Source organism: Dipodomys spectabilis, unplaced genomic scaffold (genome assembly GCF_019054845.1).
Source record: "Dipodomys spectabilis isolate Male_0828 unplaced genomic scaffold, ASM1905484v1 ptg000095l, whole genome shotgun sequence".
NCBI classification, from domain to species: Eukaryota; Metazoa; Chordata; class Mammalia; order Rodentia; family Heteromyidae; genus Dipodomys; species Dipodomys spectabilis.
Genome location: NW_024870772.1, coordinates 44,286,990 through 44,358,821, shown reverse-complemented (window position 1 = coordinate 44,358,821; position 71,832 = coordinate 44,286,990). Strand labels below are relative to the sequence as shown.

At 41.8% G+C, this 71,832-nt stretch overlaps 2 protein-coding genes and 1 non-coding gene across 3 annotated transcripts in view; all 3 read left to right on the top strand.

The window, feature by feature from the left end:
• The window catches only part of CUNH13orf42 (chromosome unknown C13orf42 homolog), a 21,614-nt gene extending 16,674 nt beyond the window's left edge, over nt 1–4,940 (top strand). Inside the window, exons 2-4 of the mRNA XM_042685661.1 lie at nt 1,943–2,090; nt 3,026–3,266; nt 4,763–4,940. Of these exons, the coding sequence (XP_042541595.1) occupies nt 1,943–2,090; nt 3,026–3,266; nt 4,763–4,940 (567 nt within the window). The remainder of the gene's footprint in view (nt 1–1,942; nt 2,091–3,025; nt 3,267–4,762) is intronic.
• Nucleotides 4,941–18,803: 13,863 nt separating this feature from the next.
• Nucleotides 18,804–68,203, top strand: LOC122112891 (guanylate cyclase soluble subunit beta-2-like). The gene is made up of 14 exons (XM_042685845.1): nt 18,804–18,871; nt 29,429–29,523; nt 40,814–40,974; nt 44,243–44,342; nt 45,378–45,574; nt 45,734–45,845; nt 47,342–47,445; nt 50,286–50,502; nt 53,137–53,457; nt 55,213–55,361; nt 56,486–56,632; nt 60,479–60,633; nt 62,124–62,275; nt 68,058–68,203. The coding sequence occupies exons 2-14, from the start codon at nt 29,457–29,459 to the stop codon at nt 68,201–68,203; spliced, it is 2,028 nt and encodes a 675-aa protein (XP_042541779.1). The 5' UTR covers nt 18,804–18,871; nt 29,429–29,456.
• Trnaa-agc lies at nt 56,201–56,276 on the top strand. Its single transcript has one exon. It is a non-coding gene; the product is annotated as a tRNA-Ala (tRNA).
• Nucleotides 68,204–71,832: the final 3,629 nt, after the last annotated feature.

The window sequence follows — 71,832 nt, the reverse complement described above, 5'->3', positions numbered from 1 at the left end:
TATTGTGGCCCTCTACTATATCTTATTAAGGAAAACCTTTGTAATTAAAACAAGGAAAAGAACCAATAATTTAAAAGTGTTTCCTAGCATTATAAAGCACATCCATATCACAAAATAGGTGACGCACATAGAAATGTCATCCTTTTTCCCCCAGCATGCCGGTCTGTAATGTAATCCTAGTTGTTGATAAAACCATTCCCATGTTCCACTTCCAAAATGCCCACATAGAATGAAAAAATTCTACATTAGGTGAAAATGGCCCATAATAACAGAACTTGAGGAGGGTTCTATCACTTCCTAAATTTTTCAGTTCACGTGTTGGTTCTGTCTCTCTCATCTGGAGTTCTCCTTTTTTTTTTTTTTTTTTTTTTTTTTTTTTGGGTCTGGTCGTGGGACCTGAACTCTGGGCTTGGGTGCTGTCCCTCAGCTCTTCAGCTCAAGGCTAGCGCTCTACCACTTGAGCCACAGTGCCACTTCCGGTTTTTTTCTTTTTGCTTATGTGGTGCTGAGGAATCGAACTCAGGGCCTCCAGCATGCAAGGCAAGCGCTCCACCACTGAGCCACCTTCCCAGCCCTGGAGTTCTCCTATATGGCGCTCACTTGGTGCCTGGACTTGTTAGTGGCTCTCAGCTCCCAGTCCTTTGTGAGACATGATGAAGATGATAACTTGAGATGGAGAAGGGCAAGTCAGTACAGAAGCTGGGACTTGCTTGGGCACTGAATAGATTTTTCTGACTTCATGTTTTATTGTTTGTTATACTTCTCAAGTAACCATACTAAAATCTCTATAATTTTATCAGCAGGAAACAGGACCAGAGAAAGACTAATTATTTTGCCTAATGTCAAATCTGTGACCAAGAAAGAAGTAGATCTTATTGGACTTTCATTTTTTCTCTCTCTTTGAGATAATTGGAAATCCATTGACCTATGGCAATTAAAAATCTGGACTACTTGCCTTCTATCCATAGGGCACTTACGTTTACCTTTAATAATTTTAATTGACACACAATAGTTGTAGATACTTACGAGATACAGTGTGACAATTCAATATATGTATTAACTGTCTAATGATCAAATCTAAGTGCTTAGTATTTTCCTCTCCTTAAGCATTTATAATTCTTTGATATTGTTGCTGTTTTGTTTTTGTGCTAGCACTGGGCCTTGCACTCAGGGCCTCAAGTTCTTACTTGGCTTTTTTTGCTCAAGGCTGGTGCTCTATCACTTAAGCCACACCTTCATTTCTGGCTTTTTTGGTGGTTAGTTGTAGGTAAGAGTCTCATGGACTTTGCTGGCTTGGCTGGCTTTGAACCTTGATCCTCAGATCTCAGATTTCTTAGTAGGAAGGATTGCAGCTATGGGCCATTAACACCGAACATTTATCATTCTTTATTTTGGGAACCTTCAAACTTCTCTCTTCTGGTTATTATAAAATAGATAATAAATTGTTCAAACTGTTGACTCCCTATCACACTGCAAACCGTTAGAACGTGTTCCTCCGAATGAACTGTATTTTGGCATTTATTGTCTCACCTCCTCCAATGTCCCCTCACAACTTCCTTCCTCACATGACAATTCTACTCTCCACCTCTATGACACGAACCATTTCATTTCTTCGTGTATATTATTTGCTTTCTGTGCCTGAGTTATTTCACTTAGATGATAACTTGAGATGCCCCATCCATGTTGTAGAAAATGGCTATTTTTTTAATTGCTGGAGAAGTTTCTATTGTGTGTACACACGCCACATTTTCTTTATCCATTCACCATTGATAGGCATTGTTGATTCCATATAGTGACTATCCCATTTACCTTTGCAACCCCACAAATTCCTAACTCTGCGTTTCGTTTTTAACAGCATATAATCTTTTCAGCATCTCTGCCTTCTGTGTATGAGGCATTCAGTGGCCCTGACCACTGTGTCTCCTCCCCTTCACCTTAACAGAAAGCATCCTCAAAGAAATATTCCCAGTTCAGTTCCGATGTGGCCGAGGCCATTGCTTTCTTTGACTCCATCATCGCAGAGCTGGAGACAGATAGGTGCCCAAGGGCTGCTGAGGCCGATGTGCCCAATGAAGACGTGGACTTTGATGGTAAGTACTGGATAGGTACTGGAGCTGAAGGTGGCAGGGCTGCGGGTGGGTTTCTCAGACAGGCCTCAGGAATCCCACCCCTCCCCATCAAAGGGAGCCTTAGCCCTGCCCTAGCACAATAAGCCCTGGCACCTCCCTTTGATCCCTTGAGGGACTTCCTGATTTAGTTGTTCCTGCTGCCTCTGCTGTAGTCCAGGCCTCCAATGCTTGGACAATGTTTGGATAAAAACTTCCATACAGGCTACTTAACCCAGCTAAGATAGGGTAGAATTTTTCCAAGATTGGATTTGGGAAAACAATGGAGAAGTGATGAAAGAAAGAATGGATCCGTTGGGGACAGTTTCAGCTTTATGAGATGAGAAAGTTCTAGAGATTATTTGTACAATAATGTGAATACACTTAATAGAATGACTGAATGGCAGACTTACAAATGGCTAAGATGGAGCACTTGGTGTTATACATACTGACCTAACACTAGTGGGGCATGAAGACAGGAGGGGCTCAGAGTCTGCTTAGGCCCCTACTAGTATGCCTGTGCACTCTCCCTGAGCTTTTGCACTCAGGGCTCTAACTTGAGCCACAGCTCCACTTCTGGCTTTTTGATAGTTAATCGGAGATAAGAGTCTCACAGACTTTCCTACCTGGGCTGGCTTTAAACCATGATCCTCAGATCCACCTTCCTGAATAGCTAGGACTATAGGCATGAGCCGTTAGTGCCTGGCTGTCCTCCTTTTGAATGGAAAGCATATTCCATGTTATGGCTACACCATAACTGGAAGATCAGACCCTCTTGGCTTGGCTCTCAGACCCCCAGGAGCTCACTAGGATGAGCAAGGTTGTCTCTACCTGTCCTCAGCCTGCCCACTATCTCCTTTGCCTCTGTTCCTCCTGATAGTGAGTCCTCTGTGCCAGGAGCCCTTGCTTCTCTCTTCTAGTGGCCACCAGCTCCCGGGAGCACAGCCTACATTCCAACTGGATCCTGAGGGCTCCACGCAGACATTCTGAGGACATGGTTAAACACGCTTCACATAGCCCCGAAGGCCAGCTGCGAAGAAGCACTGAGCGCAGGACCATTGGCACTCAGAGGAGGCTTGAAAGACACCCCATATACCTTCCAAAGGCTGTGGAAGGGGCATTCAACACCCTGAAATTTAAGCCCAAAGCTCATAAAAAAGAGTAAGTATTTGAACTAAATAGTGTAACCAGAATGATTGTTTTTGTCCCAGTTTCTGTAGTGCTTCTTTCCTTCTCTCCCTCCCTCCCTCCCTCCCTTCCTCCCTCCCTCCCTCCCTTCCCCCTTCCTTCCTTCCTTCCTTCCTTCCTTCCTTCCTTCCTTCCTTCCTTCCTTCCTTCCTTCCTTCCTCCCTTCCTTCCTTCCTTCCTTCTCTTTCTTTCCCCCATTCCTCCCAATCACATGCCTCCCCTTCTAAAGTGGTTCTGTGGTGTGTGTGTGTGTGTGTGTGTGTGTGTGTGTGTGCCATTCCTGGGGCTTGATCCTCAGATCTCAAACTCCTGAGTTGCTAGGATTATGGGCATGAACCTCTGGCACCTGTCTGGAGTTTTTTTTTCTTTTTTTTTGGGGGGGGGTCCGGTCATGGGGCCTGAATTCTGGGCTTGGGCGCAGTCCCTCAGCTCTTCATCTCAAGGCTAGCGCTCTACCACTTGAGCCACAGCGCCACTTCCAGCTTTTTTTCTTTTTGCTTATGTGGTGCTGGGGAATCGAACCCAGGGCCTCAGACATGCAAGGCAAGCGCTCTACCACTGAGCCACCTTCCCAGCCCCCTGGAGTTTTCTTTAAGGTGTTTTGCCACCCCCATCCTACGTGCCAACATTATTCTTGTGTAGTTGATGTGGGGAGGACTGATTAGAATTATTTTTTCCCTGGTACTCTAGCCTGGTGACCTGCTATCCCTGCCTGGGAACTTGCTTTAGCTCTTCATCTGCCTCCTTCTCTCTCTAACCCACTTCCATAGTCCTCCTGCTTTGGGCTTCACTTTCATCCTCCATCACCCAGTGCCATGGACACATGGTGTGCCACTAGTCTTTAATGAGAGTGCAGGGCTGAACAGAGAAGAGTACCAGGAAGGAAGAAGTAGGGAGAAGCAGGGGCTCCTTCCTTAGAACACATTGGCCAGACTCTGAGGTAGAAGACTTCTTGCTGGCCCCTCTGGAGCCATCTTGGCACTTTCTCTGGTGGCCTCCCTCCCTTGGGTTCTCCCCCCTAGGACTAGGTACCTGTCTAGTTGTGTAGTACTGGAAATTCTCTCTTGCCTTGGCCAATCCAGTCCATCTTGTAAGGCCTGGTAAGAGGCACCCAACTGTTTCCTTTGCTTCTGCACAAATAATTCAACTCTACTAGAAACAAGGTTCCCTAGATAGCCTTCTCCTCCCACAATGACTGGACTTATACTACATGTAGTGAAAGCAATCATCAACAGCAAAACCCCATACCATGCCCCAGCCCCAATCCTTGCTTTTCTCCTTCCAGGCCAGGCCAAGGCTCACCTGAGGTCCATCCACAGCCCCCTTGATGCCACTGCTTGATACTTCCTGAGGCCCTGGACTGGGGGCAGTCTGATGCCCTCCTCAAGAATAGTGGTATTCCAGAAATCTCTTCCCTCTGTGCAGTGGCCAAGCTGAACCTGAACCTGTGCTTCATTCCTCCCTTGCAGACTGGGGAGCTCCAGACAGATCCTCTCCCACTTCTCCGGAGAAGACATGGACTGGGATGCAGAGCTCTTTGCATTAGAGCCCCTGGCAGCTCCAGGGGAGGACTACTACTATGAGACAGAGAACCCTAAGGGGCAGTGGCTGCTTCGGGAAAGACTCTGGGAGCGCATAGTGCCCTGACTCCATAAGGCTTCCTTGACTTGTCTCAGGCTGGTTTTCTGAGAAACTGTCTACTTTCAGTGTGCATGAGATGGTCAATCGAATGCAAAGAAAATGGTAACACAACCGAATTCCTCAACACTGCATGCTGGTGCCCAGCTAGTGCCCAGCTCATGCCTAGCTAGTGCCAAACAGACCTGTGGCTTCCCAGATAACATGCCTCCGGGAATGTGGAGCCTAGGTTTTCCCACATGGTGGATGGGTGGGCAGGGGTCTAGAGCCTGGCTGGTGTGTCCTGGCTCAGTCCTGATTCTTCGTAGACATCTGCACAAGGGGCACTTGCACTATGCTCAGTGCCAGGAAATAACTCACCCCTGGAGCTCTGGGCCAAAGTTTTCAAGAAGATCGTCCCTGTTCCCTGGGCTTAGAAACTTGCTGGTTTGCTTCTACAGATGACTTTTTGTGCAGCTAAGGCAGCACAAAAAATATCTCTCTAGATTTTCTCAGAGTTTTCTAGGAAATTTCTACAGCCGAATTAGGCTGAAAATGAAGTCAGTGTCTTGGTGGCAGGTAAGGGCTCTGCACTAAGAACATGCAGTTTCCCATAGCCTGAAGGCTCAGCTCCAGTTTCTAAAGGCAACTGGCTAAAGAATGAAGATGTGAAGTAGGAAAAAAGGGCTACTTAAAGCCTGCCTGCCTGTCTGTCTTTCTTTCTTTCTTTCTTTCTTTCTTTCTTTCTTTCTTTCTTTCTTTCTTTCTTTCCTTCTTTCCTTTCTTTCTTTCTTTCTTTTTTTCTTTCTTTCCTTCTTTCTTTCTGTCTCTCTCTCTGTCTTTCTTCTTTCCTTCCTTCCTTCTTTCTTCCTTGCTTCTTTCCTTCCTTGTTTCTTTCCCTCCCTCCCTCCTTCCTTCTCTTCTTCCTTCCTTCCTTCCTTCTAACCACACCAAAAACATCTTTGTAAGTCTGCATGTGAACAGTTTATGGCAGGCTGGACATTTTAAAGGTAAGCAGAAGTATACAGTTCTTTTTGTCTCAAAAATAGTCCCATATTCCAGGAACTGTCTGAATCAGAATTAAACATCATTTTCCTTTTAATAATCATAAACAAGTAGATGAATGTACTCACCCAAAGCCAGAATTGAGTTTCAAATAAAGCATTTTTTAGATGATATTTTTAATAGGAGCTGAGGATGGAGCTCCCATCTGTGGCAAAATATCTTTCGGTTTTTGCACAAAAGAAGAAAATAATGTCAAGGGAAGGTATGATCTAAGAAAGTAACATGTTAAGTATTAAAATTTTGCTATGTAATGAGAAAGAGCAAATGAGATACTCTACAAAATACGTTCATGGCCACCAATTGTTTCCAGAAGTCCTTTTTCATCGTGTTTTTATTCATGTTGTGTTTTGGTACTGGGGCTTGGACTCAGGGCTTCACTTACTAGGCAAGTAAGTGCTGTGTCATCCAGCCATGCTACCTCCCACCTCCACGCAGGCACTCCATTTAAAATACATTCTTTGTATTTCTAGCACACTGTTTGTATTTCTAGCACACTGTCTCTCTTGGTTCCCCCCCTCCCCCCTTGCATATAGTCGTGTCCACGTAGGCTTGAGAACCTCTGGCTTGAAGAGCACACTGCATTTTGTCCTATCTTCCTTTTTTTCCCCCCTGGCATCTTGTATAGTTGGGGAGTGCCCATCCAGGCTGACTGATGGGATGGTGCCACAGGGCAAGGGAGGGAGAGATGTGGGAGAAAAAACCCTCATTCTCTAATTAAGACAAGGATGCTTCATACAAAAGTCACTCTGAAAACAGAATGAAGGCATACTTTTGGCCAGGCTTGAGTGGTGATACTCTTATTGCTACTTTTTTTTTTTAATTGTGAAAATACCGTACAGAGGGGTTACAATTACATGGGCAAGGTAATGAGTATATTTCTTATCAAGCATTGCTGCGATTTTTTTTAAAGAGTCTTTATTTATGTGAACCTTACCATCAGAATGTAGGTATGTTTAACTCCTAAAAAGGAAAAGCATAAATCCTGCAACATGCTTAGAAGTTTTCTATCAACACCTTTTCAGAATGGAAAGCATACTGGAGATGTTTTAATACTTCTTTTAAAAAAATTTTTGGAGTGCCAACATCAATGTTTGCACTATTTCTTTCATGTTGTTGCTGATACTAACCCAACTACAGCCTGAAGCTTGACTGAAAAATAAATGTTTGGAAGATTTGTTTTTATAAACTTCATTAAATCACTGCAACTTATCCTTCATGGATCTTTCTTTTCCCCCAAGGGGGCCTTGTTTGAAGTCTCATGTTTAAACATTCTCTGCTAGGGATAAAATCAGGATAAAGGTCTCTTAACTCTGCCCCCATCAGACCACAGTGTATCATCAAATCAACCTGACACTATGTAGCAAAGGCCTTGTGTAGAATTGCTTTTATAAACATGAAAAAAAAAAAAAAAGGACAGAGATGCTTGGATCCAGACTTCTTTTCTTTTTTTGGCATCTACCTCTTATGGGACTGTGTTTTTCTATTTTGCTTCATGTTTTGTATACTTAAGATTTTTATGAAACATATGCTTGAAAACAGAAACTAGCTTGTCTTTGGGGATGATTTTTATGTCTTTGAAGTTGGTAATAAACCCTAAGATCTAGGCTGTGCCTGGTGAATCAGATCTAAACCTAATCAAATCAAATGTAAAATAATAAAAGTCAAATTGGAAAGCTAAGCTGATTTGACTGATTTTTGTGCCCCTAGAGTTGATCAGCTATTTAGTGGAATCAGTTGCTCACTGAGACACTGTATTAACAGCTCTAGCTTTCCCAAGAAGATCTCTGTTTGTTTGTTTGGTAATTTCATCATTCTTTTGAGATAAGATCTTGCCATGTAAACTAAGCTGACTTAGAACTTGAGATCTTCCTTAGTCTATAGGCATGCACTGGACTGTCTCAGTTTGGATACATGAAACTCTACTACTTATCCCTAGACAAATGTTTAAAAAGAGAAGAAAAGAAAAAAGGAGATGGGGGGGGGGGGGAACTATGGCTTGACTTCTAGTTTCCAACACAAAATGACAAAATGTCTTCTTTTCCTGAAGGAAGTGTGTGTGTGGCGGGGGGGGGGGGGGGGGGGGAGGGTGCGGAGGGGGGTGAATTTGGTTTGCATCATGCTTAGTTGCTATGCATCATGCTTAGTTGCTATGCATCTAAGAACATGGCTGCCAAGGCAAAATGCACTCTCAGACACGGAGTCCAGAGTGGTTCTGAAAAGAAACTGTATTCCTCCATGCCACTGTTTACTTTTTCAGAGTGAGTTAGTTTCTTGCTGCTGCTGTAATAAGTTACCATAAGTTTAGAGGCTTAACAAAACCCAGAGAAGTTTGTTCTCATCAAGTTTGGAAGCCAGAAAAACCCCAATCAGCCGAGTCAGTGTGAGCAGCGTCGAGTGCCCTCTGGAGGCCTTGGAGGGAGAATCCACTTCTTTGCTTTTTCCAGTTTTCAGAGGCTCTCTCAATTCCTTGGCTGATGACACCTTCCTTTGCTTCTTTCCAACCTTTTACTTCCCCAGATCTCCAACTGCTCACAGTGGTCCCCTGCCTCTTTTATAAGGTGCTTTGTGATTAGATGAGACCTTGCTAGGATCATCTAACATACTTTCCCCATGTCAAGATCTTTAATTGAATTAAACCAGAAGATTTCCATTTGCCAAGCAAGGCAATGTGCTCAGCTTTGGGGGATTAAGATGTAAAACATCTTTGAGAGGTTTGTTATTCAACCAGCAGCTCCTAGTACCATAGAACAGTCTAGTCCTTCGTATGAACCTAGCCCAATTTCCATTTAAGCTTGGTTATAACAGCCCAACATTTGTGGTTAACTTGGACTTAGCTAAAATGACTCGATTCCTATTTTTCCAAATGCTACTCTATATTTTTGTAAGGTGAAATTCTATCTTGTCTGATGGATTCCAATTTTGGAGTCTTGATTCTTGGAGTATACAAAATTCCCAGTTAGAACAATATAGCATTTCAATCCTGTAATGATGAGGATACATTTTTGCTATATCAAGAATGATGTTTTCCTTCAATCAATTATCAAGTTTCTATTAAGCCATTGGATACAAAATACAAAATAGTATAAGACATGCTTTCTGCCCAGCAGCAGCTGGTCTTCCAAAGAGAGGAACCCAGAACACAAAGTACTGAGTTCCTGCTGCTTAGGTGGGTGTCTTTCAACTTGCCAGATCTGTGAGGGATAGTCTTCACAACCATAGTGGAGCTTAAAAAGATGAATTCAACTTCAAGAGAAGGTTGTGGAAAGTGGCTGGCCTTGCACTATGGAGGAGGAAAAATGCAGGACAGTTATCAAAATGGTTGTCGGAGTGGTCATGCCGTCAAGAGATGTCTTCGACAGAAGGGCAGAGCTTCTACACATGGAAAATCAATCAGTGTGTGGGGAAGCATAAAAGAGGCACTGATTTTATGAGGATAAAGAATTAAGATCAGAATGAGAGGAGACATGGTAAAATGGCAGATTAGAAACATCCTCTGTTTGGCTCCATGAATAAAAAGATGAGTGTAATAAAAAAGAGACAATGTTTGATGAAAGAGATAGCATCAAGAATGGAGGAGAAGAGGTGACAATATAAAAGGAAAGAGTAGAGAAAGGCAACAGAAAAAAGTAGAAAAAGTTTATGACTCCAAATTTAGCTTCCGAGAAAGACAAGATTAGACAAATGACTCTGGAACAGACAGGCAACTAGATGTCAAATCCCAATACAAAAGCAAAAATAAAAACCACCAAACAAGACCAAAAACCATGAAAAGAGAAGGCAATACAAACTTCTCTAAATGCTAATAATCTTATGGACATCATTTTAGGTACACATGACAGGGAAATGGATGAAATCTCAGATGAATAATTCAAAACTGTGGTTATAAGAATGATCAAGAAGGCTAAAGAAGATATGAGTAAAAAGGAATGAATTCTAAGAGTATACAAATAAAGAGCTTAATGGAATAAAGACAATGTAGGACACAATGGAGGAATTCGGTAAAGTTACAGAAATTCTGAAAAAAATTAAATGGAAATTCTGGGAATGAAGATCTCAGGAACTCAACTAAAATAGCTTTATTGAAAGCCTTCTGTAGACTGGAACAAGTTGGAGCCAAAATATTGAGAGTATGAAAACACGATATATAAATTAGTACATTCAGATGAAGACAAAAAGAAGCACAAGTAGAACATGAAAGATGATTTGGGACACCATAAAAAATCTAGCACATGACTCATAGGTATGATTACTATTGCAGCTAGTGTGTGTGTGTGTGTGTGTGTGTGTGTGTGTGTGTGTGTGTGTGTGCCAGTCCAGGGTCTTGAACTCAGGGCCTGGACACTGTTCCTGAGCTTTGTGCTCAAGGCTAGGGCTTTACCACTTGAGCCACAGTGCCATTGCCAGCTTTTTATTAGTTACTTGGAGATAAGAATCTCATGGTCTTTCCTGCCTGAGCTGGCTTTGAACCACAACCTGAAGATCTCAGCCTCCTAAGTAGCTAGAATTACAGGTATGAGACACTGAAGCCCAGCTATTGCAGTTAGTATTACCAGGACTATCAAAAAGCATCAAACTACAAATTATAGCTAGTTGATTACAGTGTGACAATACTATGTACCTCTTTCCAGATCACCTGATTTCTTTGTGGCTTTCCTTGAATTAAACAGAGGCATAGATTAGGTTATATCTGAGAATAGCTGCATGTCATCCAAAATGAGTGCTAATTTGGAATGTCTCTGTGTTGTCTGACTTCTCACCTTCAGTCTTGTATGTTTTTGCATTTAATATGGAAAGGCAAATGCATATTCCGACTGCCTTTCACAGAATGACCAAGCCTGGAATCATATGTTTCTCTGACACTAGGTGAACTTCCACTTGAGACCTTTTTCCTGAGCAATACAGACCTGGACTGAGTGCTCATTCCTCTGCCTGGTCATGATGTATAGGGGAATGCACACACACACACACACACACACACACACACACACACACACACACACACACACACACACACACACAACACACACACACACACCTTGGCTTCCTTTCTGGGGGAGGAATTAACCACTCAACAGCCAGTTGTTATTCAGTACTTTGACCACACAGTGGCACTCCATCCCCAACAATCCTTTTCGGGTAGCACTGAAAATTTTAAATCCAAACGGAGAGGAAGGGGCCCTGTTCTTTCCTTGTTAGCGTACACAGATGTCATTGTCAAACCGCATAGTTTCGTTATTGGATTGCTACAGAGTGGAAAAAGTCTTAAGTTTTTGCTAGGTTCCTGGGTCCTAAGGGAAAGCTCTGAGTCAAAATGTAAAAAATCCAAATTTCCACAGTCAGGGCTCATTTTCTTTCCAGATCATTGCACCCAAGTTTATATATATATATCTATATATAGATATATATATAGATATATATGTATATATATGTATATATGTATGTATATGTCTGGAATATTATCTTCCAGCTTGGTAGGTATAAGGAAATGGACCTACATAACCCAGAGTTTTTATTTTCCTGAATAAAAGAGATTTTTTTTGTGTGGGGGTGGGAGGGGGGTGGGGGGGGGTGGGGGAAGATCGTCCAATTCCAAGAGAGTTCTAAGCTTCTTCTAGTGCCCTGAGATTCATGGTAAAATGTGATGTGCTTTGTGCAAGACACGGTGAGGCGCAGTAGACATGAGCGATTATTTTCACAGCAGGTGTGATGAGAGTAGAACAGGAACATCTTATGCACATATTGCAAACAAAATCACCCAGTTTTCTGGATTTGTTTTCCTGCTGGAGTTTTACTGATTGGTCATGCCCTAGTTTCTGCATGTAAAAGAAGTTCAAAACATGAAAATAAAGGAATATAGTGCTTTTTTTTTTTAAGATGAGGTTTTGAGATGTTGTCCAGGCTGGGTTCAAGTGATCCTCATCCTCCATTTCCTGTGTCTAGCCTAAAAGTCTAGCTCTACCTTTAGCCAAGTGATCGCTACCGTAGACCATCTTTACATAGATGTTGGTCCTTCCAGAGAAGAGAATCAAGGTTAACCCAGGCCTACATGAGTACAATGGAACTCTTTTCCATCCGTTTTCTCCATTGTCCCTGGAAGACAATGTCTTCCTCCCTGCATAGCACTTGTGCTTCACAGCACTCTGTGCCTTGACCTGATATGGAATTTATCCCCCTGTTTCTGTCTGATGCAGGTTCTTCAGTGACTGATTAGTAAGGGAAGAGGTAATACTGTTTTGGTAGAAGATTTCAAGTCTATAGCCTGAAAGAATGAGAATTGCAGGTACCTGGCCTGCCTGTGTGTTATGATCATAAGAGCTTCTCTTGGAGCTCAGAAGTTCAGCTATAGTCCACATGTGTCCTAAGATAACTGCCTGTACTTCTGTAGACCAGGTACAGCTACTAAGCCAGGAAGCCAGAGGCAGACTGGAGAAAAAACTCTACCAGAGCACAGCAGGTGAGTTATAGAGATGCAAACCCCAGGTAAGGACAATATTTTCTTCCCAGATACTGCTCTTGTCTTCTCCCTCTTCTATCTTTCTTTACACAATAGAGACTTCAATATAGTTATGTTGCCTTCCCCTCTTATGATAAAAAAAGGGTAATATTTTTTCTTGCACCCATGCATAAACTGTCATGTGGGATCTTATTCCACTTTACAGAAGACATAGCTAATAAGGGTGCATAGCGACAACTGTCTAACTTGGAGAATGATGTCTGAACTTAGTGCACCCAACATGAACTGAAAGTTAAGAAGACAGACACAGCAGCGTGTCCTGTGTTCATGTGTGTGAAGTTCAAGCAAGACTCTATGTGGGAGGAATCAGAAAAGTGGCAGCTAAAGGTGACTGAGCTAATTGAAAAGTTCAAGGAATTTCCTAAAATGACAAAGATGTTTTACATCTTGTGTGTGTGTGTGTGTGTGTGTGCGCGCGCGTGCGTGTGTGCGCACGTGCATGTGCACGTTCACTAGTACTGGGGCTTGAACTCAGGACCTGGCTGCTCTCTCTTAACTTTCTCGCTCAAGGTTAGCACTCTCCCACTTGAGCCACAGTTCCACTTCTGGATTTTTTGAAAAAATTCTGTCAGTTGTGGGGCTTGAACTCCTGCCTGGGTATTGTCCCTCAGCTATTCAGCTCAAGACTAGCCCTGTACCACTTGAGCCATAGCTTCCAGTTTTCTGGTGGTTTATTAGAGATAAGAATCTCACGGACTTTCCTGCCCAGGCTGGCTTTGAACCACACTTTTGGCTTTTTGCTGTTTAATTGGAGATGAAAAGTTTACAGACTTTGCTGCCTGAGCTGATTTTGATCCTTGATCCTCAGATCTCAGCCTCCTGAGTAACTAGAATTTCATAGGTGTGAGGCACCAGTGCATTCTTGTTCTATATCTTTATTAGAGTATGAATTAAGTAGGTGTGTACATGTGCCAGAGCTGTTGGAATTGCGGTAGAATATATTGGATAGCGGTAGGAAATGTCCCACAAAACAATCCTAACACCCGGTCAGGAAGGCCCATGAGGTCATAGAAGACATTATCATATGGTGACAGCCCCTCCCTGGCAGTGTACGCTATGGCAAAAGATGGGAATGCATAAGCCAGGTTTCCAGACAGTTTCAAAATCCAAGGATGTCTCTCTTCATGCATACCCAGTCTATGTCTTCTCAAATGTTTACAGAGTATTTACAAAAAGTAGTCCTTCGGCTGGCAGTTGTAATTAGCGAAACTGGCAGCAAAAATTAACACATACCATAAAAGAGGGATAATGACTCCACTGTCATATACAATATTATTATCAAATGGTATTCACCCAAGAATCCAGTTGGTTCCTGCACTCCAGCCCTTGTTGTTATAAGAAATAACTCTCTTCCTCATTACTCTAAGTATGAAGCTGCCATGCTCCTGGAATAGTATACCATATGGTACTTAACACAGAATCAAAATGAGCTGGTGTGTGTGTGTGTGTGTGTGTGTTACTGAAATTTATTAGAAAATCAGAAAGCTTAATTTCTACCAAGTTCCTGAGACCTGCCATCTGCTGCATGAAAAAGAGAGAGGGTTTTTTTTTTTTTTAACCATTTACTTAATGTGAAATGTGAGTGTGCGGGCGTGCGGGCTTGAAAGAGCAGGGTGGGGTAGAGGGCTGTAAGACAGAGCCAGAGCAAGCCCACTTGGCAGGCCAGAAAGAAGAATTGTCAGCTGAATGGTGGCAAAAGCTTAGGAAGCATAATTATGGAAATGATCTATTCCCGAGACTTTCTTTTTCTCCTCCTGACCACATGTCTCTTCTACATAGGATCAGCGCATAGAGCTCAGCTTTCACAAATATGCTGTGCCCCTGATTCAGAACGCAGTGGGGCTCGTCTGTGTGAGTGTTAGGTCTCTGCACTGAGGAGGTGGTGTGAACCAAAGCCCGAGGGAGAGTAGTCCACAAGGGAATCAGAAAGCTTAGTGACTGAGGTGTCCAGTATTCTTTCTCAGGGGAGCTTCAGACAGAAGGCTAAGCTGGATGGGAGAAGATCTGAGCAGGGGAGGGCGGTGAGGCTGGATATGCTGGGAGAGAGATGGATGATGACATTCTCCTGGGTGCCTGGTGTCTGCCTCAGCCTCTAGCACATCAGAGATTCTGTCTTAACCATGAGTCACAAGCAAATAGCCACCCTGTTCCTATAGAATTCACACCAGAGGGACTACCACACCCTCTCTTGACTACATAGTATTATTTTTATCTGTCTATCTCTATCATCTATCTCTATCAGCAATCTTCTATCATCTAGATCTCACTCAATCATCTATATGTATCATTTGACTCTATCACCTATCTATTTTCATGTATGTATGTAGGTGTGTTTGCATGTATGCATGCATGAGCATGTATCTATATCTTCTATCGATCCATTTCTATCATCTATCTGTATTTATCATCTATCTATCTATCTATCTAAAAATCTATCTATCTATCATCAGTACTGGGGTTTGAACTCAGGACCTCAACTTGTTTGGCAGATGTTCTACCACATGAACCATGTCCTAGTCTTTATTAGCCTCTTGTATTTCTGCCTATGTATACCTGGACTGAGGTCTTCCTACTTAAGCCTCCCAGTAGCTAGAATGACAGGTGCATAAACATGTTCAGCTTACTGGTCCAGATGGGTTCTCAAGAACTTTTTGTATATATGTGTGCTGGTCCTGGGGCTTGAACTCAGGACCTGGGCACTGTCCCTACGCACTTTTGTTCAAGGCTAGCACTCTACCACTTGATCCCCATCTCCACTTCTGGCTTTTTTGTTGGTTAATTGGAGATAAGAGGCTCACAGACTTTGCTGCCCCAGATGTCCTTGAACCTTGATCCTCAGATCTCAGCCTTCTGAGTAGCTAGTATTACAGGTATGAGCCAACATGATTGGCTACCTAAAGTTTTTGCTGAACTCTGATCCTCCTCATGTCTAATTCCTGCATAGCTAGGGTTATAGGTATGAGCCACTAGACATGGCACTTTGTTTATATGTACTCTTTTTTTATTTTACACTGGAGCTGACAGTCTATTGGAAGCTACCATGGCAATAATCATGGGATCAGGTTAGTGGCTGGGTTTCTCCTGACCATAAATAGTCTATCTAGATTAACATGGAACAGTGACATGGAGGCCTTTCTTGGGTGGTACCCAGAGTGCTTTGCTCACAGACCCCTCCACAGACAATGAGGCAGCCTTGTGAAGGACCTAGTGGTACTTCGATAGCCAACTTCAGGATTCTTGGAATGTTCTGGTTGCAGAGCAGTCACTTCCATGCTCAGGTGCTGACCACGGTGATGTCATGCAGATCAGTGACCATTGCTGGTCTGTCAAATGAAAAGATGAGTGACTGAAAACTCTCATCAGCTGCCATGGATCTTGGCTTCCCATATCAAACTCTCAGAAAGAATCCAACCCCAGCCCACACTCTGTGGAGGAATAGAGGGGCGTGTGTGTGTGTGTGTGTGTGTGTGTGTGTGTGTGTGTGTGTGTGTTACACAGCGAGTTTCTGAATTTGCAGCTGGATTCCATAGGAATGGGAGATGAGCATGAGGGTCTAGCAGGACCAGGATGAGCTCATTCTCCAAGCCCTATGAAGGTGGCAAACCTGCAGGGCTTTGCCGCCTCATGTTCTGTTTCTCTATGGCAGAGAGCCAGGCCCTGGCTTGGTGCTGGTATGACAGCACTACTGTGTGTTGGCAGCTCAGGGAGATGCTGTAGCTTTCCCAAGAGTTTAGCCCCCCACAATGGATGCCCCTTGGGGTGCCAGGCAGCAGGTCCCACTCATTCACAGGCAGGAGGAGTTGTACTTTTCACTCCCTGGGTGACTGTTTACCAGTTTGCCCTTGGCTAGAAGGCGAGTGAGAATGACGAGTTCCTAATTTCTCCAGGGAGCTCCCAGACTGCTTCAAGATCAGCCTTGGTCAAGATCAGTATTGGGTGTTGCCACAGGTCTAAGCAAATCCTTAGGTCAGGGATACTGGGGTTCCACCGTGGTCACAGGGCCTGAAGACAAGCCACGGGGCAGCACCATGGTAAGCAGCCTTCTTACCTGTATTATTTTTTTTTTTGTAGCCAGTCGTGGGGCCTGAACTCTGACCCTATCCCTCAGCTCTTCAGCTCAAGGCTAGCGCTCTACCACTTGAGCCACAGCACTACTTCTGGCTTGTTTTTTTTGCTTATGTGGTGCTGTGGAATTGAACCCAGGGCCCTCATGCATGCAAGGCAAGCACTCTACCACTGAGCCACCTTCCCAGCCCCTTTTACCCATATTCTGACTCCTGGACCCCACCTGTTGAGCAATACATCATTGTTCAGGTTGTATGTTCTGTAAGAAGCATGGCTGTGGCCTTCCAAGCATTTATGCTTGCTGTGTGCTTAACATATTATATCATTTAGCTAGCCTTATGAAGAATGGCACATCCCAGCACCACTTTCCAGATGAAGTAACAGAAAGTGGGGGAGACTGAAGGGGTCAAGATCGGGGTCAGACAACAGGTAAGACTGAGGGTCAGCAATCAGCTGGTTGGTTCTGACTTGAGAATCATTCCTCCATGACCCTGCAATAGCCCTCCAGCTGAGAAAGCACAATCATTTCCCGCTTAGCTCATGAGAAGACTAGGTTCAGAGAGGTTTGACAGCTTACCCAGACACATAGCTTCAAGACACAGAAACAGAAATCTATTTGTCTCCAGAGCCCAAACCCTTTCCTCTTAGGAGCTGCACCTCTCTCTGGGTTCAAAAGAGTGATTATTATGGTAGGGAGTCCCTCGTTCCCCATCCAGAAGCCAGCCAGCATAGTAAGCAGGACTAGAGCTGGAATGAGAAGAGTCATGGTTACAGGACAAGGACTGGACTAACTTGTAACATTTTCAGATTTTTTTTTTTTTTTGATCCGGTCCTGGGGCCTTAACTCTGGGCCTGGGCGCTGTCCCTCAGCTCTTCAGCTCAAGGCTAGCACTCTACCACTTGAGCCACAGCGCCACTTCCGGCTTTTTCCTTTTTGCTTATGTGGTGCTGAGGAATCGAACCCAGGGCCTCAGGCATGCAAGGCAAGTGCTCTACCACTGAGCCACCTTCCCAGCCCCTTTCAGATTTTTTTTGTATTCCCTCCCTCTCTCCTTTCCTTCCTCCTTTCTTCCATCTTTCCTTCCTTTCCCTCCCTCCTTCCCTCCCCCCTCTCCCTGTCCATCTCTCCTTCTTCCTCTCTCTCTCCCGTCCCCCTCTCTCTTCCTCTCTTTTTTTCTCTCTCTTCCACCAGGACTGGAGCTTGAATTCAGGGCCTGGTCTCTGTCTCAGACTTTTTCACTCAAGGCTTGTGTTCTACTACCTAAACCACAGCAGTTTTTTTGTTGTTGTTGTTGGTGGTGGTGGTGGTCATAGGGTTTGGACTCTGGGCTTGAACATTATCCCTCAGCTCTTCAGCTCAAGGCTAGCACTCTACCACTTGAGCCACAGCGCCACTTCTGGTTTTCTGGTATTTTAGTGGAGATAAGAGTCTCATGGATTTTCCTGCATGCGTTGGCTTTGAACTGGAATCCTTAAATCTCAGCCTCCTGAGTAGCTAGGATTACAGGTGTGAGCCATTGGCGCCTGGCCCACAGCAGTTTTTGATGGTTAGAGATAAGAAATATAAGCCATAGTGGCACTGTAGCTCAAGTGGTAGAGCGCTCGCCTTGAGCTGAAGAGCTGAGGGACAACGCCCAGGTCCAGAGTTCAAGCCCCACGACTGACAAAAAAAAAAAAGATTGTCAGTCCTCCACACAACCATCCTACAAAGAAAGTGCTTGGGCTGGGAAGGTGGCTTAGTGGTAGAGCGCTTGCCTTGCAAGCCTGAGGCCCTGGGTTCAATTCCTCAGCACCATATAAGCAAAAAGAAAAAAAGCCGGAAGTGGGGCTGTGGCTCAAGTGGTAGAGCGCTAGCCTTGAGCTGAAGAGCTGAGGGACAGCGTCCAGGCCCAGAGTTCAGGCCCCACAACCGGACCCAAAAAAAAAAAGAAATATAAGCCAGGCTTGCACCTGTAATCTTCACTACTGAGTAAGGTTGTTGTTCTAGGCTAGCCCAGACAGAAAAGTCTATGAGACTCTTATCTCCAATTAACCACTAAAAAACCAGAAGTAGAGCTGTGCTTCAAGGGGTTCCCTGTGTGGGGAGTAAACAGAGCTCTTAATCAAAGTCAAGAGAATCCAGGAAATGTTGTAACTTGGTTCCTCCAAGTTTTGAGTTTTGGTATGCATTTCCTAAGGGGACATAATGAAAAGGTCAGTGAGGATTTCACGCTTCACATCTTCCCTCTCATTCTGTGTTCTAGTACGGATTTATTAACACCTGTCTACAGTCGCTGGTCATAGAGAAGTTTGGTGAAGAGACGTGGGAAAAATTGAAGTAAGTGTGTTAAAGAGACAATGGAGCCCTGGGAGCCACCAGTGAGGTTTTTCAGGTCCTTAGCTGGTCGTGGGGTTTGCTGACTTATTGATTAAGCCAATTAGGTGACTAGCCTTACTATAATGTTACGATGACCATTCTCAAAAAGATTCAGTTGCTAAAAATATTAGTTCTTACCTAGAGCCAGAAAAGAAATGGATAAAGCACATCTGATGTTAAGGAAAGTATCAATCTCTTGAATTTTCATCTCTTGAATTTTCATTTGCTGTTTTTGTTTTTGGTGATGCTGGGATTTGAACTCAAGATCTGGCACTTCCTAGGCAAGCACTTGCTTACTTGAGCCATACCCCTAGCCCTTCTTACTCTGGATGTTTTTCTCATAAGGTCTTACACTTTTGCTTAGGATTAGCCTCAGACTGACTTCCTACCTTTATCTCCCTTGTAGCTTGGATTATAGGCATTTTCCTTAACACCTGGCTTTTTCTTTGTGACAAGGTCTTGTTAACTTTTTGCCCTGGCGGATCCTCCTATCTCTACCTTCTAAGTGGCTAGGATTGCAGGTATGAGCTATTCTGCGTGGCTCTCATTTGCTCTGTTTTTAATCACAGAAGAGAAAATAATGATTATTATTTTCATCACATAACAATGGAGTTTCTGGTCAGAAGAAAAGACAACTCTTCTAAATTTGACCAGAATAACTCCTTAGACATTCTCTAGTTAATTCTTAGATTTCCATGCTCCTAGCTAGCAATCCCTGTCATTTATATCTGCAAATACTTTCCTATCTGTTCCCAGTAATCACATATTGTCTAGCTGCTTTCTTGGAGGCTCTCAGCCTTCATGTTACAGGTCAGTGCTGAAAGAATCTCAGCCATCAGCTGATCCTATCTATAAGGAGAAGAGACTACAAAAATATGAAAGGATGGGTTGGCTGCCTTCGTTAACCAATGACATACAAACTGAAGCAAGTAGGTGTTGATTTGCCTGTTAAATCTCCAAAAATTTAGGTGATAATAATCACTTCTAGTAAAGTTGCAGAAAAATGGGTAATGGTTCATGGCATTGTCACTCAGTGCAGACCTTTTGGAAAACAGTTTTGATAACTTGTACTAAGAGCTGTAAAGGATCAGATTTTTTGAAGTCACAAGCCTATTCCTGAGAATCTCTTCTCTTGGAAGCCTACACTTTTACAAACACATATGTAGACACACATATGCAAGAAGATGAGATGTGGTTTGCATCTATTAAAAAATATGAGAAAAATGAAGCTGTCCATGGTTCAAAAACAAAACAACAAACAGATGGAATGACAAAAGAAATGTCATCCATTGTATGATGATTGCAAAGATCAGTAGATGATCTGTCAAATTTCATAACCATTTTAAGAAACAACAAACGAATAAACATTTACATAGATTTACTTGGTCAATCACACAAATGAAGCATTAAGAGACAGGCTTTTCCTAATACCTATTGCTCAAGTTTCTTTTTTCTCTTCTCTCAATTTTCTTTTTTCTCAATTTTTTCTATGTGTTTAAATTTCTTTTTATATAAAATAACTTGAGCCAGGCACTGGTGGCTCATTCCTGTGATCCTACCTATTCAGAAGGTTGGGATCTGTAGGATCATGTTTTGAAGCAATCCTTGGAAGAAAAAGGACTCCATTTTCAATTAACAAGCAAAAAGTTGGATTGGAGGTGTGGTTCAAGTAATAGAGCACCAACATGAGCAAACAAGCTGATCAAGTAAGCAAGAGGCTCTGAGTTCATGTCCTTGTGCTGGTATGTTGTATACTTTAGATATATTTGATATAAATAATGATTTTAAACAAGGCACAGGGGGCACATGCCTATAATCTTTAGCTAACCAGGAGGCTGAGCTTTTTCAGATCCCATGAGTCTCCATCTGTAATTAATCAGCAAAAACTAGGGCTAGAGAAGTGGCTTAAGTGGTAGAGTACCAGCTAAGCAAGTGTGAGGCTCTGAGTTCAAACCCTCATACAAGAAAAAATTAAAGTTTCTCACTCTTCTTGCCACCTCAAAATTTCAAATAAAATAGCTAGAACTAAGCCTACAATGACTTCCCTACAACCATGTGGTTAAATTGAAGTAGACTGGGTACAGCTTCACATCCTGGGCCCATAGAGCCCAGTATTGGTGCAGCCTATTCCCCCACACATGGTGACCTGGCACCCAGGACCATGTTTTCAACAACTAAGGGGTATTTTGTTTGAAGCTCCACAAGTTTAAGTAGAAAAAAGAGTAAACTCAGGAAGAACAGAGGAAGGAAAGGACTGAACACTTCCCTTGGAAAAGGCACCATACACAATTATCTTATTAAAACCCAAACAAAAATACTGTAAAGCAAATAGTTTGTTTCACAGAAAGAAACTGAGTTCCAGAAAGGCCCTTGTTTGACATAGCACAGTAAGCAGATTGCCAGGCCTCAAAGACACCTCTTTCTACTTGGCCACACTGTGCAGGAAAGAATCCCAGTTTGTGACTTCCACCAAGTCTCTAGATGGAAGGAGAGAGTATCCATTTATACATGCATCTACTGAGCTCCTGTAGTGTTCCTGGTACTGTGGGAAACACTGGCATATTAAAGAACAAAACCCTTTGCCGGGTGTTTTTATAATCTGCCTTAACGTTACATTTACCCCTGGAAGGCAGGAACTGAGGTATGAAAGGCCATGTACCATGGGCATTGGGATCACTGACTCTGCCACAAATTGGACAGGGAGAAGTCAGCCAAAGCCTTGTGCTCTCCTGCCTGCTGAGGATTCCTGCTTCTACCCAGGTTGGGGTGGGAATAACAGACTGCGATATGGATATCGCGAAGTGGGGTGAGGAACTGCCTTACAAAACACAAGATTTCCATTCTCAGAAGTCGACATAGTTGCAAGTCCATAGCAAGCTGTCATTAGATTCACTAAAGATACAACAGCCTAGAAGCATTGCTTACTCTATATGACCTGGAACAAAAATATTTAACCACTCGATGCCCTAGATATTTCATTACAGAAGAGTAATCTCTCTGGGAGGACTTGTTGCAGGTGTTAAATAAGATAATACATAACAGTCAGAAAAAAATGCCTAGCCTGTGGTGAGTGGTAGATAACTGTCAACGGTTGTAATAGAAGTCGCTCTCTGTTCACTTATGTCTGGGATGTGGATCTTCAGAAAAGATGGGGAGATGCAGAAGGACAACAACATGTGTGTCTTGCTGGACCAGCTTTAAGCCAAGGTCGTGTAGAACTTGGGCAGGTTGCTTCACCTCTGAATCTCTCATTGCTCATAGATGAAAGGGGAACGATGCACCTATCTTCTAGGATTGAGGACAGGATCAAGGGGACCAATCTATCCCATAGGAACTAGTAGGAACTCGGTGGGCCTCATTGTCCCTCACTTCCATTACACAGATGCAAGACCAGAGGCAGGTTGCATTTGACATTAGAAATCATTTGGTTACTAGTCACATAACTGTGTTGTCCCTCTGAGGGAGCAGATGCTCTTCCCAGCTCCCTTCTTTACCCAGAGGAGACCATGCTTCTTGAGTGAGCATGACTTGATAGGTAGTTCTGTCTTGCTCCTTTTTTCAGACTGGTCTTCCTGACACTCAGTGCCAGTTAACATCTAGCTCTTTCTTGAGGGACTAATGACCAGCCCATGAGTGGGCAGGACTGATTTTTGGTTCAAAAATTAATCTTATGTTATCTGATTTCCTGGTTAGGAATTTTGCCTCCAGATCAGTGTCCTTTCCTAGGGGAAAGACCAGGAATCAGCCTCCAGCTCAGTGTCCTTTCATAGGGGTAAGACCAGGAGTCAGGAAATATCCAGAAATAACCAGAGATAGCTGAAGTATTTAGAAATAGAGTCATAAGAACATTGGATTCACCTCTGTCCATAGCCAGCAGCTGGGATATGCTAGTTATTTAAGGGAGGCCTTTCACTTTTTCCTGCATCACAGAGAAGGTATAACACAATCAGATACTGGAATCCCAATGGTGGAAGTACTCAGAACATCATTATAAATATAAACCTAAGAGAAAAATAGGTTTCCATATGTAAACATGGGGAAGAGACCTTTCTCTTGTTGGATCCTGGTGTAATTTCATTGGCAGAATAAATGTCATTTTCCCATCCTTCCAGGAAAGTTGTCTTGAACAAACCTAGACTCCAACTTAGAATAAGAGGGTAAAGTTTACAGGAGAACCATAGAAATGGGAAATATTTCTGGGCAATGTTCTGAGTCTGTGTCTCTAGGTTTTCTCTTTTCATTTTCAGAGTTTCTGCTTAGTTGAGTTCATATACTGAGCATGAGGTGCTTAGGTGATTGCATCGGAAATGTATTTTTTAAGCCAACGTCAAGCCTATCTAACAAGCCCAATCAACTATGAAAATTGCATTGTATTAGAGGAAAAAAACTCTGTAGTACAGAAAAGGCAGCTTATAAAACACAAATTAAGGCAAGATTATTTTCTGTGAAAAAGGATTTGCTTCAGGCTACATTTAATAACAAATTCCCTAATGCTTTTAAAATTGATTTTTTTTTTTTGCTGAAAAAGAGAAAAATCTATCAATTCCCACACAAATTTTAAGAAGAAATGATGAGATAAAAACAACTATGTCTCCAGCCCTTATGACATAGATTTTATTTTATATGAAATAATCAGAAACAGATGTTTCTTCTCCTCTGCCTACATTGTTGATTTCCCTCTCATTTAGTCTAGATTTATGGATTTCTAATTATGACCCACTCTTTTTATAACTCCTTTGGCTAAAACCTCTCCCAAAATTCAACAATAAGAGGTGACTAATAGATTAAGAATAGCAAGGTTTTGGGAACCAGATAAGCCTTTATATCTTGCCTGGATCACTCACTAGTTATTTGACTTGGGCAAGTTTGTCCATTCAACAAGTGCTTATGTAGCTCCTAAATAAGCATGTGCTGAGCAGTGTTCTGGGCACTGGGGACAGTCATGATGTGTACAGCAAGGAGATATGATGTCTCTGGGAAATATTCCAAAAGTCGGGGGGGGGGGGGCAGAGGGGACAGAAAATAAATAAATAAACCAGTGAGTAAAAGTCCTTCAAATTTTGCAGCGCACTATGAAATCATAGAGCATTTGATAGTGGTAGCGAAGAGGCATGTTAGTTTTTCTAAGGTGATTAGAAGTCTCTGCAAAAGTAAGGTCTCCACTGAAAGGAAGGACAGAGCCTACCTTGGGTCATGGGAGTATTTGTGTTCCAGGCACAGAGAATAGCAAGGGCTTGAGTTTTAAGGTGGAGTTGAGCTTGGTGAATCAGAGGCCCAGAAAACAATTCAATGTAATTAGAATATGATGGCTTGAATTGTCTGACAGAGATTAGAAATTCCATTCTAATTGCTTGGGTTACTGAAGCCTCTGGCCTTGGTTGCATTGTACAAATAGAGGTAACACTTCATCCACTCAAAAGGATGGATGCAGCTAACAGATGTGGTAATTAATAGCCCCTGGTACATTGATGGGGACTTTAGCCCTGTGTTTTGCTTGCAAGGATCTCTGACCTACTATGTGAGTGGCAGTGGAAGAATGTTAGGGTCAGGGCTCAATGGACCTTCACGGAGCTCAGCTGCAGAACACATAGAGAAGGCTCAGAGGAAATAGGAGGCAGCAGCTGGCCACATCTGTGTCTTTCCTCATACTTGTTCTGTTTTCCTGGCTCCTTCTGAAAGTCTCTTAACTTCTGCTTCTTCCAAACTTTTCTTCATGCCCTTTAACTCAAGAGCTTGCCATCATCTGACTGGCTTTGTTTTCAGGGTCTCTATTCCAGGTGCCCGATAGGCCTGTAGATTAGTGTGTTGAATGCATTTTAGATTTGGTGATATTTCCAATGTATGATGGGTTCATTGGGATGTCACCCAGTCTTTAAGTCGAAGAGCTCCTCTATTTCAAAACATGATTCAAGTCAATAAAAAGCAAAACGGTTCCCATTCTTCCTCCTTTATGGTATACCTTCTTCATCTTACCAACTTATCAGACCTCTTATCCCTTCATACAGGCTTAAAAGCCCCTTTTCCTCACGTGCTTTAGTGTTGTCCTAAATAAAGGCTAGTTACAAAATGGTGGAGGGCAGGGCATTACTGCCATTACTAGTTCAAACCAATAATCCCAGCTACTCAGAGGTGGAGGCAGGAGGATCATGATTAGAAGCTGGCCCCAGGCAAAAAGCACACAATCCTATCTAAAAAAGAACTGAAGCAATAATGGGCTAGGGACGTAGCTTAAGTGGTAGAGCATCAGCAACTCAGGTTGCTGAAGTCTAACCCCTGTACCAACCCCTGTACCAAAAGCTAGCCAAAAGCAGAGAGCTATTATTCCTTGAGGCTATCTGAAAGTGTTGCCTTTCTTTCCCTCTGCTCTATTTCTGGATAGGAACCTGTTGATTGACTTTTTTCTGCCTTAACCCACAGGCCATTAATTGGTCCCTTAGAAATCCATGTAGCCAGACTATTTCACTTGGGAGACACAGTCTCCAAAAGATCATATTAAAGCACCCAGTGATGTAGGAAACATTTTTTAAAAATACAGCTTATTTTATAATATTATTTGCTTTAAGTAGAACTGTTTCTTTTCTAGAAAAAAATCATTACAGGCAAGAATTGAAAGCTTCTGTTTTGTTTAGTGGGATTACATGGGAGATAAATCTAGGATAAATAGAGGCAGATATATTTTTTCCCAACACAGATATTATGAAACCTGAATCTATTTAAAGACCTCCCTTTAAAAAGAATGTAAAAATTATGAATAGAATTTTTTTTTGGGGGGGGGTCCGGTCATGGGGCCTGAACTCTGGGCCTGGGCACTGTCCCTCAGCTCTTCAGCTCAAGGCTAGCGCTCTACCACTTGAGCCACAGCACCACTTCCAGCTTTTTTCTTTTTGCTTATGTGGTGCTGAGGAATTGAACCCAGGGCCTCATGCATGCAAGGCAAGCGCTCTACCACTGAGCCACCTTCCCAGCCCTATGAATAGAAATTTAGCTGCAAAAGTAAGTCCTAATTTTTTTTTTAGAATGGAGGAAATAAATTAAAGCTGATGGCTAACATAAACACTAGAGCCTCAAAGACAAAGATTTTATTCTTAGCATTCATTAACTGACTTGCTTTGTTTCCTTCCCTCTTTGACTGCAGTTGGTTTCCTGTTCATGACACAATGATTTCACATCATCTTCTATAAGGAGAAAAGGATAAATATTCATATAATATAACCAGTTAGAGATGGATTTTATTATATGCTCTTTTCATTGGATGCTTAGACAAATTTTTTTTGTACCAATCCAAAACATTCTTGTGGAGGTGTGCCTTTTTCCGGGAAAGAACTTCAGCCTAATGTTCCTCTACCTGTCCACCTTTAGGGCCAAATGGTGCCCACAAGGAATGTGTATAAACTGTCTTTGGAGACTTTCTGGAAGGTTATATTAAGGTTTGAATGCTGTAAACTCTACCAGAGGGTAGGTGGTACTGGGGCTAGGTAGCCTAAAGCCCCATCTGTAGACATTTAGTGTGAACCCCCAATTTGAGATAGCCCAAGCTAGATAGGGTTGGGAGGGGCCTCTTTCTCCCTATCCTGAAGAAAGCTTCAAATGCAAATTCTTGGTTTACACTAAAAACTTTTCAAGTGCATTATATTCTTAGAGAGCTTTTGTGTCTTTCAAAATTCTGAGAGACCGCAAGGAGCTTTTGTTTATCTATTTCTGTATAGAGTTATGGAAATTAAGACTGAAAAAATAAAAATAGTTGTCAATTCATGTAAAGTAATCATAACAAACTTATTATGGGTTAGCACATATAACATCTTTTAATACTACATCACTATAATACCCCAAAAATATCAAGAAGAGGGGCATTGTTTTAGAACAAATTTCTTTAATGTCTGACTTAATAGAAAAATAACTCCATCTTCTCTTTTGCATTCTGTTTTGACATGTGGTTTTTGGTTGAAATATATCAAGAAAATGTAGAAGGAAGAACTTTAATACTCTCCAAACTGTGGCTGTTTTCTTTAAGGCTCTCCAAAACTTGGCAAGCGTAGTTTCTCTGAGGTCAATAATAGTGTTGAACCTGAAACCATTCCAGTGACCTTCTTCATACTGTGTTATGAAGTTATAGTGAAGTAACTATTATAATGAAATGCCTTCATCTGCATTACACTTGAGTGAAATCTTTTGCCATCATTCTGTATCATTACCCTCATCAGTCATCGGGAAACCAATAGCTCCCTAAATGGTAAAGTTCTTCATATTGCTGATGTGTTTCATGCTCTAATATGAGAATCACATTTGTCAACATCCATCTCCAACAGTCTCACCAGAGAGGCCTTCCAGAATGGGATGCTTCTCAGCTCACAGCAGCAGGTGCAAGTTTTTCCAAATCTCTCATTTTTATTTGAAAGCTTGAGTTTGATCATTGGTAACACATTCTGCTACTTGTTTTCATTACAATGAAAGGCTAACTTTGTTCTTTTAGTTCTTTTGAAGGAAATCTCTGCCAAATATTCTAGTCTGAGTAATCAGAGCTCATCTGTCAGTGGCTTGTTCAAGTAAAAATGATATTCCGGGAAAAAAAAGAAAAAGTGGCTAATTCAGCTCTTAAGTCAGTGGTGTAAGTGCTCGTTCTGGAAGTGGCCACCCATGCTTCAGTGTGTAGCACACGTGCTTTCTGCGCCCATGTACTTCCTATTTCATCACACAGATTGCTCAAAAGATGGGTGCTTAAGGGCCACATGTAATAGACTTGATCATGTTCACTGCCTCCAAAAGAACAATCTGCAGTGAAACTGGCATTTCTTGACTGCAGTATGTGTTGGCCAAGAATGTAAAGAATGTAACGAAGAACATAATAACTTGGTGCCATTGCCTTGATCAATGGTAGGCACCACCAACCAGTGCTTTTACACCATTAGTTCAAATGACAACTTGCAAAATGTTATTTGGTTGTCTTTTTTTCTATTATCTAAGTCATTTTTACCTGATGGCAAAATGCATATGTTCCTGAAAACATATTAAGAATCCCTAAGGGTTCCATGGATCATACTTTGAGAACCTCTGCTTTTGGTGCCAGATACTTTAATTTTCTTTTTCTTTCAGTGAATCAGAGATGAGGAGGGACACATCATTGGTGGCTGAGAGAGTAGGTCACAATCTCCATGATACTTATAACAATGGAGTAATGGAGGCAGAGTGAAATTTGTTCCAAATCACCCAGATAGATGGTAGCAGGCCCAGGGTGATGCTCAGGTCTCTTCTTGATTCATACACAGTGATTGTGCGAGCCACTGTCCTGAGAAGTCTCTCATCAAAATCTCTTAAGTTTTCTTTTCAAGTATTGATTAGACTCCTATTGTATTCCAGCAACAATGTAAGTGTTAGGGATATGAACTAAAATGACAATTTCTTCATCTTTAATGGATTAGAATGACAATTTCCTCATCTTGCTTTTCCAGCCCCTGATCTCTTGAAAATGTTTTCCAGTAGTCATATTACTCTCCTTTTCTTCTCTTAGCAGATGTTTTTCATTTTACTAGACAATATCAACCAGCATTAAGAAAATCATTGGTGTATACATTGCTTCACTAAACCAGTTTGAATGATTATCTGTGCAAATGTACACTGACTCTGAGGAAATGTTATATGCACCATCATATAGACCAATAAGATCAATAAGCATGGTGGAAAACCCTTATGAAATCCCAACCATCTGGCTATGCTTGGCATTCTAGCAACATGTAACACATATACAAACCTAAATCAGTTTTTGATAATAAAGTTCAGCCTGCAGGAAAGAAGCAGGGATGAATGGGGAATCCTATTAGAGGGTTGGAAAGAGCCATAGAGCATCTTACACTCCCCAAGGGATCTGGATGTCACAGCATCCTTCTTTAGACAGGACAGATCATAGCCACGTGTCAAGTTTAAATGGGGTTCCTGCCCGTTCTGTCCCTAGTTTGATCATAAGTTCCATGGGGAGTACAGAAGTAACCTGACCATGGGGAAGAGCAATTCACTTAAGAAAATAATGGTAATAGATTGCAACACGTCCAGTTTGCTCTAGGCTTCAGATAAGTCACCTCACAGTAGTTGTATCTGATAATGCTTAGAAGCCATTGCACCAAAATGGAGAATTTTACAAATGGTGAGAAATTCATTGAGCTAGCCCCTTAAGCCTCAGCTGCAGGCACAAGTCCCCCAGGCCGTTTGAGAAGCCAAATGGGTATGTGAAGCACAGTGCTTTTGCCTAAAGATTCAAAGCTGAAGATAAGTCATAATGAACTTCAAGAGCCCAACTTCAAGGAGGTAAGTTTAATAATCTCGATGTAAGTTGGGGAATGTATAGCCTATTCAAAGTTCTTGGCCCAAACTGGGTCCAGGGAAAGATCTTTGTAGGAGGTGACACCTAAACACATTCATTAAGATTATGAGTCAATTATTATACTATACCTTGCTGGGTCTGTGGATATACCGCCAGGACTAAGCTCCAATTTCTGGGTGTTTATTTCACCTTGATTCATTTTCCAGAGCTTCTGCAGAAGTACAAGATACCTTCATGACCTACACAGTGTATGATGACATCATCACCATGAAACTCATTCAAGAGGCTTGCAAGGTTCTGGGTAAGGCTCAAAGGGTTACTTTTGGCTACTTAAGGCTTCTATGGCAAAATACAATAGACTCTGATTATTTACAGCAAGCATCCTATGCTGTTTCTGGGAATACTGAATTATTGCTCCTAGAGAAAGGATCTAGGTTCCTGGGAGTGAGTGGCCACAGTGTTCTTGTCAATTGATCAAGGTATAATCTTGTTTGTTTCTGTTGGCTTTAACCCATAAATCTGGAACTAACAGAATGGAGAACAAACTTTCCCCTTGTTTTTCACATGATGATTTGCCTGACATTTGTGTCTCTGCTCATGCTCTTGGTGTCCTGCAGAAGACTTTCCAGGGTTCTGTAGCTGGGAAAGGTCAAAAGATTCTCCCAAGTCCAAAGGAGGAAGTTTGGGAAACTGAGTGTTTGTGAGACACTTGGAGTCCTCTCCAGTAAAGAGGAGTTTACCTGCTCCCTGTTTGCCACCTGCTGTGCGGGCTCATCAGGCTGCTCTTGTCTGTCCTGGACCACAGAGCCACACAGCAATTTAGAGATGCCAATGAGTCCTGGCAGGATGTTGGGATGGTAGTTGAGAGGAATCTAGGAATTGATGCTTATGAAAATAACTTCCCATCAGACCTTGCTCACCTGCCACCTGTACTTCCTGTTAGCACCAGATAAACTTGGGCTTGAGGCTGGAATATGGCTTAGGATTGAAATTTGTCATTGCTCATTTCCTGGACCTCAGACCCCAAGAGCAATAACACTTCCTGGGCCTCCCCAAACAAGTCCCACACACCATGCTGGATTCAAGTGGGCTCCCAACCATCACAGCTGCGCATTTCTTCCTCTACCTCTACCCCCTCTTTCAGAGTAGCTTCCCTAGAGACATTCTAGGCGAAAATGAGTCTGGAAACCACAGGATTTCTATGGCACCTTATTCTTTTTTTTTAATTTTAATTTTTTTTTATTGTGAAAATACTGAACAGAGGGGTTACAATTACATGGGCAAGATAGTGAGTACATTTCTTATCAAGCATTGTAGCCTCCTCCTTTGTTTACCCTTCCCATCCCTTCCCATCCTCCCTCCCCCCCAATCCTTCCCCCCACCCAAGTTGTAAAGTTCGTTTTCGACATGACAACTTGTACCTATCATTGTTGCAACAGGTCCACCTGTATCCTTATTTAAACGACTTGTTTTTCCCCTTCCCCTCCACAAATTATACCGACATCAAATACAGTGAAAGCAGGGGTTATACTGTGGGGGAGGGACATACAAAGCAACAAAGAAATAATCTTATAATTGCATTAGAAACAAATGCGTGAAAGAAAAAAAACATTTAAAATACATAATCTTAGGGTTCATTTTCCTAACATCACCTTATCTGACCTTTTCTGCTTGACTCAGACATATACTAGATATTGCAAATAAGGGAAATCATGGGACCTATATTTCTTTGGGCTTGGCTTACTTCACTTAATATAATTTTTTCCAAGTCTTTCCATTTCCTAACAAATGGGGCAATGTCATTCTTTCTGATGGAGGCATAGAATTCCATTGTGAATATATACCACATTTTCTTGATCCATTCATCTACTGAGGGGCATCTGGGTTGGTTCCAGATCTTAGCTATGGTAAATAATGCTGCAATAAACATAGTTGTGCTGGTAGCTTTAGTGTGGTGTGTGGTCTTGTTTGTAAACATTTGGGTAAATGCCCAAAAGTGGGACTGCTGGGTCCTAGGGGAGCTCTATGTGAAGTCTTTTGAGGAACCTCCATACTACTTTTATGGCACCTTATTCTTTCCCTGTCTAGCCTGCTTTTTGAGGGGGGATTGGAAGAAGGTGTTTCCAGACTCTTAGGTCTCCCCAACAGCCAACAGAAGGGTAGTGGGTGTCAGTTATTGAGCCACAGATGGCAGCAGGCTTCGCTTCACAGTACTGTGCTGCTCTTGCTGGGCTCGGAAGCCTGGGGACCTGGATGCTGGCTTTTGCACACAGCAGCTGAGCTTGTGCCTCTCAGCTCCCTTGTTTAATGCATTTGCTAGAGAGCGTGTCTGTTTTCATTTTCTTAACATCTGTTTTCCTTAAAAATTTAAAATACATAATTGTGTTAAATATGCCTCCCCAAATCCCCAAGACAGTCCCCTTCTTGATCCTAATATGTACCACCACCCCAATTAGACAAGGCCCAGGTGCCATTCCTCTAAGGACAACTGTGCAAGTGATTCTAAGTAGGGGCTGGTGGCCTACAAGCTATTTGATTGTTTTCAATAACACTCTATATTCTGGTTAAGTAGGAGGAGCCGCTAGATATTTTCTCTCCACAGAAAGACTACAAGGTGTTAGGTGAGATTTCCATATGAAGGTAATTACTTCCTATATTAAAAGCTGGACTTTTTCATTTATTTATTTATTTAGGTCTGAGACTGAGACTCAATCTCAGTACTTGACTTTTTGCTCATTGGCTGATGCTCTACCAACTGAGTTACACCTCCAATCCAAAAGCTGGAGTTTTGACAGAGCTTAGAAGATAAAAGAGAAATAAAAAGTTGAGAATCAATGGTTAAATGAAGTCCATCTGGTTTTATTTCAGGAAGTCCCAGTGGCCGGAGGGTGTGGAGGCTGCATCATGACTTGGTTCATAGCTCTCTCCAAAGAAATGCACCTTTTTGTTATTTTAGAATAAACAGAAGGGCTCATTCTGCTCTGTCCTACTAGCCATGACTTTGACTAGAATGTCATTGAACATTGATCTCCTTGAAAAGGAATACCTCGCAGATTTGTGGGAGGGAATAAATTAAATTAGATAACAAATGCAAGGCATCTAGTACTGTGCAGACATGATCAGCAAAAGTGAGCTGAATGGTGAACCTGAACTAAGGCAGGACATGTTTCTACATTTTGTAGCTCTGAATGCTGCCCCTTAAAAATAGAGATGGTCTTTGCTGTTCTCTTCAAATGATTAAAAACCATGATCTGGCCTCTTTGATCAGTGGTCAAGGAACTACTGACAGCCTATGGGCCAAACCGAGGCCCCTGTTTTTTTATAAATAAAGTTTTATTAGAACACAGCCATGCCCATTTGTTTACCTGTTTGTAGTATAATGGTTGCGTTGGGTTATCACAATCAAGACCATATGAGGTACAAAGCTAAAAATAGCTAGTTTTTATATGTAAAGGTTTTGATCTTATAGAGAATGGATAATGAACAGAGTTCTTTTCAAGATTTGAAAAAAAAAATCCCTTTGTTTGAAATTTGTTTTTACTTAAGGACTGTTACAGATTGAATTATATCCCTGCAACGTTCAGATGTTCAGGCCTTAATTTCCAGAGTGATAGTATTTAAAGAGAAGCCTTTGGAAGATGCATAGGCAAGTGAGGTCACAAAGGTGCAGTGCCCATGACATGATTAATATCCTTGGAGAAAAGTCACTGGAGAGCTTGCCCTGTGTGTTTTTTTTGTTTTTCCTTTCATGTTAGGACATAGCATGAAAGCATTTCCTGATAAGCCAGGAAGAAAGCCCCCACCAGAAACTAACCAGGTCAGCAGCTTGATCCTGGACTTTCAGACTTCAGAACGGTGAGAAAATAAGTTTTCTTTGTTGAAGTCGCTGGTCTATAATTGTCTGTTTTGGGAGCGTTAGTGGACAACAGTAAGAACCTTAGTAAGTTTCCAGCCCTTCAGAAATAAATACTCTGTACATCTGATATCACTCCAGCCTGCTTTTATATTTCTGGGCTTGTAAATGCCACTTGGTGTGGCAGCACATTTAGCAGAGAGATGCTATCCCACACCTGCCCAAACAGGTCAGGTTTCTAACCCAGTCAATACTTTAGAGACAGCAACAAGTTTAATAGATGGATGTGTGCATCACCTTCTTACCCAGAGCCAAAGCAGATCACTGTGGCATCACTCTGCTTTGTGTTACATATCACAAATGTTCTATCTCCTAGATATGTACCTCGGTGACATCTGTTGGCCTATATATAAGAGGGCAAGAAAGCAGGGCAAGTATATTTTTCAAATTAAAAAAAATCAGAAAGGGGTGACACTGATCAAGATTCACTGTATTCACATACTTTGTTCAATGATAACTCTTTTGTACAACTACTTAAAGATAAAAATAAATTTTTTTAAAAAAAGAAAAATCAGAATTCAGAATCTAGTAAACACACACAAGAGATTTGCTCTCAGGATGACCCTGGACCATTTTATTTTTTGATATATGCAATTTCACCAATCCAAGACAGGGAGGCCCAGCTAAGGGAAAGCTATAGGAAGGGCATTTTACTCTTCAATAAAATATACTGATCAGTTGAGATCAGCTTCTCCCTTTCTGTGAAAGAGAAAAGGATTTGTTAGTCACCACCAGCCAGGACTCTGTCGTCTGAGTTGTGGGCTCCAGGATGCATTTTTTCTTACCTTGAAGCAATTGTTGGGATTTTTTCCAGATCCCTCTGCCACTGCATAGCTCTGTGCTTGCTCATTATCATAATTCAGGATGGGACCAGATGGCAGGTTGACTATTGCATAAGGAATTGTTCTGTACATGAATAAGTGCCTACTTAGTGTGTAAGTGGGTTATTAGTGATCTGAAGTGACAAAATTCAAAACAACACCCAACAGCCATTTAGCACAGCTGTGTCTGTCTAGACGTCCTCTGCTAAGAAAACCAGAGTAAAAATGCGTTTCAACAGTTAGCCCTCAGCAAATGCCAACAGCTCTTCTCCTGACTTCTTTCAGAAAGAGAGAGAGAGAAAGAGAGAGAAAGAAAGAAAGAGAGAGAGAAAGAGAGAGAGAAAGAAAGAGAAAAAGAAAGCAGCAATTGCAAATTTACAGTTTAAAATGTATAATACTTTTCCCTTTACTCATCTGAGATTGGAACAAGTAGTAGCCCAGGCTGTGTAACCAACTAAAAATGGAGATTTGAGCTTGGGTTTCCCGATTCCAGGGTCTGTGCAGACTCTGGAAGACTGGAAGAGACATTGACAATGTCTATATCAAGTGCTTTGTCATCAGACACATGGGAGTGGCAATATCCTGCATAGATCACCTCCTAATAATGTAACCTCGTGCCAGTACCTCACCAGGTCAGGATACCTGTGTCTATCACAGAGTGATGCTCAGCAAACTAACTCACACTGTTCCCTTCCCACACATGACACTCAGTTTCTGCATCTCTTTTGGTGTTTGGTTGGACTGATAGCACTGTTCCCAGGTCTGTTCGGAAGCAGGCAGCTGATTATCTACCAGCCCTGTAGAAGACTGCCCACCTGAGCTGTCATTAACTATTCCCCAGCTGTGCTGGTCTCAGTGTCCAAACTTCCTACCATATCTGCAATGCAACCCTCCCAACTTAACCTGCTTTCTCTCTTAAAAGCACCATCTCAATATGTGTGGTTGTCTTTCTCTTAAATTCCTTTTTTCTCCCACTCACAAAGCACTCCCCACACTTTAGGCTGTGCTAACCTAAGTGACATCATTGAGAAGGAGCACATATTCAATAAAAGGCTTTTTCCAGGTAGCTGGAGCTATGTAGAAAATCAAATTATTCATTTTGAATGAGACACTTTAAAAGATGTAGGACTTGTATTTCCTTGTCTAGTGGCTCAGGGGTATCTCTGTGAAGAATAGGTTTTGCTGCCTATGTCTTGGGTGATGGGAGGTGGGCAGGGGTCCTGAGAAGTCCAGGCTTGCCTGGTGGTCCTTTCCCAAGTCCTGCCCAGGATGTGGAGGGTAGGCAGTAGTAGGTTTCCTCCCTCCATCCCTTACTGGGATACCAGAAGGTGGCTTCTCACACCTTGCACAGAATAGCTCACCTCTGCTCTTCCAGTCCCTAGATCTGTAACTCAGCAAGAAGTAAATACTTTTTGGTAACCCACAAGAACCAGGCATGTTAAGGAGAAAATTCAAGTTCATGTATCATTTCAATTTAAAAGTCCAGTAGACAGCTCCACCTCTCTTCTGGGAAGCCAAGCATAGATGCTTTTTTCTACTAACAAAGAAATTATTCACTTAAACAAAAGAATTTAATGGAGTTTTGTCTATATACACCAAAGTAGAGAGACTTGTATACTGAAGTTCAGTTTCGCTCATCTTCTGTGTTTTGCCAGTCTTACTTCATCTATCTGATTCCTCCACCCCTTTTCTGGTTTTGTTTTCACTGGAATGTCTTATAGCAAATCTCAGATTTCCTATAATTTCACTCATAAATATTTCAGTATGAGTCTCTAACAAGATAAAGACACTTTAAGATACAATGATAATGCCCTGATTATACCTAACAAAACTCATAATAGTACAGAGGTCGACTTTCCAGCTATGTCTCAGCTAGCCATGAATAAGTGGTCTTTGTGGTATTATTATCTAAAATTTCATGAGGTCTTTTCAGGGCAATCAGCACAAACTTTTTACTTTGACACAAATTCAAACCCACAAAGGGTTTATATGAATAGTGCAAAGAGGTCCCATATATTCCTCACCCATGTGACCCACATGTGAACATTTTAACCATATTGGCTCTGTTCTCTCCATACCTGCATCTATATTTTATCCATGAATTGTTAGCATATTGCAGATACGACACTTCTTTGTTCCTAAAGATTCTCTTATTTAACTCAGGAAATCAAAATTGACACAGTGCAATTATCTTAACCTACAGACTTGGGAGGTTTTTTTGTTTTTTGTTTTTTTTTCCAATTGGCCTATTAGGTCTTTATAACAAAAAGAAAATCCTGGCTCATGTCAGTTGTCAGGTTTCTGCAGTCTCTTTTTGTCTGGAAGAGATCCTGAGTCTCCCTGATATCTGTGGAAAGTTATGTTCAGCTACTTGGTAGAGTCTGCCTTAGTTTAGGGTCATTTGCTAGTTCTTCTTGATATACTTTCTTGGCAGGCAGGCCACAACAGTGATTTTTTTTTTTTTTGCTCTTCCCAGTTTATTCTATCAGGAGCTGTAAGATGTCAAAGTGCTCCATTATTGATTGAGGAGCACTTTGGTCATTTGGTGAAGTAGAATCTGCCAGATTTCCCCAATCTCTGGGTGTGATTAGTATCTATGAAGACACACTATTAGATAGTGTAAATAGTGGTTGCTTTTCAAACTTTCTCTTCTATGAGTTTAGTATTTATTGGTGATTCTTGTCTGAATAGATACTTATACAATGCTGATTTTCTGAGCATGGTATTTCTTTTATATTTGTTACTTGGATTCCTATAAGAAAATATTTTCAAGCCAGGTGCCCATGGCTCATACCTGTAATCCTAGCTGCTCAGAAGGTGGACATCTGAAGATTGCCATTCAAAACCAGCTAAGGCAGGAAAGTCCATGAGATCCTTATCTCTAATTAACTATGAAAAGGCAGAAGTGGAGTTATGGCTCAAATGGTACAAAAATGTCACGTGCCTTGAGCAATAAAGCTCAGGGACAGTGTCTAGGTCCTGAGTTTAAGCCTCAGGAATAGCACCAAAAAAAAAGAAAAAAAAAAGAAAAGAAAAGTATTTTTTAAAATTTGTATCAATATAGAATCTTGATTTTTATATTTTGAAATAAGTTAGGATCCTTTCTTTTCTTTCTTTTTTTTTTTTGGGTCCGGTCGTGGGGCCTGAACTCTGGGCCTGGACGCTGTCCCTCAGCTCTTCAGCTCAAGGCTAGCTCTCTACCACTTGAGCCACAGTGCCACTGCATGCTTTTCCTGCTTATGTGGTGCTGAGGAATCGAACCCAGGGCCTCATGCATGCAAGGCAAGCACTCTACCACTGAGCCACCTTCCCAGCCCAGGATCCTTTATTTTCATTGTTCATTTTGATGCTTGAATTTTCCATTCCCTCTCCACACTGGCTACAGCATCTTTTTGATCTGTACATATTCATTCTTTGATCACTTCTTTGCTTTCTGGCATGACAAAGTTGTATAGGTTCATATCCATGCTTCTCCCTGCCCCATTTCAGCAAAGCTCTGGTTCTTTTTAGATGTGGGTGACATGTAATAACCAAGATCAGGTTACTAGGTCAGCTCCTTGCTACACGTCACACCTGATTCTATCTATCTATCTATCCATCTATCTATCTATCTATCTACCTACCACCTCAGCTGGGCCTGTGGTTAGGTTTTTCTAATCCACTGAGACAAAATGCATTCTTTTTTTTCTTCTTTCAATATTTGTTACCTCATTCTCAGCAAGAAACCTAGCTCCTACCAACTACAATATACTCATCTGTATGCTTGAATGTACTTCAAGTATGAAAAGGAAGCTTACCTTTATAATTATCATTAAATTGTGTCCAACATTCTTTTTATCTTTAGTCAGAGGATCATGAAGTTGAAAAACTATGTTCAAATGGTTTAGGTTGTTTTTTTTCCCCCGGGGTAACTATTCAAAACTCTTTTGTTGAAATATTGTTCTGTTACTTTGTTCCATCTTAAGGTTTTAATAGATTCTTATTGATCTTATTTGTTTAAAATATTAACATGACTAACTAGAACTGTGCAAAGAGTTTTGCTCAGAATGATACTAGTCCCCTGATTTTCACAGTCTTTCTAATCTTTCACCCCATTCTGCTAATGCCCTGTAAATAGTCAATTGAATGCCCCTGGTTTATCCTGATGACATTTAATTTTCTACAATAAAGCAGATAGATACATCCTTATTTCTCCTTTTTTCTTAGACAAAAGATAGAATACTACACGTATTATAGTTGGCCTTTTTTGAGTATCAAATGACAGTTCAAAGCAACAAAGCTTTGTGTTTTGTTTGCTCATATGTTTTCTTACCGTTTTCTATACATCCCTGAACCTTGTGACTTAGACAACTCTTGGAATTCTAAATCCACAGGGGTGAATCTGAATTTATAAAAAGAGGGTCGGCATTAATTTTAAAAAGAGGTCTTTGTCCTCTGCTAGACAAGCACTCTGAACCAAGAATCCTAGCACAGATGGAAAACACTACATGTAAGCCCTAGATTGTTGTTTAAGGTACAGTTAGTCTCTTAGCCAGATGTCTTCTGTTAACTGAGCTAGGTGCCCAGAAACCAAACAAACAGGTTTGGAATGGGCAATTGGAATGGATTTTTGTAAGTCTTCAGATTAAATAAAAAAGTCCAACAGGCAATCTTTCCACACCTGGTTGCCAGTATTGCTAAAATCTAACTTTGTTTGGCTTATCGTCAGCCTTAGTCCTCCTGGGAGACGCCCCTGGGAGAGGGAAGCCTTTGGGGACCTGTGCTTTTTCTGGCAGGTAACAGGAAGCACCTGCACAGAGCTCCAGCCTGCAGGCTGCACAGCACAGCTGGTTTTCCTTAGAGTGAATTAGCTAGATTTAGAGAGAAAGGAGGGGCGGAAGGGGAGAGGAAGGAGTGATTCCACACCTGTCCATTTATTTTCCAGGAGTCCTCTGAGGCATTCAGAAACATTGGAAAGGACCTGAGTCGAACATGCTTCAGTTCACTTACGATTGAGCAGGTGGTTCCTGGTTACGGGTACAGACAAGCCTGCCTGCATCCAGCTAGGAGAGGCTCTCATGCAAGGAACCCAAAGGAGGCAAATGATTCAAGTCATGGCCACATGCCATTCCAAGCTTGTCTAGATTCAGAAGACTTGGCTGAAGTGCTTTTTTTTTTTTTTAAAGAAATATGTATAACTTATCTCTGACAATACCAGAGCAACTCCATGGTTTTCTGCTCAGATTGTACAGCAATTGTCTGCCCACAGGTTTGGCTTTGGGGAGTTGTTCAGACTATCTTAGGAAGCAAGTAGAGGCTAGGAGTGGTCAGACCTTCTCACATCCCTGATTCTGTATGATTCAGTCTATACTTGGGATGCCCCTCAGTGTACATTCCAGATCCAGCTGGAGTCTCCTAAAATCCTTCAAGGATAAATGAAAGGAATTGTAAATCCCAGGTCTCCCATAATAAAGCCACGTATATGGGACTTTCTACCTAGCTCTCAGGACTTACAAAAGTCCCAATGTGGTTCTCATAGGAGCTCCAAGGAGGCAATAGTTTATGGACATCTTGCCTCCTGTGTCAAGGGTGACAGGCTAGAAACAGCTGTCACCTTGGGAAGTTTCTTTGTCTAACTACTGCTCCAGAGGCTTCAGGATATGATATGAAGAGCACTAAATTTAGGATTCATTTTTGTTCAAGCAAATCTGTCTTCTGATATTCTGTTGATTGGGGTCAATTCACTAAAGATAACATTGATTAGTGAATTTTGGAGGGATTGTAAAATATTTTCAAAACATATCCCTGTCCTCACAGCACACATAGAGAATGAGGAAGTGAAGGTACTGGCTCCCATCTAAGGCTGCAATTGTATTTCCGGGAATTTCTTAAGCACATACTTGGTACCTAGCTCTGAAAGCATGTAAGGAAAGTTATTGCCTACCCAAATTGATCTTTATTTAGGAAGAAAAACAGTGCAAAACTTAAGAGGAAATTTGATGTGACCTGGGATATTCAGAGAAATCTTTATGGAAAATGAAGTTAAAAGGGAGAAAAAGGAATGCTGAGGCTAAGAAAGAAAGAATCACTTCAGGCATTTGCTCTAATATATGTGTGTGTGTGTGTGTGTGTGTTGCTGGTCTTGGGGCTTGAATTCATGGCCTGGGCACTGTCCCTGAGCTAATGTTTGCTCAAGGCTAACACCACACCACTTTGAGCCACAGCTCCACTTCCAATTTTCTGGTGGTGGCTAATTGGAGATAAGAATCTCATGGATTTTCCTGCCTGGACTGGCTTCAAACCACAATCCTCAGATCTCAGCATCCTAAGTAGCTAGGATTACAGGTGTGAGCCACCATTGCCTGGCTCTGATTTTTTTTTTGGTAAATCAGGTGGAATTTTTTTTTACATTGTGATATTAGTGATTTCTCAGAGGGAGGGGATCTTTGATTCCTCATTAAGTTGTTGGATTTAAAGATTTGAGGTGGCAGGAGTGATTACAGGGAGCTGCACTTTACTCAGCCCAGAGTGACCCTTTATATGGAGGCAGGATCAGTGGTGAAGGGATACAATAGCTCCACAGCCCTTGCTAGTGTATTGGGAAATGTTTCCCATGGATGACATGGGAAGGCTGAGGAGGGTGGGATTGGGAAGGACTTATGGTTAATGAGCAGGTACTGGTACCAGGGCTGCTTTGGCATCTCATAGGACTGTGACATTCTTGGCTTTTCATGGATGGAAAGTGAAGCTTTTAGACAGCAATGTCAGGAAGAATGGCACAAGCAGGGTTTTAACACTGGAAATACATGAAGACCATCAAAGGAGGAACTACTACCTCACAGGGGATCTTACTGGAGGATGTGCTCTGGATTCCACAGGTGTGTCCATGGAAGCCATTCTGAAGCTCTTTGGAGAATACTTCTTTAAATTCTGTAAGATGTCTGGCTATGACAGGATGCTGCGGACATTAGGAGGAAACCTCACAGAATTTATTGAAAACCTAGATGCCCTCCATAGTTATCTGGCACTCTCATATCAGGTGAGACCATGTGAGTCTGGTCTTGGTGGTCCTAAGAGGTAGCATTGCTTGGGGACACTGTGTACCATCTTTCATCTCCCCTCAATGGTGGAGTAGGAGCAGAGGGATTTCTTCCCATCTGCTTTGTCTCTGGTGTCAGTTGGCCCAAGGGAGCTCTTAAAAAAGGAAAGGAAACTAAATACCAGTTGGCTACCTTTATGAATTAAATGGCAAAGTAAAGCAAAATAAAACAACAAAGAGAAATCCAACTTTGTGGTGGGGGAGGGCCTCTTCCACAGGGATGGTGTGGATTTGGAACTAAACCTAGGAGGTTGATCGCAATTGGAACAAAAGCTGGAAAATAGTCAGGTTTCAGTGGCTTTGCAAAATCTCTCCTGGCCTGGATCGAGCTGATAAATAGCTTGTGCGGCCAGATTCGTGTTATTCAAGTATCAGAAGGAAAGAGTTGACAGAGCCAAGAGCTAGCATCGGAAACCATCCAATTCTGATTAACCATGGGGTGACTGAGGTGTTAAGAAATGAATTTCCCTACTGGGACTTGTCCTTCTGGAGTTCATGCCTTCCTTTTCTTCTTTGTAGAGGCAGTGGAAATTCAAAAGCTTAGAAACTGCCTTTTCTTTTTCAAGACAAGAAAATGCTTGATTCAAAAAAAACAAAATGGCATTTATGCACATCATAATATTAGTTTATTTTATGTAAAACAGTTTGTGTTTATTTTTAAGGCCCTTATATCTACCAAGATCTCCCTTTGCTATTTCTGTTTTTAGTGTTCATAAGCACTCTCAGTTTGTCTGGGTAAAATGGGATTAGGTATGTGAGAACCACTCATCAATTTGCACTCTCATATATTTAAAAAGCAAAATGAATTCTTTTCTCCAGTTTTCAGATAAGGGATCTGAGGCCTAGAAACCTTAATTGCTTCAAGGTGAAGGAGTTCTTGGGCCAGTTCTGTTGTTATCATGTGAACTTTTTAAGGACAAAGTGTGTGAATAGAGCTCTGGCTATGGAGTCAGATGGGCACATACTTCTTTCTTACCAGATCTTCAATTTGCCAGCTATGTAATTCTGGACAAGTTATTGTTCTATTATTTATTTAATAGTTATTAAGATTTTGCCAGACATATTGGTTTATTCCTGTAAAATCTCAACTACATAAGGAGTGATGTTAGGAGGTTTGTGGTTCAAGGCCAGCACCAGGTTAAAAGCAGATGGTACTTGAAAAAAACTGGTACCACAGCAACAAAAACATAGGGCTAGGGGACCTGGTTAAAGTGGTAGAGCTCTTGCCTAACAATCACCGAGTCCTGAGTTGAGACCCCAGTATTGAAAAGAATAAAATATTGAAAGAGAAGGAAAAAGAGAAAAAATATTAAATGCTACTATGTAGTCACTACTTTTTAAGGTAATGGGCACAGAGACAAAGGAAAGTAGGAATAAAAGAATTTACCTCATATGACTGTGGATAAAAAAAAAAGGGATAAAAAGTGGAGATGTGGCTCAAGTGGCAGAGGACTAGCCTTGAGCTGAAGAGCTGAGGGACAGCGCCCAGGCCCAGAGTTCAGGCCCCACAACCGACAAAAAAAAAAGTTTTTTAAAAAAAGAGATAACAGATAAAGTTCATAGCATTGTAATAGACTCAGAAAAGACATTTCTCCTTTCCTTCCTCTCTGTTTAGTACAGTTTAAAACGTATAAGAATTTACATGACAAATTTTGTGTCAAACTTTTAGCTTAAATATTAAAAAACACAAGTTAGGCCTCTTCTATGAACTTCCATAGTATTTTAATATCTCTCATTTGAAATTTGGCTAATCTAATGTGTCATTATTTTAGAGAAAGAATTACTATGCTCATGGCATTTCTTCACCTCCTGAATAAAAGTAAAAGAAATTAAGGTTCACAAGTCCTAAGGCAACTATTTTTACACCCGATCCCTCCACTGATCGTCAAGTCTCAAAACATAGTCACTTGCAAAAAAAACAAAAAACAAAAAAAAACATAGTCACTTGCCAAAATCTAATTGTTACACAAGCAAAAATAGAATAGAATCTCTCTGGGAATATGTGAGGACGTTTTGCATATTATAAACTAAATAAGATGTTTAAATGTGAAAATGTACAAAATGAAATAAAATACAGGTCACCATACCAAATAGCTATATAATGCTTTAAATTAGACAAAGTACTACAGATTGTCTTTTTAGGCAAAATTATATAAAGTAAGATAGTGATGATTTCCCTTAAAGCATGTATCCTGGCTACAATTGTGCCTTAAGCTGTTACTTTTTTAGCTAAGTTTCAGTGATTGCTAATTTTGAGGCAGATGTTATGCTGAGTCATTTATAAACATTGATGCATGCTCTTAATTCTCCTAAGAGAATTTCATCAAGATATGAACACAAATGTATAACAACATATGTGTAACTATGTATATGCTTTTGGAAATAGAGAATGTTGAAAAATAAGGAGCCCATTTTCACCCGCAGCCTTGCATGCCATGGGAGAGGACTGTAATCCACCACTCCAACCTCTTCATCCCCTCAGACCAAAAGCTGTGTGTTCATGACATTGTACTGCCTGCTGATTAAGCAGGAGGAAATGGTTGCTTCTCCCAAAGAATTCCCCAGGGAGATTTTTCAACCCTTCTCTCCCAAGGAACATCTCACCAACCCTGAGATGGGGCTTTCTTGAGTGCCAAAATTTATTCCTGGAGAAGGAAAATTTTTTGGATATGTTCTTGAAGGATTCTCTTTTCCAAAAATGGAACTTGGTACCACAGATGATATGATCCTTCTAGAACAAGAAACAGATCAATTCATTCCATTAGGAAATTCCTCTGAGCCTTTGGTCTTTCTTTGGAGATGCCCATAGTCACTTGGTCAGTGACCATGACTAGCAGAGATCCATTAAGCCTTTTTTGGCAACTTCTAGTGAAGCATTCCTTGCAGTAGTATGGGTAGATGATGCGGAATGACAGGGTACCAAGGGCTCGTTTGGAGGCAGGGGTAGGTAAGCATTGTTCTGTCACTAATCTAACTTTAACTTCATTGCATCTCAGTTTCCTCTGCTCTAAACTGGAAATAATACTTGCCATGTGGAGCTGTTTGGGGATTAGCAACAGTTGAGAGAGATCATGGGAGGTACGATGTGACTGGAACAATATGGGGGAATATAGTCCCATGCATTATAATTGAATATTATTATAGATTATTTCATGAGGACTTAAAGTCATAACTTAAACAATTTGCCTTCTCTGTGTCTTTCAATTAGGAGATGAATGCACCATCATTTCGTGTGGAGAGAGGAGCAGATGGGGAAATGCTCCTCCATTACTACTCTGACAGAAGTGGTCTGTGCCATATAGTACCAGGTATAAAATAACTCCATCGGTCCTGGAGATCTGAGGCCTCTTAGTGAGGAAGGAAGGATTCCCATGAGTTCTCCAGCAAGGCCACAGCCTGCAGTGGGGAGAGAGCTCCTCATTGGAGCTGACTCCTGTTGTCATTATTCCCAAAGTCCTTGAGCTTTGAAAAGAAGTTGCCAAAATTTGAAAAAAAGAAAAAAGGATCATGTTTATTTTAACACTTTCAAGTATGCAGGTGTTGGTAGCATGATATAATTCTATAAGTGTTTTTGCATCCCTCCTTTTTATTTTTACCATTCTAGAAAGAACATGCTTTTATGCCTGCACATAGTCTTCCAAAACACATTTGGGTTGAGTTGTGGGTTTTTGTTATTGTGTTATGCTATGGGTTTTCTTTAGTGTGCTGAAGTAAATCCAGAGCTTCATGCATAGTGAGTATGTACTCTACCACTGACCTACACCTCCAGTCCCTAAACCCACATCATGTGACTGAATTAATGATTTTTGTATCATAATTATCTTAATGATTCTCCTATAGTTGTATTTTTAACTGATACTAATCATTCACTATTATAAAAAGTACAAGGCAACAATGCTTGATAAGAAATGTTCTCGTTATCTTGCCCATGTAATTGTAACTCCTCTGTATGGTATTCTCACAATAAAAATAATAAAATAAAATAAAATGAAGTTCCTCCCCCCCAAAAAAAGTACTGTCATGAATACTAGGGCAACACCTTTGAAAATATGATCATAAATTCTCATAAAACTGAGTTTTGCCTGTATTATTTCCAGAGTGTGTTTAATGAGGCAAACACCTTTCTAAAAACAAAACAAAAGAGTTGAACCAGATATTAGGACAGTGGGGTTACATTCCATCTCTGCATATTTTTACTTCATTAATCTGTCATATGTTCCCTATCTTAAGATAGAGCTTGTACTTGAACCCTAAAACATCTGTCAGAAATTGCACACCTTGATTTTTCCCCCCTCATGCATTGTCTTCTGTCATTCCTTACAAATGGATGTCCTCCTCTGCAGGTATCATTGAGGCTGTGGCTAAGGACTTCTTCAACATTGATGTGACCTTGGATATACTTGACATGAATGAGGAGGTGGGGAGAACAGGGAAGAAAGAACATGTTGTATTTCTGGTTATGCAGAAGGCTTGCAGGCAGATAAGAAGGGCAAGGCCAAACAAGTTACAAGACCAAGAGGACATCCCGAGAGACCAACAAGTACGAGGTTTACTATGCTATAAAAAAGCACAGATCCTCCAGGGATCTGTCCATGGACCCTGTTCCACATATAAAGACGGACCCCATGGAAGTAGGCAGGGTTTGTCTACCTCAACTCATGTGACCATCTCCCTTTGCTTCTCTCCCTGCCATCTGCAGGCTCTTGAGACAGCTTTCCTCAGGATGAAGGAAAAATATTTGAGTGTGTCTGTTTATCCTGGGAAGAAATCCCCCTGGGATGTTGTGAGGGGGGTAGTCATGTTTGGAAAAGGTAAGTGGCATATTCTCCCAGCCTGGACTCTGTTCAGAAAGATTGCCTGGTTTGCAGTGGAAACAGTTTCTGTGCAGAAATAGCACAAAGCCTGTGAGATTGCAATGTCCCTGATTTCATCAGAGCTTGGATTTGCTACTTATGGTTTTTAAATTTTAAAACTTCAGACTCAACCAGGTGCTGGCGACTAATACCTATAATCCTAGCTCCTCAGGAGACTGAGATCTTAGGATCATGGTTCAAAACTAGTCTTGTCAGGAAAGCCTGTAAGACTTTTATCTCCAATTAACTTCCAGAAAAGCTGGAAGTAGAGCAGTGGCTCAAGTAGTAGAATGCTAGCTTAGAGTAAAATAAAAGCTCAGGAACCACATCCAGGTCCTGAGTTCAAGCCCCAGGACCAGTATAAAAACAACAACAACTCCAGACTCTATCTTGCCTTCCAATGGACCTTCTGTGTGTGCTGAGCAATGTAGAGATGCATTTTCCTTTATAACCACTGCAGAGAGGGGTGGAGTCCCAGTTGATGAGTGTTGAAGACACTGATGACTATTGAGAGCAGTAAATTTTCAATAGCTCTTCTTCTGGATTCACGCCTCCTTAATTAGGGTGCATTTTGGGATGGGAAATCAGTGGATAATAACCATGGGCATCAGTAATGCAAAGGACAGTAGTAGATCAAGAGCCAAGAAAGCAGATTTCTGGCTCCATCTCTTAGGGGTTAGGTAACTTTAGATAAGGTCCTCCATCTTTTCATTTGCAAAATGAAGCTCATAATCTCTCTATGGCATACCCTTATGGACACTTAAGCAGATCTAACAGCCAAGACCTAATGCTCAAGTTAGAAATAAGGGCTCTGATCTACTGGGAGAAGGGAACTGGTGTTCTTCACCATGGCCCTGGGAGTCAGATGACATGCATCTGGGAGGAGGTCTGCAGGACTCAAAGCGCTGCATTCTGAGTCCTTCAAGCTGTGGCAAATGAGTCAAACATGCAATTGACATCCTTTGTCTAAGAGATTTTCATATCAAAAAGGCTGCTGCCTCGTATCTCTACCCCCTGCCAAATAGGACTGTTGGTTAAATTTTCATGTGCCACCCAAAACTGTCAGTCTAAAAAGCTCCATGGCAAATGTCCCTGATGCTGGGCCCGGCGCACACGCTCTGCTCTGCTAGCTCATTGTCTGCCTGTCACCATTTCAATGCCGACTCTGTTTTCATGGCAAGACATACTCAATTGGCCCAGAAACTCTTTAGCGGCAGGCAGAAACTTGGCAGGGGGCAGGAGGGCTTCTCAACCTGGTAGCAAGTTTTCTGTTTGTTTTAATTTGGAAGAATTGCTGGGGCCATCTGGAGATGCTGAGAGAGCCTGTGTGAAAGAGTCGGGATTGCACTTCACTGTGAGATGCTTAAGATTCTAAGCCTGTCCCCAGCACAGCTCTGGGCGAGGGCTTCAGCAAGACCTGGCTTTCAGTACCACATTCCCTTTCTATAATACAGGGCGCCTCAGGGACTCCTTCGAGCCCATGTATCCTGAGAAGCTCTGGATTGAAGAGAGGACGTTCTGCAATGCTTTTCCTTTCCACATTGTCTTTGATGAAACAGTAAGGATCTGGAGTTTGTACCTGGGAATCATCCCGAGAAGGGCCAAGACTTTTAGATTCTTAAAGTTGGTGGGGACTTTTACTTCACTAGCTTTTCCCTTTACAGTACCACTAACTTTGTTTCATTAAATTTATGGAATCCTTCAGAAACCATATGCAGGATCTTCCTCATAGATATGGGAGGGAGGTTTGAATGAATCAATGAGAAATTTTGCCATCAGAAAAAAAAAGAAATGAATATGGCACTAAATTTCACTCTCTAAAAGCACATCAGAATGCTGCATGCTGGTGGCTTGCACCTGTAATCCTAGCTAGTCAGAGGTTGAGATCTGAGGATCATGGTTCAAAGTTAGCCTAGGCAGGAAAGTCAGTGAGATTTTTATCTCCAGGTAACCACCAGAAAACCAGAAGTGGAGCTGTGGCTCAAAGTGGGAGAGCACTAGCCTTGAGCAGAGCAGTGACAGTGCCCAGGCCCCGAGTGCAAGCCCCAACAACAACAAAAAAGAAACAAATATCAGAACATACTAGCAATGGTCGGGTGGATTTCTAAATATTACCACCTACCATTCTTACCACTGCTTTCAATATCACCACACTTCACTTCACATAAGCATGATCATTTAAGTTTCATTGTTATTCATTTACCAGGATAAACTACCCATCAGCTGAGTTGATTATGAAATCATTTTAAGGGCAAATAAACAAAATGGATTTGGTTAACAATTCAGTTAAAATGATTTAAGCCATTATAATTTTCTCTTGTATTTATTGTAATCTATAGGCATATTAAATCACCCAGTTGACTGCTAGATACAGATTCTATGAAATTTATTCATCTTAGGTTGTTTCTGCTCACAGAGAAACTCCCACTATGGTTAAAAAAAAAATCCCCATGTAAAATAATGAGAGGATCTTAAATGAGTGTATGGCAACTTTGCCCAATGCCACAAGCATCACTATCATCATTATTATTCCTGCCACTTCTAGTCATTTAAATTCTACTTTCATTTCTTTTTCTTTCTTTCTTTCTTTCTTTTTTTGTTGGTCACAGGGACTGAATTCTGGGCCTGGGTACTGTCCCTTAGCTCTTCAGCTTAAGGCTAGCACGCAACCACTTGAGCCACAGTGCCACTTCCTACTTTTCCTGCTTATGTGGTGCTGAGGAATCCAACCCAGGGCCTCATGCATGCAAGACAAGCACTCTACCACTGAGCCACCTTCCCAGCCTTAAATTCTACTTTAAAAATTTGTCTTTCTTTTTTAAGTTTTGGACATAGAATAACAGAAAATTTAATAACATATATGCCCAAAAAGAAAGTTGAATTTTTACAGTCTTCCCTTCCCCAAATCAGATAAATTTACATACAAGACAAAAGGTACAGAAATAAAAAACAGCAGCAAAAGAGAAAAAAAACAGAAAAACAAAAAACAAAAGTAAAGGACCTGCAATAAGTAAAATAAAAAACCTCTTGTTTCCCCTTCTTGGAGCTTACTTTGGTAAGTATCATTTTATATGATTGTAAGTACATAGCCATTGAGCCCTTGTGATCCTCTCCTAAAAATACCCTCTTTTGGTCTTACTGTGTGAATTGAACTTTTTAAAAAAAATTTGTGTGCCGGAGCCGGGCGCTGGTGGCTCATACCTGTAATCCTAGCTACGCAGGAGGCTGAGATCTGAGGATCATGGTTCAAAGCCAGCCCAGGCAGGAGAGACCGTGAGACTCCTATCTCCAATAAACCACCAGAAAACCGGAAGTGGCACGGTAGCTCAAGTGGTAGACCGCTCGCTTTGAGCTGAAGAGCTGAGGGACAGCACCCAGGCCCAGAGTTCAAGCCCCACGACCGACAAAAAAAAAAAAAAAATTTGTGTGCCGGTTCTGGGGCTTGAACTCAGGGCCTGGGCACTGTTCTGGGGCTTGAACTCAGGGCCTGGGCACTCTCCTTGTATTTGAGGCTAGTGTACTACTACTTTGAGACATGGAACCATTTCCAGCTTTTTAGTAGTTAATTGGAGATAATAGTCTCATGGACTTTTCTGATGGGCTGCTTTGAACTGTGATTCTCAGTTCTCAGCTTTCTGAGTAGCTAGGATTGCAGGCTTGAGCCACTGACACCCAGCACTATTAGACATTTTAATGCAAAAGACACCTACTTTTTCTTTCCGGAAGATAGCAGTGGAACCTCTTCCTATGTCCTTAATAGACTCCTTCATCCAGTCTAGGTGTCAGATCCAAAGCTATGGGATGTGCTGATTTCTTCATGAGACAGAGACAGAGACAGACAGACAGAAAGACATCCCCCCAGAGAGAGACAGAGTCAGAGACAGAGAAATGTTTTCCAAAGCTAGTAAAGTGGTATTGATCTTACTAATAGCTTTGACAGATCTTTCTTCCTAGTCAAGAGTATGCTTCTGAGAACTCTTACACTATTGTATTCCTTTTCAGATGTTAACTTCAGATTTATTTCCATATAAAAATCATGATGGGGCTGGGAAGGTGGCTCAGTGGTAGAGTGCTTGCCTTGCATGCATGAGGCCCTGGGTTCGATTCCTGAGCACCACATAAGCAAAAAGAAAAAAGCCGGAAGTGGCGCTGTGGCTCAAATGGTAGAGCGCTAGCCTTGAGCTGAAGAGCTGAGGGATAGTGCCCAGTCCTAGAGTTCAGGCCCCACGACTGGACCCAAAAAAAAAAAAGAAAGAAAAAGAAAATCATGATATTTACTCCATAACCCAACCTCCTTTCTCCTTAGTAAGTCACAAAGCCTGACCCATAATATTTCTAAGGGGAGGATCATGGGGGAGAGCTTTCTGTTCTTCAGTCTGACATATGCTCTGTGGGTAGCTGAGGATCAAACAAGCTGGTGTGAATATTCAGAAGTATGTCCCAGGACTCCAGACCCAAAAGATCCGACTAGATGAGTATTTCTCCATCGTTCATCCTCAAGTTACCTTCAACATTTTCAGCATTTGCAAGTTTATCAACAGCCAATTTGTCCTGAAGACACGGAGAGAAATGATGCCAGAAACATGGCAACATCAGCCCACACTCAAACTTCGAGGTAATACCTCCTTTCTCTTCCCTTCCTGCCCTCATGGGAGGGAGAGATTTTTGTCACCTTTAGTCATTGCCTAATCCCTTCTCTGTAAAATGATGTGTGTGGGTAGCAGTAGTGGCAAAGTACCCATGTGCTAAAAATTAATAAAGAAAGAGAAAATGCTATGAGGAAATAGAAAGTACTTGAAAGGTAGTAATGAAAAAATAATTTTAATGGAAGCATAAATGATCATGGTTATCTTAGGGGGTAATTTGGATATGCATACATATATGACATATATATATATATATATATATATATTCACACATACATATATATGAGTATTTTTGTCTAAGTACCTTTAACAAAAGTGCCATTTTATAATGACTTATTATTTAAATAAAATGCACTATAACTATTCATCTGGCAAAATTTAAATATATATATATATATATATATATATATATATATATATATATATCTACCTTGACTTTAAGCAGAAGCTCTCTTTCTGGCTCTCTCTCTTTTTCTACCTATCTAGTGTATGTGTATGTGTGCCAGTCCTAGCTTTTTGTTCACAGCTATCACTCTACCACTTGAGCCATAGCTCTTCTTCTGGCTTTTGCATATGACTAAATGTAGGTAAGAATCTCACAGATTTTTCTTCCCAGGTTGGCTTTGAATAGCAATTCTAAGATCTCAGTGTCCTGAGTAGTTAGGCTTATAGGCATGAGCTACCAGAGCCTAGTGTTACATATTTTAAAACAAAATTTTCAGATTGCAAAAAGATACCTGGTTGTCTTTTTCTGGTAATACAAATACGTATGTTTGATGAAGTAAATAAGAAAATACATGCTGGGAAGCATGGTTTCTCTGGAGATTCAGACTCACTGTTAGCACACTGTCAGATAGTAATCTTGTAATATTAAAACAGAACAATCAAGACAAATTTGGAGCAAATGTAATTTTTTTTGTAATTTTTTTGTCAGTCATGGGGCTTGAACTCTGGGCTTAGGTGCTGTCCCTGCACTCTTCAGCTTAAGTTGAGCGCTCTACTGCTTGAGCCACAGGGTCATTTCCAGTTTTCTAGTGGTTTATTGGAGATAAGAGTCTCATGGAGTTTCCTGCCTGGACTGGCTTTGAACAGTGATCCTCAGATCTCAGCCTCCTGAGTAGCTAGGATTACAGGCATGAGTCACCAGCACCCGGCACAATTTTTTTAGTATATATTTTTTATTGTAACGATACTGTACATAGGGGTTACAGTTACGAGGAAGGTAATGAGAACATTTCCTTTAGAGCATTGTTACCCCTCCTTTGATTTTTCCTTACCATCTCTTCCCTCCCCACCTCCCCAACTTCTCTCCCCTCCCCCTGAATTTGTAAAGTTCATTTTCAACACAGTGTCTTGTACATCTCATTGTTACAATGGGTCAACCTGTATCCTTATTTCAGAATTTTGTTATTTCCCTTCTCTTCCCCAAATTAGAAAAATGTGTATACAAGATGCAGGGCACCAGAATCAAATACAGTTAAAACAGGGGTTATACCATGGGGGGAAGAACGTACAAAAGAAACAAAAAAATCACATAGTACCTTAAAAACAACAGTGACAAAGATAAACCCTTGGGTCCCTATTTAAAGCTATGTACATATGACCATATAAGATGAGGCTAAGTGAAATGCAAAAATTTAAAGAACGATGTGTGTGTGTGCACATGTGTTGGTACTGGGGCTTGAACTCAGGGCCCAGGCACTGCCCCTGAGCTTTTTTTGCTCAAGGCTACCCCTTTGCCACTTGAGCCATGTCCCTACTTCTGGCTTTTTGGTGCTTATTGTAGATAAGAGTCTTGTGAAGTTTTCTGCCTGGGCTGGTTTTGAACTATAATCCTCAGATCTCAGACTCCTGAGTAGCTAGGATTACCTACTCCCCAATGTGTGTGTGTGTGTGTGTGTGTGTGTGTGTGTGTGTGTGTGTGTGTGTGTTTGTGTGTAGGTGTGTGTATTTTTTTCATAGAGAAAGCCCCAAGGAGTGAGTATTCAGGAAGGATGTTTGGGTTAATATTATCAAAAGCAGAAAGGCCAAATAAAGATAAAACTTAAGTGGGCCACTGGTAGCTCATACCTGTAATCCTAGCTACTCAGGAGGCTGAGATCTAAGGATGGCAATTCATAGCCAGCCTGGGCAGAAAAGTCCATGAGACTCTTATCTCCAGTTAACTACCCCACCCTCCCGGCAAAAAAAAAAAACCCAGAAGTAGAGTCATGGGTCAAAGTAGTAGAGCATTAGCCTTGAGCACAAAAGCTCAGGGACAGTGCCCAAGCCTTGAGTTCAAGCCCCATGACCACTACTACCAACAACAAAAGATAAAACTGAGAAACCAGTGTTGGGGTTGACAGTCTGGACACATGTGGGAGCCACCTTAAAGTGAGAATAGCAGCCAGGAGGACATCTATGAGGGAGGGGCAACAGGGGGAGATAGAAAGCATAGGTAATTCACAAGACACTTGACCGAAAGGGGAGAGCAGACTATGCAGTGACTAGAACACACACACACACACACACACACACACAGAGGACGCCTTACTCTGTGGTGGGCTCATGAGCTCCCATCTTAATGACAGACTCTCTTTTGCATTTCTCTTGGTGATGTGAAGGCCAGATGATCTGGATGGAGTCACTGCGATGCATGATATTCATGTGCTCACCAAAGCTCCGCAGCCTGCAAGAGCTGGAGGAGCACAAGATGCACCTCTCAGATATTGCCCCCCACGACACCACCAGGGACCTCATCCTCCTCAACCAGCAGCGTCTGGCAGAGATGGAGCTGTCCAACCAGTTGGAAATGAAAAAGGAGGAGCTTTGCATCCTCTCCAAGCACCTGGCCATCGAAAAGAAGAAGACAGAGACCTTGCTGTACGCTATGCTGCCGGAACATGTAGCCAATCAGCTAAAGGAGGGCAAAAAGGTCGCCGCAGGTGAGATGTCCCTTCTCTTTGGGGGGACTTCTGAGTAAGGGGCACTGTATCCTCATGGGTAGGGAAATGAACTTTGAACCAGGAAGATCTGAAGTTGAATTTTGACTCCATCACTTGTAAGTGGTAGCATCTCAGGCTAATTGCCAAACCTGCATCTCCATAGTTCCTCTTCTTTACATGAAGAATAACAATGGTAATACAGGAGTGAAATGTACATTAGATTAAAATGCTAATCAATGACACATGAATATATTAGATTTTTAAGAATATGGGCTATGTTCTAGGACTGGCATTATGATTCAGTGACTAAGAGCCGGGTCTTTATCATTGGAATTAATATACATCTTAACTAAATCATGAGGAGCCTCTGAGGAACATTCTGGAAGTGCTATTTCTGAAGGGAGGATGTTGTGTTTATGCTGAGCTCACTTCCTAATTACTTCAGATGCATTCATCCATAGACATGCCCTATGAATAGTGTCAGAAGCTATATCAAAGGACGCAAAGGAACACACAGCTTTTTGGTTTTGGCAGAGAGAGAATCCTAGCAATGGGACTGACCAAAGGAAGGAGACTAATGTGCATTAAAGAGCAAATAGTATGCTGGGGGGAACTGCATTATATAGTTTACATATGCTGTTTTACTTATTTTTTTAACTTTTCTATAAGAGGGTGCTTCCCATTCTATACATCCATATTGACATTTGTTCTTACTTGTGAGGTGGAAACAAATCATGCTAAGTCCTCTAACTCCCCAATTCATGCTATCTCCCCCCATACTCTTTCCAAGAAATGTGGAATCACAGATCACAGAGAGATTAATAAGGAGAGGAGATGGGGTAGAATAAGGCTGTGAACACACTTTGTGAAAGTGTGTGGCAATTGAGGTAGGCTTTTAGTTTGAACTCCAGCAGGCAAAGAAAGGAAGAGCATTGGAAGGATGGCTTAGCAAGAGCAAAGATAAAACAATTTGAAAATAAATTTTCAGGCAGTGGCAGTCCTTGTTCCTAGAATGTGGGTACATTCACAAGTGGTATTTAATGATTAGAAGGGGAAGGATGCGGTTCAAGAGATACAGTGATAGATCTGGATGACTATGGTAAACGAAACTGGCTTTTATTTTGTAAGCAATGGTGATCCACTGAAGTTTGTTTCTCTTATGACGGAAGTACCTAGTTTTGTTAAGTGTAGTTTGGGCTGTTTGGTATAGGCAATACAGCAGAGCAAGGTAGATTGAGAGAAGGTTAAGGCCTGTGCTAAGGTAGTTCAGGGAGAGACAGCAGAGTCACATCCTAATGTGTGGGGAATGTCAGAGATGGGACTCAGTGAGGAGTCTGAGATTGCCAACAGAAAAACATATGATGCTTTGTCCTAAGATGGAAGAGAAAGAAGTAGAGTCCTGATGAGGAAACCAGGTCAGAGAAGAATGTTGATTTTGAGATGTCTGTGATATTCTCCATGTAGTGAAGGAGATGTGGGAGAGCTCGAGAGAAAAATTCTAGCGTGGAGTTATAGGATACAGGAGTTTCTGCTCTGTGGGTGATGGCTAATCATGGATCATATGAACGATTGTTATAAACATCTGAAAAATGTAAGATGAGATGAAAGTCAGGATTATCTAATATTGAAGGAGGATGAGAAGCCAGTGAAGGATATAAAACAAAGGCAAGAGGGTGAGAAGAATATTTGCATCCAAAAACCACAGATTTATTATTCTATATCCTTGGCTATCATTGACAACAATTTCTGTTGCAGGAGAATTTGAAACCTGCACGATCCTTTTCAGTGATGTGGTAACATTTACTAACATCTGTGCTGCCTGTGAACCTATCCAGATAGTGAACATGCTGAATTCAATGTACTCCAAGTTTGACAGACTAACCAGTGTCCATGAAGTCTACAAAGTGAGTGTGGGAAGGAGCTGGGAGTAGGTACTATGGCTGGGCAGACACTTGATTCTAAGTCTTTCTTCATCTTTATCTGCACTAGTCTTGGTGTGCATGTGAGTAGGATAAAGAGAAGAGTAGATTGAAATTATTGAAAGAATTTTAGGAATTTTAGTTTTCTTTCCCCTCAGGACTGGGGATTGAACTCAGAGCCTCATATATGCTAGGAAGCACTCTACCACCTATACCATTTATTTCCAGACAATGAACTTGTTTTTTAGGAACCTTTTCATAATATCTGGCATTAAGATGATACTTTAGTACCCTTGAGAAGTTTTCTGCTCCTGAATTCAACAAAAACTCTCATTCAGATAAGTATTATCTAACAGAATCACACTACTACCCCAGAAGGTTCATCTTCTCTGGGATATGTTTCCACTAAAAGTAGACATGGAGATGGGATATAGCTTAGGGATAGGGCACTTGCCTGGCATTTATGAGATGCCAGTGCTATCTTCAGAAGAAAAGAAAAGAAAAAGGAGCAAGGTATCTGTAATCTTAGCTACTTGGGAGGCTGAAAATAGGAGGAATGTGGTATAGGGGACAGCCTAGGCAGAAAACTTCTTTGAGAACCCCTTCCTAACTCATAGCTGAGCTCAGTAGTGTATGTCTGTCATTTGAAGCTACATCGGAGAAAAATCTATGAAATTCCATTTTCACAGAAGGAAAACTGTATAAAGTGGCATATGTCTGTGATTCCAGCTACTATGGGAAGTCCACAGTAGGAGGATCATGTCTCAGGCTTATACCCAGGAAGGACGCAAGACCTATCCTAAAAAATAACACGTGAAAGACTGGGCTGGATGTATGGCTTAGTGGTAGAGTACATGCCTAGCAAGTATGAGGTCCTGAGTTCAAACCTCAGTACTGTTAAAAAAAAAAAAAAAAGCAAGTCGTTGTTGGCTCTTCCATGGTTTTTAGAGTCATATTCCTTCTCCCCACCTTCTTCATGTTCCTCAAACCCTTGGCAGAGAGTCACAGCTCTAACATTGTTCTTGTCTCAATATATGAGGAATTAAAAGCATATTTAGTGACATATTTAGTGTGAAGGAATCTCTCTGAGTACTTTTTTCCCCTGGCAGGTGGAAACAATAGGTGATGCTTATATGGTGGTAGGAGGTGTGCCAGTTCCTATTGGAAGCCATGCTCAAAGGGTGGCGAATTTTGCCTTGGGGATGAGAATTTCTGCAAAGGAAGTGATGAATCCTGTTACTGGAGAACCCATCCAGGTAGAGGGCAAACCAACGTCTTGCTTAATACAAACATGTCTCACACAAAAGTAGAATTCTCCTCTTCTCAGGTGATAATGGGATGTATTACAGTATTTAAGATGGAGAATTTCTCCAAAGCCTTTTGATCCCTTGCATATGTGTCTAAGAAAAAGATATCTATCTATCTGTCTGTCTATCTGTCTGTCTATCTATCTATTGGTACTAAGGTCTCAACTTCTCTCAAATTTCAGAAAAGGCTGTGGATTTTCCTGTGATTCACTGTAGCCCTCCTTTGTCTATAATTCAGGATGGTAGGCACATCTCTCTATTTACCTTGTAGGGCTCCATTTATTTTGAAAGCCAGCTCATTTACTATTCCTGCTTTTTTGTTCAAGCATTTCAACAGGTGGCTCAGGTTTATAGCACAGCCAACTCAACACCCTGCTTGGGAAAATTGCATATCCAACATGTCATCTGACAGTTTAGAGCTCAGGCAGAGGTGTGAAGCTGTCTTCCGTCTACAACCCAGGCATGGCAATACCCTAAGATATTCAGGAATGGCTTTCCTTCCACCACATACTGTTAGCGCGACATCTGCTCGCTTTTCTCTCAGGAAGCCACTCTTCCATGCATGGACATTTATGCACATGATAGAAGCTGGACAGTCTGCGAGATGAGAATTAGAAATTATCTTTAACCAACAGCAGATCCTGATTCCCCCTGAGATGGCTCAGAGCCTGTTCTCTCTGCCTTTTTACATCTACAACCCTGCCCTGCCCATGCCAAAGCTCAAACTAAACTTAATAGCCAACTGAAAATAAAACCAACTTTAAGATGGAAAATGATTTCTCCAAGTTATAACCTTTTACAGGAGATTCTGAAAGATATTTGTAGGCTGAGAATAGTGTGGGGTCCTGGCTAGAATGTCCACTGTAGTCCTCTAAGTAAAACTGGCTTTAGGCCATCACAAGAACAAAACAACCACAGTCCCTTGACTTACTGGAAACTCGTAGTGCACATCTGTTGAATAAAACCTTCCACGTAATAAGTAAAAATCAGAATGGGAAGGTGATGAGGAAGTAGGGATAAGATGATCAGATAAAAGACAAGCCTTTCTATCGAAGGACTGTAATGTAAGCCACTGAAGAAAAAATAATTGAAATATATGCTGTCAATAGGAAGAGGAATGGAAGAGAGTATTAGATGAAAATAATGCTGTACCAAGAAGAATGAAATTCAAACTGAATTTCGGGATGTATTAAAAACAAAACCCAAACAAACAATCAGGAAAGGATGTTAGCAATTCTGAGCTAAGACTAGAGATATAGGCACATCATTATCCAGCCATCAGGAACAATATATTGTATGATTTATTCAAGGATGTAGGGGGAAGGGGGAAGGCATCTTACCTCTTTAGAAAATTGTGCCACCATTTCTCGACTAGCATATATTGAGACGTTTTCTTCTTTTGTTCCTGCATTCTTTAATACACATTTGAGGAAGACATAGCATGCATGAGAGAAGTAGTATTATGAGTTGCTTTAAAGGATTCAGAGATATATTAACAGGCCCTTTTCCTAGAATTTACAATCTTATTTCAAGGAGAATGAAATCTAATACAAAAAGACAAAAAGGTCTAGTTAGAATGTAAAAAAAAAAAAAAAGTTCCTATCCTAGCAGATTTTTTCAGTCCCAACAGTGAGCAAAAACCCCAAACTGGAATAAATTACAGAAAGTGACTCTTATTTTCAAGGAGGAGATATCAGGATTGTACTCATCCAAGATAGAGCAGCAGGAAAAGTATGACTGCAGAGGCGAACTTTAGAAGAGGGGAAGTAGGAGAAAAATGAGGGAAGGGTAACAACACTCAGCACGAAATGTACGCACTACCTCACGGATGGAACTGCGGAACTGTAACCACTCTGTGCATCACCTTAACAATAAAATTAAATTTAGAAATAGAAGAGAGCAAGCTAAAGTTTAGTGAGCTTTTCATGATCATAGGAGGCTAAAATCATAACTTGGTGCCCCCTGATCTTAGTTCTTGAAGTTAAAATCCCCCATAGTCCAGCCACATAGTTGGCGTCTATCTACCAGTTCTCTCCCGCAGGCCTTCACCAAACACATGAGATTCTTTTAGCCAAAGGCGAGGGCCAGGGGAGGACAGTTGAGAACTCCTTGAGATGTGTAGAATCCCCCTCAAATGCAAGGCAGTGGCCCACTAAGAGAACTAAGAAAAACTCCTGTCAGGTACCCTTAGTTTTTGCCAAGTACATATGACAGTCCTACAAAGTATGGGGCAAGGACCATTCTAACCATAAAAGCTAGAATTCTTGATGGAAGTCCACAGGAAAGAGGTTCCTGACTCTGGTATAAACAATACTTTCTCAGTGCAAAAAGGCAGTGAAGAGTTTAAAAGGCAGTAAACAGAAAAGAAAACATATCTAGTGTGATAGGAAAACTTGCATCCCTCAAAATTTATATGTTGAGGTCTTAGGCTTCAGGACCTGTGATTGCATTTGGAGACAGAGACTCAATCCAAGTAAGTAAGGTAAAATGAGACCTTGAGGGAGAGGCTAATTCACCTTGACTGATGTCCTTATAAGAAGAGGAAATAGGACAGAGATGTTAGGGTGGCCCTCTACACAGGGGAAAGGCCATGTGAGGACATGGTGACAGTCATGGAGAAGAGCCTCAGGAGAAACTAAATCTGCCCACACTTGGATTCAGTATTCTAGCCTCTAGAAACATGAGAAAATAGAGGGCTATTGTTCTAACTGCCCACTCTGCGATTTTGTATGAATGTCTAAGCAAATAAGTGTATTTAACAATATTCAAAATTTCTTATTATTAAAGAAAATGAATATACAGACTAAGGAAAATACTATGTTTACTTACACATTGCACATGTCCAAATAGATATACAGTGCATATTCATTAGAAATAAACAATGTACAACCCAATTTCTTAACTGAGGAAAAAAACCTGGCCAAACTTTTCACAAAAAGAGATATATAGCAATATACAATATGTGTGTTGAAAATATGCATCATTAGCTACCAGGAACGTGTAAATTAAAATCACGATGAAATAGCATTTCCTATGCACTGGAAGGACAAAATGGTGGAAACATTTGGACATCTGGAAGGCTCTTCTTCCTGGTGGCAGTAGACAATGGAGAACTGAGAATAAACTCTGGAGAATTGTTCAACAGTTTTGTTTCGATGGGAAAATTAAATAAATATGTACTTGTGACCGAGAAGTGGAACTTCCACTTGTAGGTAGCTACATAAGAGTGAAAGTGTATGTCCACTAAAATGTTCGTACAGAAATGTTTTTATTTTAATTTTTATTGTAAAGGCGAAATACAGAGGAGTTGCCATTTTGTATGTCAGGTATTCAGCGAATTTCTTTTTGAACAGGGCCACCTCTTCCCTCATTTTCTCCAAGTTCAGAAATGTTTATAGTAGCCTTTAATGATATAACATTCCAAATAAATGCTCATGAAGAAGAAAATGGATACATGAATCACAGTGGAGCTTTGCTATTCACCAATAAAAATAATGAACTGCTGATACACACAACAATAGGACTGAATCTCAAAAACACTATATTAAGTCAATGAAGCTAGCTAGGAAACACTATGATTTCATTTGTGGGGTGTTCCGGAACATGCAAATTAATCTTTGGTAAAAGTAATAAGAAATTGGTTCTTTCTGTTAGGGTGATGGCATTTACAGTGATGTATCTATTTTTCCGTATTTAGGGAGCTAAACACTTTAATATCTGTGGGTTTCACTTTATATAAATGATGCCATGAAAGCAAAAGGATGGTTTCTTTTCAGTGCAGTTTTCTCTGTACAGATCAGAGTGGGGATCCACACTGGACCAGTCTTAGCAGGTGTTGTGGGAGACAAGATGCCACGGTACTGCTTGTTTGGTGACACTGTGAACACAGCCTCTAGGATGGAAAGTCATGGGCTTCCCAACAAAGTGCACCTCAGCCCTACAGCCTACAGGTATCCAATGCATGGACTCATGCCTTCCTTTGTCCCTTTCTTCTTCCAGAATTTACCAAATGCCTAGCATTCATAGAAGGGGGAATAGTGGAGGGAATGCATGCTTTATTTCCTGTACATCACTTAGATGCATTGTGCCAGATAATAAATAGGATTCAACTTCTACCATAATGTAATTTTCACTCTCAAGAAACATAGTTTAGTGAAAGAACAACAAGTTATAACTCACGGGCTATATACAATTGGATGCTTGTTTTTATTGGTACATAATCATGCTCTTTATGTATTTTCTATAGCTTGTGACTTGATACTATAGCAGAGTTGAGTAGTTGTGACAGATTATATGGCCTATAAGGCCTGAAATATATACTATCTTGGCTTTTACTGAAAAAGTTTGCTTACTCTTACTTTAGAGGAGTAAGAAAGAAAACTGGTAATTTTTTTTTTCCTGCAGTGCTGGGGTTTTGAACTCAGGGTTTATACCTGCCACTCTACCACTTAAGCCATGCTCTTCTTGCTTTAGTTTTATTTTTCAGATAGGGTCTTGTGATTTTTTTCAGCCTGGCCTTTTACAGTGATCCTCCTACCTCTGACTCATATGTAGTTGGCATTACACGTATGCGCTATCATGCCTTCCTTATTCTTTGAAACAGTCTTACCAACTTTTGGCCCTGGCTGGCTTCAAACACCTATTTATTCCCCAAGTGGCTGAGATTACAAGCGTGAGCCACTGTGCCCACTCTCCTAGCAAATTATTTTTGAAGTGAGCTAAACACAAGTATATATATATGAAGCAAGCTTACAGTTTCTTAAGCACTTGCAGTAGGCTATATTTATTCTATAAAATTTTTGCCCTCATGCTAATTCATTTGCCGGTGAATAACTTCACAAAGATCTATTACTATTATTCTAACTTACATATGTGAAAAAAAATAAGGTGAAAAGGTTAATAACTTGCCTTCGGTCAAAGTAGGCCAGGAAAAAGAACATAGATGAAAGATGAGCATCAGACTCTCTCTAACTATTCTACTTCGTTGCCTGAAGAAATTAGAGCATGGCATGGAATGTGGGGACAGAGGTCTGACCCTGGAAAGGAAGGATTTGTGGAGATGCCTGAGCTTAATATTGAATAAGGAGTTTCAAAGAAGAATTTAGACAAAACTGGAGCACTGGGGGTAGGGTGGGGTAAAAAACAACAACAACAAACAAGCAGTAGAGGGGAAATAAGGAGGCTGCATGTGTGAGGGATAGATTGGAGGGAGGAGCATTGTGGTAAATGCAACAGGGATTGGGTGGGTTCCCTCTGCTCAGATCTTTGGCCCCCTGCTCAGAATATCTGACCTTCTGATCTCTCTCCTTCCTCCACTGCTTTCCCTGTCATCCCTGTGGGCTCTGGCTGATGTCTCGGGTCCTCCCTCCTCTTCTGGGCTTCTTGTATCACCCTCTCTGTGATCTTTTGTATCTGGTATATTTTTTTTTTCTCTGTGCAGAGCCTTGGAAAATCAAGGATTTGAAATCATGGAGAGGGGTGAAATTGAGGTGAAAGGAAAAGGGAAAATGACCACATACTTTCTGATTCGGAACTTGAATGCTACAGAGGATGAGATTATGGGAAGGCACAAAACTCCACTTGATGACAAAGGTAAGCAGAGAAGAAGAAGACTCCTCATTAACATGGACTGTTTCCCCATGAATCACTTCACATGTGTCCAGCTGGTGTTTTGGTTTGCAAGTTTGACTTAGATTGCATCACCATGTTGCTACCTTCCAGGTGGCACAAGCTCCAGAGGATGTTTGCTGATTGCTGGATCTCATTCTGAATGCTTTTCTCTTGTGTGCTGGGGAGTGTGCTATTCCTTGAGCCGGGCTGCTGGGTGCAGCCTCAGCATCTTCTTCCATGCACTCTTCTTCAGAACATTCACTGCTTACCTCATTCATCACATCTGCCACCCACACATGGTGGCATGCCTGTCTGACTTGGCTCCTAGGTGTAGGACCCAGGCAATCCCCTGCCCCTCCCAGTCCCTCTGGAGACCAATGCTCAGAGGCGTGGCAGCATCTGGTTCACCATGCAGATATCTCTTTGGGGACCAGATGAGACCTGGTGCTCTTTAAAGGATCTTCATTGAATTTCTGCAAGGTCCAGCCACCTAGTGCCATAGCAGTAGGAAGCACTGGGCAAGACCCAAGCCCATAGGCTGCACCCAGAACCCCAGTTGCACTGCAGTAAAGCACTTTTCTTTCACTCCAGTATAGATTTGAGTGTAAGATATGTCAGCAGAGACTCCTCCATGCAATTAACTGATTAAACAGGAGTATTGAGCCAGGGGAGTTGAGGCGGGGTGGGGAGGGGGAGGGAGAATCAGTGGTGTGTGGACTCAGATACTTAAGTGGGTACCTTTCAGTATTGACTGAAAAATTGGCCTTCCAGCTGTCCCTGTTGGCAGGCTCTTCTGGCACTTCATCAGGCCCTTGTTAATAATGTGTTTTGCAAATTTCAACTTGCTTCAACTATTTAACCAGCTCTCCAGACCATTATAATTGTTTACCAGGCTGACCTACACTCAGAGCTTAGGCTAGTAGCCTACTCCCCTGTGCCCCTACACCCCTCTTGGGAGGCAATCCATTCAGAAGTGTCCACTTGCTGGGTTTGTGGCAGGTTAAGCCATTTTGGGAGACTTCTTATACCAACTCCTAATTGTTCCTCCAGAGAACCTCAGTGGTAAGGGATTCTCCTGACCTAATTTAGGGTTTAGTGGTTTGCCTGATGGAAGTTTCTGTGAGTGTCCAAACTGGACTTTTTCAGACAAAAAGAGCTTTCCTACCAGTTACAATCCTCCTTCTACAAAACCAATGCAGTGATCATTGGATGGGTTTATAGTCACTTAATTGCCAGTGTCCTTGCCCCTATCTTTACAAAGTCCCACCAATACAAGCATCCTTCCAGACATGTCCAACTAGCTTGGGTCCAGTTGTTTGGAGGCAGCTGCTCAAGAAGATCCCTATTCTCAGTTCAGAAGCCTCTCAGTAGCCTTTCTGAGGCCTTCCCAAGTATGGCCATCACACTTCCTGATCTTTTCTACCCGAGGTTCGTGAAAGCTATAGCCATAATTTTTCTTCTCTTTCCTTTTCCTTTCTTTTCTTTTTCCAGTCTTGGGCTTGATCTCAATGCCTAGGAGCTGTCCCTGAGCTTTTGTGCTCAAGGCTAGCACTCTACCACTTGAGCCACAGCTCCACTTCTGGTGTGTGTGTGTGTGTGTGTGTGTGTGTGTGTGTGTGTGTGTGTGTGTGTGTGTGTGTGTGTGTGTGTGTGTGTGTGTGCTTAATTGGAGATAAGAGCTTCATGGACTTTTCTGCCTGGGCTGGCTTCAAACCACAATCCTCAGCCTCCTGAGTAGCTAGGATTACAGGTGTGAGACACCAGCGCCTGGGTATAGCAGTAATTTTAACCTTGGTTTTCATAGAAGTTAGGCTTTTAATCCAGGTAGGTTCTAGAGAAGGAAGAGCTTGAATTGTATAAATGGGCTTTTCCCAATCAAAGGAGTAACCAGTGTAAGCAACTAGGTTTTCAATGGTACAGCTAGCCTCTAAAATCACAGTTGTCATTCTGGGTGACATAGACTAGAATGGCCATCAGAGCTGGTGAGATGGAAGGCAGTGGGTGTGGGGGCCACATACATCTGTGGGACAACATATGGCAAGTCTCACCTGAGGATGACATAGAAGGTCCATAGTGGGACTATGACTCTTGTTTGTTAAGCTCTTTACAGGTGATTTTGATGAGCTTCTAGGCTTGGAAACCACCATCATGACAGAAAGAACTTTAATCTGAAGTTAGTAATCTAGGGCTGAGTCCAAGAAGAGCAAGTCCTAGTTCATTTTTATTGCCCCAGAGGAAAGCATGAAAGGAGGACTGCTTCACAGCGTTGCTCCAAGGAACAGATGAGGTAGTAGGTATTTCTTTAAATCACAAAGTGCAGAAGACAATCAGACATGGTAACTACATGGTCACTTAGGACCCTATTGCTAGGAGTTCATTCTGAAATAGCCAGGTACCAGTGATCAAAACTATTTTGGGGGGGGGGCAGTCTGAGAGCAAGTAGAACATGGTTAAAGGCCAGCTGGGGAAAAAAAGTTTGTGAGACCCTTCTCAGCTGATAGCTCAGTGCATATAATATCATCTGATGAGGTGCCAGGCCATGAGAAAAGTTCATGAGACTCTATCTTCATGCAGGTAAGCTGGATGTGGTGCCATGTGCCTGTGGTCCCAGCTACATTGGCCTAGTAAGCATTAGACCCTGAGTTCCAACTCCAGTACAGAAAGAAAGGAGGAAGGAAGGAAAGAGAAAGACAGAAAAATAGGAAGGAAAAGAAAGGAAACAGTAATAAATATATGGTCTTAGCACAAAACTGTGGTTTGTCCCAATAAAGGTTTGTCCAACCTGGTCTTACAGAGACTTAAAGAGCCTGCTGTATACATGAAGCTTTCGATAAAGAGCTCAGAAAGATCCACTAGTTGACATCAGCTTCCACTTCACTTTTATTTTATTTTATTTTGGAAGTGCTGAAGTTTGAACTAAAGGCTTTGAGCTTGCAAGGAAGGTGCTTTACCACCTGAGCCTTAGGATCTCAGTTTGTCTTAAGGCATCCGATACTGACAGTGAGCATGAGGGATTCTGGGTATATACTAAGGAATTAGAAAAGCTCTTAGAGGTCATTGAGTGATGGCATAAATAAGCATAGATAGGACAATGCTGATCAGGAATTTTTTTCAGGGAGAAAAGTGAGAAAGAGGAAAGTAAAGAGAAAGGGGGGTAGGAATAGATGTCAAACACCACAGTGAAGGTACAAAGAAAATGGAAATTGACAGGTTAGAAGACAGAAGAGATGAGAGGTAGAGGAAGGAGGGATGAAGAGAAATCAGAAAGAAAAAAATCCACAAAAAGGTGTTGAATAAAAGGAAGACTAAGCCAGGTGCTGGTGTCTCACACTAATCCTAGCTACCCAGGAGGCTGAGTTCTGAGGATCGCAGTTCAAAGCCATCCAGGCAGGAAGGTCCATGAGACTCTTATCTCCAATAAATTACTCGGAAGTAGCTGAAAGTGGTGCTGTGGCTCAAGTGGTAGAGTGTTAGCCTTGAGAAAAAGAATATCAGGGACAGGGCTCAGGCTCAAAATTCAAGCCCCAAGACAGGCACTGAGAGAGAGAGAAAAAGAGAGAGAGAGAGAGAGAGAGATCTTCTATGAAATGTTGTTTCCTAGACTGAATGTACTTCTAATATCCTTTTTGAGAGGCAAAGCCAGAAAACTGATGACTCAGTTACAAAGAACTCATGTGTTCTCTGGAAGCAAGGAACATCTCAAATGGAATCTGACTGCATTAATGAAAGGAATAGCTTCCTTTGCTTAATTCCCTTTCATTTTAGCAAGTCAAAATCCTTTCTGGTTCCACTTTCCTTTATATTAGGGTAATCCTCACTTTTAGAACTGTCACAAAGGCACCAAACAAATTCTGCAATGACAGTTCTGTTCTGTGGAGATTTTTCTGTCACAGGTTCTTACAATCTGCCTATGAATGGAAGATAGTACTATTGAGTATCCTTTTATATCTAGAGAAATTGAGGCACAGAGGGATATTGGGTTGGGAGAGTTCAGTTGGTCTGATAGGTGGTGATGGATAGGGAAAGAGATAGCCACTTGTTTTCCATAGGAAAAATAAACCACACTTCTGTCTAGAATCAAGTCTATGTCCTGTATTTCCTATGATACCAAAACAAAATGGAACCGAAGCCTTTTGTTTAATCTGCATATTTTCATTTTCAAAATATATAATGCCTTTTAAAATAATAAAATGCTATCAAATGGAAATTTCAATGATCTTGTATCTTGACATTTACCAAATATGTCAAATAAAAGTAACACTGCAATAAATTCTTTAGTTGGAAATGAAAGAAATAAAAACATTAGGAATAATAATAAAATTGGTAGGGAATTAGCAAAAAAAAAAAAAAAGCAAAACTGGGAAACTTCCTAACAGTTTCCTAAGAGCATAAAATAGTGCTGAATATGATTCAGTTTCAGAGAGATAGAGAGACAGACAGACAGAAACAGAGACATAGAGATGGAGACAAAGAGACACAAAAGAGAGAATATGCTACAGCCATCAAATGAACCTATATGGTAACCACACTAAGCCAACTCCACTTTTGTCATAGGCTATATAAAAGCTACAATGGAGAGATTAATGAGGGCTGGTTCTTATAGTTTAGTGCCAATGCATGCATGAGCTGAACTCTCCAGATCCCTCATCTGCCAGAGTTGCCCCAGGGACATGGCTCTACTTGACCCAGGTCCTCCCCTTTCTTCTTCTGGGCTCTAAAGATCTCTTCTCAGTTTTCGCCTTTTTGGAGCCTGAGACTGAGTTGTGTCTGGAGATGGGTCTAGTAGCTCCAAATGTTCTATGTGTATGTCATCACTTACATTCATTAGGGACCAGAGCATTAGCATATGGAGCTTGTCTCCATCTAATTGAGTTGACATCTGCCTATTGCTCTTAGGATCTTAAAGCAAAACTGATCATTGATCCAAGTCAGGAAGAAACTGTGGTGCCAACAGCTTCGCATGGTGATGGAAGTCCCTCTTAATTGCTTGCTTTCTGGAACACCCTATGTACATGAGCTCTCATTTAATACAGGCACCTCTGAACTTGAGTGTCTGGAACAATGCTTAGTGTAAAGGAGGAAATGGAGATGATAAATGGCTTAAAAAATCTCAGACTCTGAGCTTTCCAAATGAAACCACATGGAGAGCAGAGGAGATAGAGACAGCATCTTGCAGCCAGTTGCTTGTCTCCTACCTTCTCCAGCCTTCTCCTATTCACTCCCTCCTGCCTTGGTTCATATCACTCTTTACCAAGGCTCCCTCTCATAATTAGAATGACTAACTGGCATCATGGAGCTTGTATTCTGTGTGGTGGTGGTGGTGGTGGTGGAGAGGAGACATTGTGTGAATCACTCGATATAAATCCACCAATGTAATAACCACTTCCCCATTTTACAGATCAGGAAAGATGAGGTCCAGAGAGGTTAAGTAGCTGGCCCAAAGCCAGCAGTAGCTTGTCACTAGCACTCATGGTACCAAGCTCATATCTCAGCCCCTTTGACATTGCAGCTCAGAAGTCCGATAGCATGGCGACTCATCCTATTATGTGAGTTACACAGAAGGTACTAGTAGAGGGGTAACAACAAGATGGCCCATGGTGGCATGAAAAGAATGATAGAGCCAAAAGTGGTGCTGTGTATGGGTCTTCATGGCCATGAAGACATTTTCCCGCCAAGGATCATGTTAGGAAAGAAAGACAGCACTCCAGTATCCATAGTATGAATGCTGGTCAGGCTTGATTCATTTATGTTTGTCTTTTTCTAGCTTCTGATGAAGCTCCACTCTCCAGGAACCCAAATGCAGGAGGGGACTCCATGGAATCAGCTGATCACCAACCATCCACAGATCAGATCAAGATAAGTCCTTTTCCTAATAACCCCAGGCCATCTGCTTTCTGCATTTTGTTGTAGCAGAGAGAAAACCAGTGCCTGGCATTCATTTCCCTCTGTTAAGTTCCATGGCAGTGGAGAAGGGAAACTTCATTTTCTAGCTCAAAACTTCTTAAGTCTGGTCTCTTCCATATCACCCCTTTGAGAATAAAAGTCTAGAAATAAAACCCAGGCCTGACAAGTTTGGAAAATATGCTTTGACATTCATGGTTCAAATCCAGCCCTCAACCTTGAGGACTAGACCATGTTTATTCTTAGAGATGGTGAGTGTGCCAGTTTCTGTTTGTTTCAGACAGGAATGGATGGCTTCGTGCTCTCATTATTGACCTCGGCCTCTAAAAAGTTCTCCTGGGGGCCGACTTCACACAGGACACTCTGACCTTGGGGCTCAAGATTGCTTTAAGTGTTGGGTGGAGGAAGGGGAAAGAGGAGGAGAAATTGAAGGAAAGAGATCCAGACTCTGCAGTTTATAAGTCACTCCCTAACACAGCGGAGATGTGAAAGACACTCAGCCAGAGGTCTGTGAAAGGAAATCATTTTCCTTTCTTAGCTCTTGGAAATATGTGAAGCAACAAAACAAAAGCTGCCTTCCCCCAGAGATTCTCTGAAAGTAAAATGGGAGGAAACCGTGAAAATCACCGGAAGGGTAGAGTTAGGAAAGCTGTGGAACAAGGCCAGACACCCAAGTCCTTTGGGCAGCAGCTCCCCTTCAGCTTCTAGCTGTGGATACAGTGCTTCCTCCTGCAAAGAAAAGCATGGCGAATGTCCTCAGAACCTCCTCCAACGAGGGGATCAGAGGTGTGGTGGGAGGACAGAGCTGTCATTGGGCCACGCATCTGAGTGAGTGATGATGAGAACAAACACAGTTTTGGATATAGATGATAAAGACAATCCTAAGGGCACAATAAGCTTGTTATCCATTCTTGCTAGGTCTTGACTTGTCCCAAGAGGCACCTCCCAGGAGGGCATGGGTGGGTCCTGACTCGGTCCCCAGTCAGTCCTAGCAGAGGGAGAGGAAGGCAAGGTGACAAGAATTGTAATCTTGCCTAATCATGGACAGCAACCATGTGTTGACAAATATAGAAGCAGAGAAGTGTGCTCCAGCAGGGCAGGGCAAGCCCAGGTAAGATAAGGTCAAGAGATGTGGGCTCTGGTCACAGCTCTTGCTCTTCATGTCTTGTGTTTCAATTTCACCAGCTGTCAAATGGGTCTACCTCACAGGTATTTCATGAGAATTCAGTGGAAAGAGCACAAAGATGATGGCAGTACTCACACTAGTAGTTACTAGTCACATTTAAGGAGCACCAACTGCTAGGGAAAAAAAAGGGGGGGGGGAATTGTTAGGTAGATAAGGATAAAGAAAAATGGCTGACAAAACATTTAATGGACAACATATGGTTCATCATGGAACTTTGTTTTTCCAAAATGCTCTGGTGTCCCACTCAACCAATAAAAAGAGCTAGGACAGCACATGCACAAGCCTTCAAGCAACCAATGCAAAGCCCAGGGGAGGAGATATGGGTCCAAAAGACCCCCAGCTAATTCTCAGCCTTGGCATTCCTGTCCGAAGAGTGTATACTTCCTCTTTGAATAAACTTGCTGTTGTACACGTCACTACTCTTAATTCTTTAGTTGGCAGGTTTGGCATGCCGAACTGGATGCTGGCTAGGGGTCTGCACAGGTATTATATGTTACTTCTGTTCTTGGCAACCACTCCATTTTGTTTTGTCTGGTCCTATCTTCATGGATGCAGGAAGATTCAGTCACCTGAGATGGCACTGCTAGGGAAGGACCAGAGCAGAACACCTTGTGATCAGAGGCTGAGCATCAAGAGGCTGGTGTGGAGGACAGTCTGGAACCAGATAGAGCCAGGAACCAGAGAGCCACGTTTGAATCCTGACTCTGCCATTTATCAGCTATGTGACATGAGCACATCTCTGTGCCTTGCCATCCCACCTGAGTATAATCAGAAGATCTGACTCCTGAGGGTTACATGAAAAATTGACAAAGTAATTGAAATGCCAACATCTTTTCTTTTGGTTGTTGTTATTGTTTGGTGCTGATCCTAGGGTTTGAACTCAGGGATCTGAGCACTGTCCCTGGGCTTTAATGCTCGGGACTAGTATGCTATCACTTAAGTCCTAGCTCCACTTCTGGCTTTTATGGTGTTTAATTGAAGATAAGATTCTCATGGGCTTTCCTGCCTAGGCTGGCTTTGAATGGCAACCCTCAGATCTCAGCTTCCTGAATAAGCTAAAATTATAGGAGTGAGCCCTCAGCAGCTGACAACATTGTGTGTGTGTGTGTATATATATATATATATATATATATATATGTATATATATATATATATATACATATATATATATATATATATATATATATAAAGTCTCCTATAAAGTAATGGATCTCCCTGTTCAGTGAGGTGAAAGGAAGGCCTTTGTCTTTCCTACATGTTTGCCTTTTCCTTTCAAAATCCTTAGCTGTGGGTGAGAACCCTGACTAGAATAAAGAGCACTGTTAGAGAGCATTGCCTTGGAGATCTAGAGCAAAGCAGTTATTCGGTAGGCAGGTGCCTTTCAGTTTTAGTTTTGGAAGAAGAGCTGCAGCCTATGGTCTCAGCTCCCAGCTGGCAGCTTGCTTCACTTTCTTGGCTAAAGTAGAATATGCCAATGCACCATTCAGTTATACCTATGACTACCAGAATTGGGGAAGCAGGTGCCCTAACCCTGGCTGAAAATGGAGTGGATCTGGCTCCGTGTTTAAAGTGATTCAAATAATCATATCCAGCTGTTAATGAAAGACTAGCTCTCCCAACACTGGGCATCACCTTGGAGTCTTTGGTGTGTTCTTTTGAGTCAGCACTGCTGGAGACAACCTTCTGGGGCTTGGCTTGGCCAACCAGACTGGAGGAGTACCCTCTGGGTTCCCAACACCCTACATGTTCCTCTATTCATAATTGGCGGGGTGGTGATCCCTGGGTCAGGTGGTGTGAACACATACTCCCAGGCACCCTGGCTTGTAGGAAGCCTACACCTCTGTGCACATATGCATATGCTAGGCTTTCACTCCAGTATTGGCTAGTCTATCTGAAGCCCACCAGTGGGGGTCAGGCTGTCACTGAAGGTAAGAGACTAGCTGATGAGCTGTGAAGGTTTTGCTTTGCATGGTGACTCCCAGCCTTCTCAGTCTCAGAAAGTTTGAGAAGAGGAACCCTCCATCTCGATAGTTTGAAATGTTCATTTTGACCCCAGAACGTTGCCTGATTTCAGCCTCCCCCAGCTCCTTTTACCTTAGGGCACCTGTCCCAGGCATGGCAGGTCCAGATCCATACTAATGCCTGGTCCTCAGGCCATGGATTGGCAGATTCATTGGCCATTAGGCTATGGAGATGGCAGCACTTTTATTAGTAAGAAGTTGCAGACACTAGCCACTGTCCCTTCTCCGCAGAACTGAACCCACAACTTCTATTGCCAGTGTCTGTCCCTCCTTCTAACTTCCTCTACCTCAAGCCTTCCAGGTCACTTTGGACATCAATGGAGGAAATAACAGTACACTGGAAACCTTGTCTGCTGTCTTTTCTCTCTCCACAACCACGCTTTGTGGACAGCTGACGGCAGTTCCCCAAGGCTGGCAGCTGCCTGGAGTCC

What these genes read in the sequence shown, in the direction of transcription:
- LOC122112891 (XM_042685845.1), top strand. Translation starts at nt 29,457, where the DNA reads ATGACCTACACAGTGTATGATGACATCATCACCATGAAACTCATTCAA. An exon ending in TCTGTGCCATATAGTACCAG is followed by an intron (nt 44,343 to 45,377) that starts GTATAAAATAAC and finishes CCTCCTCTGCAG; the next exon opens with GTATCATTGAGGCTGTGGCT. An exon ending in AACTCCACTTGATGACAAAG is followed by an intron (nt 62,276 to 68,057) that starts GTAAGCAGAGAA and finishes GTCTTTTTCTAG; the next exon opens with CTTCTGATGAAGCTCCACTC.